Raw genomic sequence first — 72,089 nt, 5'->3', positions numbered from 1 at the left:
AGTCTGAGGACTGTCAGTAGAGCAATCAACAATCAGAAGGGCTAGTGGACAGGTGTTTTTGTGGCAGCTGTGAGTCTGCTTGTTGCTATCAAGAAAGGTTTAATTATGGTGGTGGATGGCTTAAGTGTTTTGAGGCTTTAGAGGTGTCAAAGGAGGAAACTGGAAGAAGAATTTTGGGTCTGTTGAATCAGTTTACTCTATTCTTTAATCCGGGCCTGGATTAGATAGTGCAATCAAAGAAGTGTAGGGCAGTTGATTTGTCTAGAGAGGCTCTAAGGTTTAGAACTTGAGTTTAGATGATGTAGGAGGAAGGTTGGAGGAGAGCCTAGAAGACATTTTCTTGACTGTGGAAAAGGGGAAGATTTTTGTGTCAGATTTTAGTTTGTTCAAGATTAGCTAAAGTTATTCATGTCAAATGATGATCAGAGGAGGATCGACTGTGCTGTGAGAAGTGAAGGCCAGGGTCAAAAGGAGCCCTGGGCTGACAAGGGTGGATGATTACAAAAATCAAGTGAGTTTGTTTGTGGTTGGACAAGGTGTCCAACTGGGTCTAAACGTCAGAAGGGAGTCAACTAAGGGGTGCTCACAAGTGCAGTGGAGCTCTGGAGTAAGGTCTTAAGGTTGGCTAACAGTGGAGCTCTGGAGCAAGGTTGGCTAACAGTGGAGCTCTGGAGTAAGGTCTTAAGGTTGGCTAATAGTGGAGCTCTGGAGCGAGGTCTTAAGGTTGGCTAACAGTGGAGGATATTTTGGAGGCCTGGAGGGAGGACAGGTTTCTGAGGGGGACTAGAGGTTGATTTCGAAAGCACTTTTCTTACAGTTTTATATTAACTCAGAGAGAATTTGGTTAGCTGGAGTTCAGAGAGGCTTTTAGGTGGATAGCCAGAGCTTTTGGAGGTCTATGTTGACCTAGGAGGATAGTATCAATTGCATTAAATGAGGAAGTTGGGAGGGTGTTGAAGTGTCCCATTCAATCAGCTGGAGGGCCGAGGACAGTTGCCACGTTGGTTGGAGCCCTTGGAGCTGGGATTTGGGTGTCCCCTAATTCTAATCCCATAATTTTTTCTTCTTGTGTGTCTACATAGGTGGTGTAGTAGAGGCCATCACCCAGCTACCACACAACATGTCACACATGTGTTGGGTGTAATCATTTCATGTCATAACTATTTATTAATGCGTGGGTAGACGTGTCATTCTACTTCTCGCTTTCGCTTCTTTGACTATTCTATGATCTTGTATCTACACTCTATCTATGCTTTCACACGGGCTCCATCTCTTCATCCTCAACACTTTTTTCAATCTCGTCTATGCTCTATCTATGCTTTGTGGCTTGACCTCTTCATCCTCAGCACTTACTTCGAACAAGGTAACTACAGACAAATTGCCACAATGTGAGATAAGACTTTGAATGTTTTCTGAATTTCCTTTTGTGTTATAGTTTCTCTATTAATTTTATGCATTCCGATGTATTTATGATTCATTTTATACACTTGCGATACATTTGTGATACTTTTAATAAATTTGTGATACTTTTTTTGAATATGGTCTTCACGTTTGTAGTGAGTCATTCAAGTTTGTGTATGCGTCATACTTTCTTGAGCATTAATTTATTTATTTAAGCTTTTGATTAGTCATTTTCTGGAATAAAGAGCTATGCATAAGATATCACTACAATGAGAGAAGGGGATCAAGATTGTGTCTAATGATGTCCCCATTTCGCATTGTAGTGATTTGGTGTCACTTTGTTGTTTTTGATATTTTCTAAGATAACTTGTAACATAAATGCCTGTTTTAATTTTCAGATGGCGCGTATGAAACGTAACACAAGGCGCTCATCAAATGACAATCCTAAATTAGGGAAAAGGGTTTCAAAAGCCAAGAAGGCTGGTCATGGGAAGAGTATGTCCACACTCTCGGCAATGAGGAAGCGAAGGTAAGAGCAGCATAGATCCGTCTTTTGTGAGTTGAGAAGAGTGTAGAGACACATGCAAAGGGCCATCCCGAAGCTTCCTTTCCAACACCTCATAAGATCCATTTGTGTGACAGATTTAATATCAATATGCATTAGCAGGCTTCTGCTATAAGTTGCCTGTAGGAGACTACGGAGGGCTTTCTTATTGAATTCTTTCAGGATAGTTATGTCCTTGCTACCCATGTGCACATAGTCAAAGTGATGCTAAGGGATATTAACTCCCTTTGGCTTGTTAGATTTTCTTCTTTCTGACACGAAGATGAGAGACAATCTTGAAATCCCCCTTTAAGGGGAAAAGTTAAGGTCACAGATGTCACTCATTCTCATTTCACATGGCTCAATTCACAAGCTAGTGGCAACCAAGCCAGGGACCAGGAGCTCCAAGCCAGGGATCAGAAGCTAGAAGAGAGGCAGAGGAGGGATGCTGCTATTGAAGATGCATGTCAGGTGATTCATCATAATAATGTTGAATCGCTACGTATCTTGGGCCCCTCCTTTTATGTCAGAATTCCAATAGGAAACAATCCATAATTCTTTCCTTTCAACATAGAGGAGATTCAGATTATATTGGATCTGAACAAGGAGGCCAACGATAAAGCTTTGTTGGTTGCTCTAAGGTTGGATAAATCCTTATCATCATCTTGATTCTAAAGTATTTTTCTTGCTTAAAGTTACAAATATAATATTATTTTGCCATAAGCCTGGTTTTATCAAATCTCCCAGTCATAGGTTCAAGAGAAAGTTTATATTGTAGATTCCCTCCTTTCAGCTATTCTGATTTTATAGCGGACTGATGTATGCTCGTGGTTTAGCTCCATTAATTTTGACATAGCTCAGCTCCTCCCAATGGCATATCAACAACAAGTGATATGCAATCTTAGTATAGTGATATTGATTTACTTTGTATACTTTGTCTTTTTCCCTTCCCTTACTTCTCATATTTTATGTCTTTGTATACTTTGTAGTTTACACTAGAGTTTAATCGCTTATGACATTGAATCAAAGAATTGTTACTTGGCCAATTCATCCAAAAGGCTATCATGGCACCGTTAGACATTAAGTCTACATAATCATTTTTGATATATCGGGGGGGGGGGGGGGGGGGAGAGAGAGAGAGAGAGAGAGAGAGAGAGAGAGAGAGAGAGAGAGAGAGAGAGAGAGGGAGAGAGAGAGAGAAGCTTTCAGTATTTACAACTATGAAGTTTTGTGAAAATCAATTAGAAAGTTCATAAGCAGTCTTGAGGCCATCACCCAGGACCCCGAGCTATTAGACTAGACATCATTGGTAAAATGTAAAGTCCCTAAGAAATGTGATGGTGGCCATATCCATGGGTGGAGAGTGTGCTACAATTCAATGTTGTTGCTACACTCTATTTTTGAATTGCCCTCAGGAATGGTAAGCACATACCTTTTTTTGGAAATGATATCTTAGTTTCCTGCCTTCTTCATTCATGTAGAATCTGATTTATCTTAGTTTCCTTCCTTCTTCTTCTTGGAAATAATGGTACATATCTGATTTATCGCGTGCGGGCAGAATTCATCATTATCATGATACACGGATTTGGATTTGTGCTTGTTCAGGGTCAAGATGATTGAGAACTTTATAAACAATATTCACGATCATCCTCCTCACATCCTAGTTGCATTCGTCTCACCTCACCATGTCCACATCCACGGCCACTGAATCATCAACCACCGATGGACTGACAGGGTAGTAATTGATCTTTTGGATGCTAAAGGGTATGAAGAGAAAACTATGCAAAAACTGGAGAAATGAAACAAACGGGAAACGCAACAAACCAAATTTCCCCTCCTCGACAAACGCAAGCTTCCGCTTCATTGCCTTGAGAAGAACAAGCTTTCCCTCCCCACCAAGAACAACAAGTGTCCCCTCTAACTTCCCAAGTGAGATAGCATACTCCTAATTTTTTGAACAAAGGTGTGATCCAATGTCAAAATGGAAAATATTTGATAATGTAAAAACATATTGATTTTGCTTGTATTGCTCTCAAAAATACAAAATGGATTGATGTAAACAAGGCATTGATCCTTTGTAACTGTTTGCCATCAAGAATAAAATATGCTCTTTTTTAATGTCTTCAAGATGTTTGCCATCAAGAATAAAATAGGCTCTTTTTTAATGTCTTCAAGATGTTTGTTACATATGTATCTCCATGTTGTAATGATTCTTTGACGACAGAGTCGGTAGCACCAAGAAAACTTTCCTGGTAGTGTCTTTACACGAAATTCTCCTTTCTTTTCTCCTTTTGGTAACTATTTTTAGAAATGATAGTTGTATGTAAATAATAATGATTATGGCATATTTTTAAAATCAAAACTTTTTCAAGGTTAGAGTGATTGGCATACTTACGGTCATTGCATTCGAACACATAATCATCAGGCACTTGTAGGTCCTCCTCATTTGCTAAGTTTGTTCTTATTTCACATAGGGAGACGTTTGACCTAATATTTTGTATTGTCAAGAGAACATGTTCAAACCATACCTTTAATAATATCAATGATTTTCAATGTCATCCTCCAAGTCATAATCAATCAACACAAGATTTCCATTGACATAATGCCATCTTATATAATGAAAGGTTAAAATAAAATTCTAAGAGCTAATCATAAATTTACAAACAAGACTTCCATTGGATTTTACAAGTACCCCATTTAATTATTTCACATCCCAGTTTTGATCTAAGAAATCCAAACATTTCTCTGATTTACAGATAAACATTGACAATGTTTTCGTGACTCCTCGTCTCATGAAAGAAGTTAACAAAAAATGTAATGGCACAAAGACAATGATTTTCACATGGTGATTTGCTACATTAAATGGTCTCATACATCTTTGTAGGTCTTGGTATATCTTTAATCTAAAGCACTCACTTGTTTTTGTAGAGGGTATTGGCCATTCTAGGCTTTCACATGAAGGCAGTGGTGGTAATTCTTTCAAAGATCCATAACTTATAACACTATGATGTGCCATGTAAAATTTTTCATAAAAGAAAACTCCCCTCTTTGCCAAATACCTGCTTGAGCTTTCTTTGTATAGCGGCTCGCCAATGGAAGCATAAATTGCATTGAAGATTCCCACTATACTATCTGTAGGCTACCATTCTACCACATTTGAACGATATATATATGTACAGAGATATACAAGATAAGTGTAAGTAAAAAAATGAAACACATTACATAAATATAATGTAAAACCCTTCCAAAAAAAACATTCACTTTCAGTTTGATCTATGGAGTGACATGCCATTAGGCAAACATTGCAAACGTAGTTTTGAGTACATGTAGGCATGCTGTATAAGGACTTCCTTAATGCTCCTACATGTGTTAGATAGCTTGAAATCTTTAACTCTGCCTTTGTAAGGTATCGATGAACTCATTCGTTGCATTTTTTCTCTTCCTCGTCCGTGCAACATAACCTAACTAGAGAAGGTGATAGGAATCCACCTTTGATTATCCATATCAAAGCTATTGTATACTATAATAGCTCTAAAAGAGGAGCAGCGGAGCCTAGGACTTGTGGTGGTTTCCATTGAAGCAAACACAAGTGCAAACACGCAGACAAAAGAAGAGATAGCCTTTAAAACGCAAGAAGATGGAAGAAGAGATAACCTCAAAAAAGTGTGAAACTATCATAGGGAAATCCATTCATTAAATGAGTTGGAAAATTGAAAGAATTTTTTGAGGAAAAAACTACCTTTATTAAATGACCTTACAACACTCTAGTTTTCATGTGCATTAATGAACTGTTTATATAAAGCGTGGTCTAAGTATTTTGCAAATGTAATTTGTTTTTCTCTATTAATAATATATCATATAAAGATTATACAAAAACATCAAACTATCAAAAGTTATGTTACGGAGGCTCTCTTCCTATTGGTCCACACTCTTTCTCTCTCTAGAGGAAAAAGGTCCAAAATTGACTCCAATTCTCCCCTAATTCTCATCTAGTACCTTGGACTATGGTCTCTCTTTCAAAGGAGACACTGACCTTGTTGGCTATACTCTGATGTTGATTGGGTAGGTGACCAGGATACAAGGTGGTCCACTTCTGATTATTGCTTCACTTTAGGATGATTCGGCCTCATTTCTTGGCAATCCAAGAAGCAGGATACAATCTCAATTTCTTCTACTAAGGCTGATCCACTGGGCCTATTCAGATACTTGCTCTATGAGCTATTATGGTGGTTGATGATGTAGACACATAGTAATCTTGATGTTCTTTCAAGCTCCTCTATTCACATTCTTATAGATAGCCAGAGTGCCTTGGTGTTGGCTTAAACTTCATCTTTTTATGGTAGGACCAAACACATTGAAGTCCATTTTCACTTTATTCGTGAGCTTGTCACTAACAGCATCATTTCTCTGGAGTATTGTCCCTCTTAGGAGAACCTAGCTGACCTCTTCACTAAACCTCTTCCTCGAGATTGTATTGATTAGCTCTTGATCCATATGGGAGTTGATCCACCGTGCTGGAGCTGAGAGAAAGTGTTGGACTATGTTCATCTCCAACATTTATCCCATTTATTACACCATTTATGCAACATATTTATCTAATGTATTTTACTCAGTCGTCGTGGGTATTTTTTCCACATTTTTACGAACTTTTCACCAGTCGTGGGGCTTTTTTCTATTTGTGCTATATATAAGAACATGCTTTTTGCCATTTAATTTATTCATCATTTTTCTCAAGTTTTGGATCATTGTTGGCTGCTCCAACTTTCTCCTCTGCATCCACTTGCTACCTTCAACCATTCTCTCACTTCTCCTCCTCATTTTTGAGTTATAGTGTCTTGCAAGGTCTTTTTGTTGATCAATTCAGGAAGCACCCAATTAGCATAGGTTGCCTTCTTTATTGCAAACACAATTCTCCCACCCCTCATACAAATGGGATGCTTTCATATTTTGGAATTTCTTCTCTCTTTTATTTACAAACATGTTAGCAGATACATGAATGCATTTCCTCTCGATCAATTTACTCCAGAGTCTACATGATTTATGCCACCTAAATCCCTCACTTGAACCAAACTCTTATAGTTAAAGCTTATATTCTTATTCTTCTTCTTTGTATTTTCACACTTGGTATTAAAACTATATTGAGATAAATTCTTCTTCTTCTTCTTTGTGTACTGCCAGAGTTGGTACTGAAACTACATGCGACCAGGGTAGATTCGAACCCACCACCTCCATTTTGAGAGGTAGAGGGTGTTATAGTTGGGCACCCAAGAGGTAAAAGTGGAGATTATTCTTAAAATTAAATCATATTTTCCCATTAAAATTATTTGCTACAGCTATGAAAAGGATTATACTATTACAAGTGTCGTGTGAGAAGCTATGAATAAGACTATATTATTACAAGTGTTGTGAAAAGTGCAGCTTTTTCTTAAAAGCAAGATATATTTTTCCAATTAAAATTATTTTGTATAGCTATCAAAAATATTATATTATTACGAGTGTTTTGAAATGAAAATTGTGGAGAGGGAGGGAGGTTTAGAGTGCTTTTTTTAATCATGCCCCCTCTTTAAAAAAGGAATGGTGCCCTTGAAAACAATTTGAACCTAGTACATTAATTAACACTTACGGTGCACACTCAATTTGCCAAAAATTCAAGTGTTTCTAGACTATAGCAAGTTTTTGAAATAAGAAACCACTTTTTAAATCCAACCCACTTTACCACAAAAAGCATTGCACCACCAAGGTACCTACACTGAATCTATGCTTTGTGGGAAAGGCCAATCATCAATTGTTCATCAATTGTTCATCACTTTGATACCTTCAATTAAGGAAAATTTCAAAACTCTAAAGATAGCCTTTATTTATGGATTCTCTAGGTAATCCGCTAGGTGGAGTGTGGCAATAGAACTCTACATGATAGAGCAAAAACCTAAGGAAACTGTAAGGGATTACATCTTGTGCATGAAAACCTTGATCTCATAATGTGAGAACTAGGAGAGACTAAATGATGCAAAAATGAAGCATTGTTTCCTCATGAGGTTGAAGGGAAACACTTTGCATAACCTGATCATTGTCTGAAATCTAGATTCTTTTGTTTAATGTTACAAAGAAGCAATCCATTTAGATGACAACATGATGGAGCATAATTGTGAAATAAAATATTCCTCGTCTAAAACAATGATGAGGATGACTGTGAAATAAAATATTCCTCGTTGAAAACAATGGAGGCGAGGTCTAAAGATAAATTAATCTCTAAAATGTTTATTGCAAAATTATATACTTTCTTGCTTGAAAACTTTGGGAAGAAACTCAAAAAAGGGGATAGTTACTATGAAATAGAAAAGGGAAAGAGGCATGTAGAAGACCAACTTCTAATAAAAGATTTAAAGGACACACACAATGGTGAAGCATCCAGCTCAAATCTTCCCAAAAAAACAATAAAATCCACTTGTTTAACATAAGTGTTCAAAAGAAAGTTCATTCTTGTTGCATGGGCAAGGACAATCAGAAGATGAAGCCATGTCCAACACCTCAGTGAGTGCTCCAATCTAGGCTCTAAAACCCATCCCATCACCCCAAGATTTGAATGAGATTATTGTTAAGAGCCAAAACAAGCAAGCTCAAGAAATCAATGCTTAGGAGTGTCAAATTTTTAACTGGATCACCCGTTGAACCATGCTTAGGATTGTCACGGGTCTAGCTAGATCGTGTGTTATAATTGAAGCATATAATGTCTAATCCATAAAAGAAACACAACACAAAAAGAAGAGGATAGAATCATGTGTTATAATTGAACCATATAATGTCTAATCCATAAAAGAAACACAACACAAAAAGAAGAGGATAGAATAATTTCTCTTTCAAGAGGAAGAAGTACTCAAACCAATCCTTGAGAGGAAGAATTGCTACAAGTTAGTCAATGAAGATGTGAATTTCTATGGTTCCATTACAAGATCTAGAAAGTCTATGACTAAAGGTGTTGTTACATCTCATTACAAATCCATATATTTGGAGATACACTCTTACCATGCAAAGTTGATTATGGACCTTCCATATTTTCACCCCTACAATCTAATTGTGAACACCATTTTAGATAATTTGGGAAAATCCCACAACTTTGGGACACCAATTTTGAGGTCTCCTTACCCCTTTTTCCCAGAAAATTCCATATAATTTGGGACTTTTTTTAAATTAACTTGGAAAGTTGTGTTTAGGATTTGTGACTTGGTTGGTCACTTTGTAGGCAAAGAGATAGCTTCTCATGAAATTGGTGGTGTTAAGAAACACCTTTTTTGTTGTTGTAAAGAGTCGATGTTGACTCAGGTGTTGACAAACACCTCATACAAAGATGTCCTTTGATAAAAGAGTTGATAAATCCCTAGCATCCATATATGATCCATTGTACCTACATATATGATCCCTAGCATCCATATATGATCCATTGTACCTACATATTGTTATAAAAGAAACATCCAAGAATAGCACACAACAATAATCTAATTCAATTAAGATAACAAAGGTCATATGAAGTGTACAAACAATTAGATAAAAACCTCTATGACCATGTGGTCATAGGCCTTACCATTCACCATACATGAAAGTAGAAATAAGAGCATATGGGAAACTACAAAATAAATTGGGAATTCTCCAGAATAAAGTGTGAGCCAACACATATCATAGGAGGAACACAAGTAATCTAGTTTTCAATTGCTACCAATAAGATAGCCTACGCTTTCTCCACTGCATTGGTTGGGATTTTAACTATTTCTAGAATTCTTTTGCCCCTTGGAATCCATGACCAAACCACAGCATCAACAAACTCCCATCACCTTTGGGTCTGTTGCTAAGTTTCAGCACCAATTCTTTTCCCAGCAGCAGCTGTTGTAGGGTTTTTCTTCCTATGTTTTGGTGCCCAATACTGAATGAAAATTTTCTTGTAGTTAGGGGATGAGATATCAAACTCAACATTTGACTCTGCAACTCCTAGCCGTATTGGGTACCTAGGCTCTCCTGACCTCATAAGAAAAAAGTCACCTTTTGCACATCAATGTGTGGTTTAAAAACATCCTTTGGCCTCCCACTTAGAGGACCACAATATTGGTCATTCCACTCCTCGTATCCTTAGAACTCATCTATCTCTTCTTCTATCTGTTACATACGGTGGGTTTCTGCAGTCTTTGACCAAAACCCTCTGTAATTCCCAACACACTTGTTTGGTTGGCTTCTATAGCTCATCAACTATATTCTTCCAGTATGAAATAACCGGCTGAATGTATTGTGTGTATGTTGCTTCCTTTCCCTTCTATACGACCACTTTTGCCAAAATTCTAGGTAGCCCCTGATCTCTTGAAACACTGCTAGACTGACAATCACATAGTCAGCTATAGGCACCACATCATGCAACCTGATGGTAGCATTGGTTTCCCTTCATTGTCTCTCTTCCATAACTCAATTCCTCCTTCTTTTGGCATCTTATTAAGTGATTTTGGGTGGACGTTGTACTGCATTACCAGAATTTCCTCTTGCATAAAAAAACAAAATTGTAAGGGTTTTGAATGTCCCACTAGATTATCTTGCCCATCGCATATATACCCACCATCAACAAAGGATTTGAAGTCTAGAACTTGTGTTGGCAAAAATGGTGCCGGTGATCCATTAAATGTGGAAAAGTGAATGTCATACTAGTTTGCAACTTCTCTAAAAGCCTACTAAACAATGCATCTATGTCCTCCTGTGTATGACCCACCATCAAGAAACCCAACTGCACTGTTTTGAAAACCCCTCTAACAACTAGCAAGGACAAGTAAGCAAAAAATAACGATTCTTATTTTCTATTGCACAGTTATCCAATTGTAGCAAAAGATTCTTTGGCAATGTGCAAAATGTAGGTTTGGGTTGGGCATTTGAAATAGGCTCACTAGATGTTGATTGTTAGAGTTGAGAACCTTTAGTAACCTCTTAATTAAATTCTAAGGGCTGAACACTTGAAGTTACCTCATTACCTCCTTCAATAGTTAATAGTTACCTTTTAGTTGTAGAAACAACCAAGTCACTCATGCCTCTCATTTTGCAATGGTGGTCTAGAGCCTTTCTTGAGTTCAATGCTTTGAATAATGTGATGTTGCTACTTGGCATACCATCATTGCATAGATCTCCCAAGTCGTGTGCCTCATTCCTTTCCAAATTTTGTAAGCACAATACAAGTGAACCAATTGTGGCATTGGGGTCTGAGGGCCACAAATCGTTCAAGGAGGAATGTCCATACATCCCATGACCATGTCCATGAGTTATCATACCACTCAATGATACTTGTAGACTGATATGCACTATTATACTCTTTTGATTTCACATGTGATCTAGATATTGTTGTCTTCTTTTGGTCCATTTTATCATGAATAATGCACAAATATTTAGCGCGTTGCATCTGTGAGAACTTATACCATGTGTAGTAGACATTTCTACTACAACTTTGTTGCATGTGTATTCTTCGATCTTCCTTTAGCTACTCGATCATGTACTTGTCCTTTGCTGATTCCAATTGAGCCTTAATTCTACTGCAAACACTGCACTTGGAGAACTCGCTTGTTTTTTACAAAGTCACATGTTTAAACTATGTATTCCAAATCCTGTTAAAGGTAGTGCTAGACATTGGCTTGTAATTCAACCTCTCAAGTGTTTTGTTGACATCGTGTAAAATGTCAACCTGCTTGTATGTGTTTGGTATCACAAGCAAAGTCTCCCTAGTGCCATCTTCCATTGTTCTACTCTTATGTGGCATTCTCTCTGAGTTAGTCTCTACAAAACTCTCTGAGTTAGTCTCTACTCTTATGTGGCATTCTCTATGAGTTAGTCTCTACAAAACTCTGTATGATTGCCCTTCCCATTTCTGTATGCTCTCACCCTTTTCATATAACATCCATATTGCCATGCACTGTGCGGCAAACACCATTCTCAAACTTTTTACAGTAGCGATAGAACGATGTTTTTGAAATGCCATGCATTTCATACCAGGCTCTGCAACAACACACCTCACCATTTAAAGAAAACACATAGTCCTTTGCGGATGTTGGGTTTTAGCACCAAGCAACAAGGAGTGTGTCATACACATAGTCTGTTCTCTTTTGCAAGCTTTGACCCCAAAACTCCTTGTGCAGAGCTTGAATATTGTCACCATTTTCATGTTGACAACAACTATTTCCACAACAATCTATGGATGAAACCAATTGCATTGATTCCAACAACATTTGTTTGCTTTTCTTTGATGACACTATTGATGTCTTTAGCTTTCTCTTTAGAAAGCAATACTTTCATTTCCGTGAGAGTGGCTCTACCAAGATAACATGTTCAATGTGCAAGTTATATGTTTCATTCATTTTATACAAGTCCTCATATTGTAACAAAGCGTGTCCATCCATTGTTCCTGATTCTTTTAATAGGCCAATTGATAAGACCGATGCTGCAAATATCATCCATGGCTATACTAACCTCACCCTCAAATGTTTTCTCAATACCAATACCTATGTTATCGTCACCCAACACATCAAAATTTATTGAATCATAGGGATACACATACATGATGACTCCCTCTCCAATCTTTTTGGTTTTGCCCTCATCTCATAACTCAACTTTCTTGTCCTTCCAAGCTTCTCGATAGCTCAACCCATTAAACTGTAGAGAATACATTAAATTATACCAAAAAGTGGGCCAAAAGGGTGCGAAAAAGGCCTATGCGGGAGGCCCGCACAGGGCATTTTCGCACCCCCTTTTGCCCCTTTGGATTTCAATATTTTTTGCAATGTTTGGGTTTTTTAAAGAAATTATTCCCCATGACACATGATGTTTGAAGTTTTTCTGCGAGACCTATCCAATTGATGGGCCAAAAGGGTGCGAAAAAGGCCTGCGGAGGCCCACTCAAGGCATTTTCGCACCCCTCTAGCCCCTAAGGATTTTGATGTTTTTTTTGCAATGTTTGAGTTTTTTTAAAAGAAATGTCACATAAGCCACATGATGTTTAAAGTTTTACCAGGAAGACTTGTCCAATTGATGGGCCAGAAGGGTGCAAAAAAAGGCCTGCGGAATGCCCACGCACAGGGCATTTTTGCACCCCTCTGGTCCCTTGGGATTTCGATGTTTTATGCAGGAATTAAATAACTCAAAATATCATGATAATTCTATTCATATTCCCAAAATCTTAGGTTTAAATGCATGTCCCTTCATTGAGAATGGTTTTAAAATTACTTATACTATAAGGGTTCATTCTCTCTCTAGAATTTGCTAGGGTTCACTGGTGTTTAGCCCTTAATTTTTTACAAAAATTATCAAATTTAATCTAAGTTCAACGATTTGTCTTTAATAATATCCCCCTTCCTTTAGCTTTGAATATTCTCGAAAGCTTTAGGCCTTTAAGAGGGATTTTATCTCTATAATTATAGCATCCCTCTTAACGTCCTATGTGCATAAGGTGCACATGCACACCTTAACTAAATCGACCCAACTTTAAAGAATATTATTGATTTTTTAGAATTTTTGGAGTAAATTTATTAGCATAATCTTAATTCTACAAATTTTTGGAGTAAATTTATTAGCATAATCTTAATTTTACAAAAAACAAGTGGGCTAGAAGGGTGTGAAAAGGACTTGCGCATGGGAGGCTTGTACAGGGAATTTTCGCACTTCTCTAACCCCTTTATATTTTAACCCAAGACACACTATTAATTTTTAGAAATATTTAAACCTAAAACACAAAATGTAAATTTTTATAATATGACTAATTTTATTGATTCACCCAAAAATTTGAGTTAAACTAAAGTTAGAAAATTAACCCAATTAAATCAATTTGTAGGTTGTTTTGAGTAAACAAATATCAAATAAATGAAAAAATAAGTGGGCCAGAAGAGTGCAAAAAGGCCTGTGCAGAAGGCCCACCCAACTACAGGGCATTTTCACACCCCTCTGGCCCCTTTGGATTTTGATGTTTTGTGCAATTCGAAGGCATGGGGAAGAGAACATAAAAAGATGAACTCAAAAACAAATTCCACATGAGACGATTCATAGAGATTGCAATACAATTGGACAACAATTCGTAGAGATTACAATACAATTGGACAACGATTCATAGAGATTGCAACATAACATTACGAAGGAGATCGTTTACATAAAAGTTTACATATGAGATGGTGGGATTCAGGATACAAGGGCTCTCTGATGCTTTTTAGCTATGGGTAGATCCCCTGTTAAGACAACTTCTACTATGTCCTTGGGTGAGTGTTGGCCTACGGATTGTGAAATTCCTATTTGATCCAACACTTTGCCTCTATAGTTTGTACCAAAAGTAGTCATTACAAGAGACTTCTTAACTAATATGACATAGCTAACTGACTAGCCTAAAGTGGCCACGCATAGCTGCTTTGATAACACTCTCAATGCAAAAAGTGGAAAAGTGGCAGATGGGGTGAAGTCCTTATGGATTATGACAAAATAATCCATAGGGAGATTGGGAATGTAATGGTTTAGGGTTGGGTATATGTGAGTCAATCCCCCACCTCGCGTGGCCTAGGTGTTGACCTCCACCATAACTTCCTGCTTTTCATCTTCGTCTTCTTTGGCTTTGCGTTCCAAATTAATCTTGGACCTTGTCTCATCTGAATTTGCCCTCTTTGGACTTCCGCCACCCGTCCACAAGTTGACCTCCACCACAACTTCCTGCTTTTCATCTTCGTCTTCTTCGGCTTTGAATTCCAAATCAATCTTGGACCTCGTCTCATTTAAATCTGCCCTCTTCGGACTTCTGCCACCCATCTCCCAGTACAGCACATCCACAAGTTGGAGATTTTTCTGTGCAGTCTGAAACTCCTCCTCAGTTATATGTGAGCTTGTTTCGTGCTCTTTGCTTCCTCTAGTGCAATCGCCACTGTGTCCTCCATGGAATTTGTCAATGGTGGCAGGAGGATATCCTTAAGGTATCATGTACCCGAATCATCTATAGGGAATTTGCATTTCACTTTGAGCATGCTAAGGCAGTCATCCATGCAAATCCCACAAGATTTTTTGATGTCGTGCAAAAATCGAGCCCCAACCACCACTAGACATAAACTTTCAATTTCTATTTCTGGAATGCGGGCAGAGTAATCTTCAATTTCCCTACTGCTAGCATTGGCCTTGAAGCATTGAGGGTTAGCACACCCTCCAAGAAGTCTTTTTGGACAAGCACTAATTCACTGGGGCTGGCCGTGGCTACCCTATCTTGCTCACTCTTCTCTATGACAAACCCCCCATGGGGGGAGCTCAACCTCTCCTTCCTCGGTTCCTTTAAAAATGTGGAAGACAAAAGATGCCAACCATGAGAGGAAGCGCTGGGGTCAATATCCCCTTTGTTGAGCTTTGCAGACTTGTTTGTTTTCAATCTCTATGAAGTGATCTGAGAGTGTCGCCATACGTTCAAATATTTTAAGCCATTTTTTGAACGGTTTTTCATTGTGGGCTATGTGCTCGAGTAGTTTACATGGCACCCACAAGCCATTATCATCCCATAATGCTAGTGAGGTGACGGCCTGGGTCTCCATGTAGGTGAGCGTGTCAGCAAATAGATATGAGTGTAGTCAGATGGTGGAGGTCCAGTCAACCATGTGAGTGAACATAGCGTGCAGGTGTGTGGCCTGAGGGGAAGTCAGTCTCATGTAGGAAGTCTATAAATTGCTCTAGGGGCATCATGATGTGAGGAGGGCTGTTTTTAGTGATTTGGTGCTCTGGAGAGTGCAAAGAAAAAAATGACACATAAAAGGGGCCTTGGGTATTTATAGAAGGTTTGTGTCCTATCACACTGGACAAAAAAAAAACCTAAAAGGGTCCTTGGGTATCTATAGAAGTTTTGTATGAAAATAAACCAATAACGGAGTGAGATTACAAACCAACTCCAAAATGGAGTGAGATTACAAAAACATATGCCCAAATAGGAGTGAGATTACAAAATAGACACTTCCATCTTAGGTCCCTTGAGCCAAAGTGATGTCATCTTGCCCCCAATCTGAGGACACCTTGGTGCTTTCTTCTAGCCACCTTCCAACCTATCCCGACACACCTCCTTGTAAGTGACCTACGATAGTTATGAGCAAATACACTTGTTTAAAGAGCAAATAATCCTTACCTTCCTTCCTTGCAATTTGAAGCAAGCATTGTTGATTCCCTTGTATCCCAAGATGTGTAGGTGATCACAAACATTCGACAGGGTCCAATGCTTGCTTGCTTGGACAACCTCTACCCCCACATTTGGTAAGCATATCGATAGAGATATGGGCTCTGCAACCTCCTCTTAAGATTGTAAGGGAATCCATGCTCCCTTCTTCCTCATCCACCGCTCATAACAAAATCAAATGCACAAAGTGGCACGTGCTTGATCAAAAAGAGACACTGGACTGTACTACATTGCACTTGAAATTCTCCCCTTTGTGCTCCCCCTCCACAAGTTCCCACCCTTGGCCAAGTAAATTGACCATCTCTTCAACACCCAAAACTTTGCACATATACATGGGTGGGTGTTTGTGTGCACTCAAAGGCCTAAAACATGTGGGCAAACACATGCATAGGGCATGCACAGTAAGACCCACTGAACTTGAGGCCTTAGTGTACTTCAAAGAGGCTTGTATATTACTAGAAATCTTTGCTTTAAGAGCAATCGTAGTCCAAACATCAAGCATTGGCCATTCAATGCTATAGAGAGGAGGGGAGGGGATTTCTTCAAGCTTACCAAACCCGTTGGCCTGTGTGGGCACTACATAGTTATGTGTGTAGAAGAAAATGCTTAATGCTAAAAGATATGTCAACATCATATCCACCAACTGTGTGGAATCTTCCCAAGGCGGAGAGTGTTTTATGGATGCGTAGACATTGACCTCATTATTAAATCCTTTTCCGTTACAACCCAAAGAATATAATTTTTAAGGATGCCCCTATGGCCCCCCGGTCATAGGCCTAAGTGGTGACTAACTAGTCAAATGTCTAGACTTTATGATAACATGCATGGATATGGATTTACTAGTGATAAATCCTCTTATGCAAATGCTTATGCACTCTCACTTAGAGGCCTTCAAGCATGATAAAAGTTATCTTACATGTATGGATATCTCTATAAGAACTCTATACAACTTTGATCATGTGGCTTCTTGTGCATTATATATAGAGGTAGTTTTTTTGCTAATTACACTTATATTGTTTATTTTAGACTTAGACAATAAAAGAAGTACATTAGACTGTTACGTTGCACAATATGTGAGAAAGGATGATCCCCTAGGAACACCCATTTCCCAATTCCAATTGATGAGATGTTTGAGATCAATAGCGTAGCATTTATGGTCCATCTCTCAATAATACAAGGAACACCCATATTCCCAATTCCAATTGATGAGATGTTTGAGATCAATAGCGTAGCATTTATGGTCCATCTCTCAATAATACAAGGAGTAGGTCTTGGGCTATTTGTGCACACACGTCTTGTGAGTGGTGCAGCTATTCTCCACTATGGAGAATAGTTGCACCACTATATTTGTGCACACACGTCTTGTGAGTGGTGCAACTATTCTCCACTATGGAGGATATAAATATCCTTTCAATATTTGGAAGGAATTGTGTAATCTTTATCCATGGGCTTCAAAGTACTCATTCTTAAAGGGCCCAAACTTGGATTGTGAGGAAGATCTCTTATATATTATTGGTGATGTACAAGATGGAAATGTGGCGGGTATGCCATCATGATGGATAGCTTGACCCTAGGCCTTCTGTGGATGATCTAAACAACCTATCATCTATGCCCACCTTGTAAAATAGAGGTCTAACCCTCATTTTGTTAAAACATAACATGTGGCAGTGCTTGTATGTTAGTGGAAAAGACCCTATTGCCTCTCAGTCACATAGGTCTCTTATAGAAAGACTTCCTTGCAAGACACTCCCCTCTTAATAATTTCCCTCTTACTAGGGAGATTTGAGCGACAAGAGACCTTATGGCCTTTCGGTCATAGGCCCTTCCTATGTTGAAATATATCATGTGGCCTCTTGGACATAGGCTAGGGTCTTATTCCAAAGAGAGTACTCTTATCCGATATGAACTAATCTTTTAAGAATTGAGAAGATCTTTGTTGAAAGAGACCTTATGCCCCCCAATCATAGGCCTTTGGTGAATGGCTTTCGTAACAAGTCTACACCCCTCTTGTAAAAGGAAGGTCTTCGCCTTAAGCTAGAGAGAGTGTGTTGAAAGAGACCCTATGGCCCCCTCGGTCATATGCCTCTTGTGAAAAAACTTGTCATCTACAACTTAATGCAAAAGAGAGGTCTTATCCTTATGTTATTGAAAAACACCCTATGGCCTTTCATTTGATAATGGAAGAAATCGGTATTAAAGGAGACCTTATGACCCCCCGGTCATAGGTCTCTTGTAAAAGGCTTTGCTATCAAGTTGATACTCCTTTTGCAAAAGAGATGTCTTTCCCTCATTCTATGCTAGATAAATACTTGTTAAAGAATCCTTATAAACACCTAGTGATAGGCCTCTTATTAAATGACTTAGCTAAAGGATGCCTTGTTGACTTTATAGCTTTAAATAATTTTATGTGGGGACCCCTATGGCCCCTCCATTAGAAATCAATGACATAGAGTTGCATAGAAATGAAAGTCAGCTGATGGAGAGGATAGGGATGTCATGATCAATATGCCAATGGAAACAGAAGATGATGTAGTGTTTAGAATGTGTGGAGAGACAGAAGAGAAACAAGTGATGAAAATACCCTCAAATGATTTGTTGGCAAGTGTAGTGCATGTTGAACCGAACACATGTTCTACTAATAGGCCAATGCTAACAATTATATTTAACTTGTGTGGATTACTTATGAGGTGTTGTTGGCAAAAGTCCAAAAAACTATAGAGCTTGAAGTGCAGTTATGAGTATCTTGTTCTACGATCATGATGTTTGGAATTCTTAAAGACATTATTGGATAGCTTCAATGTAGGAATATGGTCAGCTCTGCAAATGATAATTTTGTGGTAGATATCATAAAGGTTTTAGAAAAAGAGGTAGGTGGGAATCTTTCATTCTTTATGGTTTGGGGACAAGGTCAATGCCAAACATGTGCGACAACAAAAATATGTCGTCCAGATAATCTAGGTGCGGAAGCATTTTTTAAACCATTAGCTTATGCATCACAGATCTTTGGTTGTGATGCAAGAAGAACACTACTTGTTGATGATGCACCATTAAAGGGATGTGTTAACCCTACATGTAGTTCTATCTTTCCTCCTTCATTTAATGTGGATGAGGAAGACAATGTTATCATGGGAGAGCTACTACTATACTTGGTTACGCTTCATCATGTTTCTGACGTTTGTACAATGATAAGATCTTCTCCTTATGGACAAACACCACTAGTCAAAGGTCATGAACTATACATTCACGTTTAGCAGATTGTGGAAGAGTGGGAGGAGGAAAAAAACGTTGGCCAGATAAACAATAAAACATCGAAACATGTGCAAGATCTTAGTGGAGCAAAGGGTGCTACTTCTAGAAGTACAAGTGGCTACTCTACTTGAAGTCAAGGCCACAAGGAAACGATAGTATCAGACCATGAGAAAGTGAGAATGTTAAGGAGTGCTCCGTCTATATAACAACCATGAAGGGAGTATAAGCCATAATGCTTGCACAAAAATTGGGACTCAAAGGCTCATTGATCAAGCCTCATGAAGCCAAGAGCTATCTAAAAACAACTTCAGAGGCAATACAATCTCAACTAGAAACTCACTCCAAAGAGGATGCATGGATATATTACTATATTTCAAGATCCATAAACAACTCTAAAATCCTATGTATAAGGCGATTAAGTCTTTACCCATCAACTCCATCATTTTCTCATGATTTAACTATTTTCAATTGCTTTTTCTCTATCAACTCGGTGGCTCCAATCGTCTTATGTAATAATTTGATATGATTGAATGGCTTATATTATGTGATATATATCTTAAATCCTTAATTCCAAAATTGTGGCAATCAATAATATTAATATAAATTGGTTTGTATGATAAGAATAATTATTTGATTGGTTTGTATTGATATTTTGATGGGAAAGCTTGATTAGTGTCTCAGTTTGCTAATACAAAGGATGAGATCCCTATGGCTAGGTAGACATATGCCTCCTTGGCCTCATGCCACAATGACAACTAAAGGACACTTGCATGAGTAGACCTATGGACACCCGGTCATAAGGCCTAAGGAAATGGTTAATTATTTTACACATGGTTTAATTTGTTTTGTAGGATAGACAAAATTCTTTCATTGGTTTGTGGGATTGAATGAAATACTTACTTGGACAATAAAGTTGCGCCATGGTGATGTAATATGTGTAATATTTTTTATGATAAATTGAGACCGCTAAATTGAAGTACCTTGGCTCAAGTGGACACAAGTATCATATATCAAATTATTAGACTTTTCCTAAGTGATGTTCATGTTGTTAAGATTCATTTTCTCTGAGAAATTTTGAAGATAAATAATTGAAGCAGGTAAGATGGTCACAACAATTTTACATTAAATTAATAATGATTATAACATGATGTCGAGTGTAATGAAAAGTGTTGGACATATATTTGTGATTTGTGGATATTTGTTGTTGTTGGTGATTTAAAGTGGTTATCACTGAAGCTTCAAAATGGTGTTTCTAAACACCAAAATCTCTTTGAGATACACATAATCTTTGATAACTTGAAGACACATACATGAAGCACTTGAGGCCACAAGAGTTATACACCAAATAAATATGTTGTTGTGTATAATGAAAAGTGTTGCATATATATTTCTAATTAATGAAAATTTATTGTTGTTAGTGTTTTAAAGTGGTTGTCACCACTGAAGCTTCAAAACGGTCAAAGGTTTTCTTTTCTAATGTACAAGTTTAGAGTGTAGATATATTTTTTTGTTCTAATATTTAAGATGAAATTGAGGTGATTTTTTTCAAAAGTGTTGCACTCTATATGTTTGGTTAAATGATCTTTTATGTAATTGTATAGTTTCATTTTCTCCCTTAAACGTTTATGTGATTGTATAGTTTCATGTTCTGCTTACCCTTAACTCCCACATCTCTAGAGTTTCATACTGATCCTATATTTTTTAACATGCCTATGAATAAGATTGATGAAATATGGGGTAGAAACTTTTCTACCCATATTTACCCTACCTATGGCTAGGCCAATGCTATAAAAGAAACCTAATATTTTCCTTGAGATTTTGAAGTTAGCCTTCATCAGAGGTGGAATTGGATTCTCTCAAATCTATAACAAGACAGGATGGAAAGGCATATAGCTAGGCATGGCTGGTAGAATCTTTACTCTAAAGTTATTTCTCATCCTAGCTACTATCTACTTCCTCTCTTGTTGGAGACCATCCAACAAAGAATTGAAAAGCTTAGGTGCAATGTGCAAAAAATAATGGCAAAGTGACCCTCCCTAGCTAAGGAATGAGGTAGTTCACTTATTGATTTTGCACTCCAACTTTTGCTTCATGCAGTCCCACCGTCGATTAAGAGTGATAGCCACTCTTAGCATATCCCATCATTGTTGGTTAAGAGTGATAATCACTCTTCACCTAATCTCACCGTCTCGATTAAGAGTGATAATCACTCTTCACCTAATCTCACCGTCTCGGTTAAGAGTGGTAGTCACTTCCATTGGAATATGCTAAGAACTCTGAGAATGGTTTACCCTTATAAGGTCTTGAAAGTAAGTTATTCACTTAATTCCAAGATCTCTTTGTGGATTGGCTAAATTTCTAGTTTCTCATTCTTGACCAATGATCCCAATGCTTCACAAAAATCTATGATTGATTGTTGCTAAGTCTCTTGAAATTTGTTTTCATCTCCTCAACGAGGTAGGGTTATGTTATCTCTGCAAACTATTCCAATCATTGGTTTCTTGGTAATTTACATAATTTTGGAGCCCACATTGTTAGATTTCATTGTATTGAATCGAGAAATAGCTTTGCAATAATGGTTAGGTGTGGAAACCTCTTCAAAATCGTAAGCATTGGCTCCATTGGGTGTGGATTAGAGTGGGACAATTAAATTTGGTTCATGTATTTCATATTTTTTTATGTATTGTCGGAATTAGTAGCTTAGAAGTATTTCTTGAATGGATACTTGCAAGAAGAAGTATACATGGTACAACCAGAGGGTTTTGTGGATAGCTCAAAGAAGACGCATGTATACAAAGTTTAGGAAATCACTCTATGGCTTAACCAAGCTCCAAGAGCTTGGTTTGAGTGATTGGTTATGTATTTGTAGCAAATAGGATTTCATATCAGCCATGATGATCACTCTTTGTTTGCAAGAGATGTGAATGGGAGTCTTATACTCATAGTAATCTATGTGGATGATCTCATAGCGATCAAGAACAATGTAAGAGATGTGAATGGGAGTCCTACGCTCATAGTAATCTATGTGGATGATCTCATAGTGATCAAGAACAATGTAGAGAAAGTGAAGAGGTAGTTTCATGTAGAGTTTGAGATGAAGGATTTGGGTGAGTTAAAATTCCTTCGTGGAATAGAGATTGAGAAAACAGAAGATGGTATGTGTTTAAGTCATAAGTAATATGTATTGTATTTACTCGAAGAATTGCAATATTATAAGCCAATAACCATGCCCATGGATGTTAATCAAAGGCTAAGAGCAGAGTCTGGAGATTTGTTTGACCTTTATCACATGCTAGTGGGCAAGCTTATTTATCTAACTATCACCAAACCTGATATTACATATAGTGTTGGAGTAGTTAGTCAATTTATGTAGGAACCCTAAAAACCTCATTATGATGCAGTGAAGAGAATCATAAGGTATGTGAAGACCACAGTGAATCATGGTTTATTTTATAAAAGAAACAAGCAATTAACACTACATGTATATAGTTACTTGGTTTAAGTAGGAGATCCCAATACAAGGAGAAGTGTGACATGCATATATTGTTCACTTGGAAACAAATTTGTTTCTTAGCTTTCTAAGAAGCCTAGGAGTGGCTTCAAAGTAGTATGGAAGCAAAGTAAAAAGCATTAGCTCAAGCTTCATGCGAGGTTTCATGGATGTTATATTTACTTCCCAATTTGGGTTTTAAAGTGGAGAAGCCAATATATGTGTTTTGTGATAATTTTAGCTCGATTCATTTTCATGCAAGAACTAAACATGTGGAAGTGCAGTATCATTGTGTATGGCAGAAAGTATTAGCAAAGGAGATTGATGTTCTATACATCAATACAAATGATCAAATTATAGACATTACGATGAAGGCACCAAGTAGAGTCAAACATGAGAAGTTTTGTTGGGAGCTTGGATTGATAGACATGAATTATGTTCTGAGAGGGAGTGTTGATGATGTAGAACCAAATTCATGAGTGTCCGGCCAGTTTTTGAAAGTTGTTAATGACTAGCCTGAGATTTTACATATAGTAATAGAGAAGATAAATAATTAAATTTGAGTCAAAAAGGTTGTGGAAACCTTTGAGTCTAGAGAGTAAAATAAGGAGATTTTGGATGGTTCAAATGATATGCATAGTGGGCAACCAAAAGATAGAGTAAAGAGAAAGCAAACTAGAAAAAGTTTGAAAAAAAAAAGCCAAAAGTTGTAGAGAAACAAGGATGGGAAATATGGGAAATATTTAGCCATAGCAGAGTCGCTTGTAAAGAAATAGAGAGTGTTTAAGTTGCAAATTCGTTGTAATATGTGTTCCCAATCATTAGCAAAGTGATTAGGAGTGATTTTAAAGAATTTTTTGTGTGAATTTTCTCTCTCTATTGCACACGTTTTCTCTCTTTTGCTAAAAACATTGTGGAATGATTCAAGGATGGGTTGAGTTGGTGGAGAAGGTCAAGGCTAGGGGGCTCATGGATGCCATTAATGAGGGGGTTGAGTTGGTGGAGAAGGTAAAGGCTGGAGGGTTGAGTGGTAGAAGAGAAAGAGGCTCCCATGGAAGACATAACGGATTACTTGGACGAGAGGGTTATGTGTGGGAATTTAAGTTGGTTTGATGGAAGTGGTGGAAGAGGAAGAGGCTCCCATGGAAGATATTACGGATTGCTTGACGGGAGGGTTATGTGTGGGAATTTAAGTTGGTTCGATGGAAGTGGTGGAAGAGGAAGAGGCTCCCATGGAAGTGGTGGAAGAGGAAGAGGCTCCCATGGAAGTGGTGGAAGAGGAAGAGGCTCCCATGGAAGATATTACGGATTGCTTGACGGGAGGGTTATGGTTGGGAATTCAAGTCGGTTTGGTTAGAGAGGTGGTTAAGGTTGGTTTTGGGGGATTTATTGTGGCACACCCAATTTCTTCGACCCAATTTCTTCGCCAAACAAATGGCTAGGTAAGCTTTTGCACCTGAAGATTCATGCATACCCGGGGTTCCTTGTAGGAACTCATCGAGGTCATCCTCTTTGTCTAGGCATGGAAAAAGGTGAAGGCCTCATGTGCCTTGTCCACGTAGATGTCTTGCAGTGGGTAAGCCACATGGATGGTCTGAACTTGTTGAGGTTGTCCTCTTCATCTTCAGCCCTGGGTTCCTTGTAATAACTCATTGAGGTCGTCCTCCTCATCTTCAAGCATGGAAAAAGGTGAAGCCCTCATGTGCCTTGGCCATGGATATGTCATGTAGTGGGTAAGCCACATGGATGGTCTGAATGGTGGCTTTGCCGATGAGATGAGGGGGGTTTTGTTAAGATAAGAGTAGACTATATGATAGAGTAAGGGGACGCCCAACAGGTTATACTACTGATGATTGGGAAAACTACAAAGCTAGCAGAAGGTAGACTTCATTGCTCAATGACAAGGGTTTTCATGGTTATCATGGTCGAGTGAAGTGAGTCTACATGAATGGGGTTGTTGAGGCCGGGTGGTGCCATAAGGTCAAGGAAATGGTCTTCCTCAGTAAAGAGTGTGGAATTGACAAATAGATGACACCACATAGTGAGATTAAACAGATGCAGATGGGACTCCATATAGTATAGCAATGTGGCATCCCTGAAGGAGATGGCTTGATTGATGAAGAAGAATGGGGTGGCAAGGGTGGGTTGCCACATGGTGTTGATGCAGGCTAAAATGGTGTGGAAGGTGGGGTTAGAGATAGGGTTCGATAAAAAGATGTTGAACTGAAGGAAGTATAGTGCTAAGGTGCAGGTGATGAGGGTAAGGGTATCCATGAGAGACCAACGCATGGTGGGTAATGTGTCAAGGTTGGTAGTCCATGAGAGAAGCATGTCTAGCTTCAGTTGGTCGCGCCCTACTAATGGGGTATTATCTGAGGCAAGGGTGTAATGTATCATTCAAGGGGTAAGACCAACTCATGGTGGGTAATTTATCAAGGTTGGTAGCCCATGAGAGAAGAATGCCTAGCTTCTGTTGATCACGCCCTCCTACTAATGGGGTATCATCCGAGGCAAGTGTTTGCATGTGATGAATTTTGGCATGTGCCTTGACAATTGCGGGTTCTTGATGGAGGAGGAGCTCTTTGTAGGTTGCTTCCCTAGCAACTGCCTTGCTCATACTTTGAGCACAAAGATTTTGTTGTCTAAGGCTTAGCAACGGTCACTCCGTACTTGTATTGTTTTGGTAGAAATTACACACTAAACCATATCTATCTATGGGAATATATCTGAGGGTGTGTGTCTTGTAAAATTGGCTAGGGTTGGCTCTATGGTTACATTGGCTAACCATTGCTAACCTAATAAGTTGACGATATTGTCTGCCAACTCATCCATGCTCTTGTCCTTGACTAGGACTCTCGATGGTGGTTGTTATGTTCCCTTACTCATAGGGAATCTGGATGATACGTCCCCTATCTCTTGGTTTGGGTGAGAAACTTCCATATTGTAGAGATGGTCATGAAGCCTCTTACTCTTGAGACCGATCATGATCAATGAGTGATAAGTCATCTAGCCTTTCTCTCACGGTAGCACTCATCAAAGATGTAGTATGTCTAGACTTGTAGAGATGGTCATGAAGCCTCTTGCTCTTGAGACCGATCAATGAGCAATAAGACATTCAGCCTTTCCCTAGGACTGCATCTCATATGGAGGTACTTGGCTAGCATAATATAGTCTCTCTCATGGTATCTACTTCCTCTTTCTTGAGGTTATAAATTTAAGCTATGGGGCTCCATTTAGCTCTGCCACTAGGTGAAAATCTCACAATGAAAGTGTGTCTTAAGACCTTGTAATTGGCCTTTTTAAGTGGGTTAGTGCCCTAAACCACTAGCCTGCTTTGCCTTCAAGAAGGCAAAGTCAAAATAAATAGATCTTGGTGGGATCATGAATCCTTCCCATGGCTTCGCAAACTTTGTTAAAACTCCTTGAGGTACTGAATGGGATCTCCATCAAATTCGGTCATCATCCTTGAGATGTGGATTAACTTGGTTTTGCCCAAATCCATGCATGTAAAAGTGTTACATTCATATGCTATATTCATAAGGAAAATTCATATTGTAACACCCCTTCCCATTTCAAACACCATCTTCTACATATTTATGTGGGTGGAATGTAAGGGTATGGTTGCGCAAAACCCTCTATCTCTTTGGGTTGAGAGTTTCATGCCCCATGGGGTTGGGTTATGCAATTTCCAATGGAGATGGTCCTATGCCTGCCTCTAAGCTTTGAGGCTGCAGGCTTGCGGTTGAGGACACATGTGATTGCCCTTATAGAATACCTAGGTTGGAAGTAGTCCCTATCATTTGTCCACCTTTCTCCACACTCCTTGTTCCTCCCCACACCTCCTTGCTCAAACCCTGTCTCACTACTAGTCCTTTAACTTCTGCCACACTCCCTATTCCCCACACTTCCTTATCCAAACCCTGTCTCACTGGTCCTTTAACTTCTCCCACATTCCTTGTTCCTCATCAAGTAGAGATGTCCAAATCGAGAGGAACTATTGACACTTGGTTCTCTGGTGATGAGACGAAGCTTCCAAGATGGGTTTCTTAGGAGGTGGTACTTTTGCTTGCACTGTATGTGCTTGTTGTGGGCTAGTTTGGGGATTGGTGGGTGTCGCCCACCTCTGATACTATTATAAAAGAGACATGTATCAATTGTCTCTAGGAAAATGATGGGGCTATTGAGGGAATTCCTCCCAACTCATGATTGATTCCAGCTGGAGAAAACCATGGTCCTAGTCTTGCTCCCACTCTCTCATTCGAGCTTTGCCCAAGCATGGGCTCGTTCAATACCCTTTTCATAAAATTTATGACGCTATTCACTCAGTTATTTGGGGCTTAGAGGATCGTGGTGCCTCTCCCGTTTACTACCAAGGGTTATGTGGTTCCTCCATCCACATACACATTTATTTGGCTTCTTCCCAAAGCCTCTTGCTTGAGGTATATTCAAATAAGACTTGCCTTATTAACAAAAAAGCACTCTATTGAGGTTGTTTGATGAGACCAAAGGTTGGGTGGGTTTGAGAAAGTATGACAAATTCAAATGAGTCTTACCTTCTTAACAAAAAATCACTCTATTGAGGTTGTTTGATGAGACTGAAGGTTGGGTGGGTTTGAGAAAGTATGGTTTGATGCACTATAGTCTACTAGATTATTGTTTCCAAAAATTAGCCCAATTCGCCAAACGTTTCTATCACATGAATTGGTCTTCAATAGCATTCTTAGTGTTGGTGGTGGTGGCTAGGTAGACAAGCAAGTTTGATAATGACATTATTTAGAAATAAAGCGTTAAGGAGATGCTAGAAATTGGCCACTCAAGTATGGTTGTTCATGCATGTTTGATGGTGGCCTTATGTGAATTTGGAGCAGCTTGGCTCACACAAAGTTGTGGGCTAAGTCACAGCTAGCTGTGGCTCACATCACACACTGGTATAGTTCACGTCTCCTCATGCTCACATCACACACTGGTGCAGGTCACATCTCCTCATGCCATGCAAATATACTTACTAGACTTATGGCTCACGTTGTACTTCAGATCATTGATGATGGCTCCTCATGTCACTTCGAAATATGACTTGTTAGGCTTACATTCACGTAGAAATAAGAGTTACTAGACTTACAATGCTCATGTTTCACGATGGCAAGTGGCTCATGTGTTTTTTGTATGAAATGGACCCTTGTGTTTTCATATAAATCGAAGCTTGGTGAGCCATGTGGCAAGTCGGGCTACGTGCCTATGATAGGGTTGGTGATGCATAATTGACCTTAATGAACCAATAATTGAAAAGGTTAATATTTTTTCTTAGAATTTGATGCCAGTATATATTTTATGATAGGAAATGACCTTACAAGTCTCCAAGGTAGTTTTTACCAGCTAGCAAAATATTAGGCTCAAAAAGATCTGGTGAGGTAGGCTCACATCACATCTAGTTAGACTCATGTTACATCCTTGTAGGCTCATGTCATGTCTATGCTTGTTTTTCATGAGACTATTAGATCACGTCCCCAACCAAGAGGTGTTTGGGTCAAGTTTTTCTTGGTCTTTTATGATTTTTTGAACTTATATTGGGTGTTTTAAGGTTCATAATCCTAAGTATGAGTGATTATGCAAGTGATTGATTATTTTTATACTTGTTTTTGTTAATATTAGATGCTCTAATGCTACCAAATCCCCAACCATACATGAATAAAATCAAAGCAAATAACATCCATGCCCTAATCCAAGATCTTATTTTTGAATTGTTCAACACTCCACTAGACTAAGCCACCTATTTGCTCTATGCAATCAAACCTAAGGCTCTTAGGATTAATCTAATGCAATCAAACCTAAGGCTCTTAGGATTAATCTAATGCAAAACACCAATGAAATTAGGGCTTTCCCATCCAATCTTGCAAATAGAATGTCAACCTAATACAAAGCAAGACTCAATCATAAAAATGAAAAGACTCCAAAATCAGGGTGCTACCCCCCTATTCGTACTTGGTCATATTATGTAAACCCAACAGCCACAAATAGATGGAATTCAGAGCTAAGCCCTAGGCTTTGCCTTGTCAGCAGCACCAAATATGTTCATAGTAAGATCTTACCTAAGTCTATGTCAAAGCAAGTTTTGTTTAATACTTTGCTGTAGAGCCACAAAAGCAACTTCCCGTGTATGCTAGCCTGTCTTTGGCATCCTCTCCTAAAAGTTCCAGGTTATGGAAGTGAAGGAAAACCTCTATTTGCCCTGATGGATGCTAGAAGAGGATAGCCTTGCGGTGGTTCTCTCTTACAAGAGAAGGAGGGTAGAAGAGAAACTTAAGCAAGCCACTATCAAGCTAGGTAAAGATTCATCAACCAAGCAAGCAAGAGAGTAGAGAAGAGGGGGAACTCACTTGAATTCTAATGCAAGGGAATGAGTGTCCATGAGTATACAAATGGCTAGCTTTCACACTAGGTCGTCAGACAAAACTTTAAAAAAATTCCATAACCACTAGGTCTAGCCTTAAGCAAGTATGTACATGGAGTTTGTAACTTCCTTATTTGTCGTTAAGGATGCTTTATAAAATCTAGCACCTCTTACAAAAAATAAGCTTCCGTTACACGCGGGTAAGATGGAGAAGTGTCGAATAACGGGTGAAACCATGTTAAGCGACGAAGTGGTTAATAACAAGTGTCATAATAATCTGAGTACCGAACATGCCATAATAATCTGATTACTAAACACGCCAAAATACAAAAGACATATGCTTTTCTTAAGAGGTAACATTTTGGCTAGGTACCAAGAGGGCCAATCAAATCACGATGGTAATGGAAGGTGCACCTAAATAAATCACACAATGAGGATACAATTGATGGAGTAGTTATCTCATCCAAATATGTTGTGGGAGCATTTGCTACCCTTTTAAAAACATGGGCATCTTACCTATGTGGAGGATTAATATTATAGACATGGAAGAACCCTTTCTAATGTTTCAGACAACAACGGTACTCAATAATATAGACATGGATCCCCACAACCCCTTATACAAAGAAAAGGGTCATAGTAGGTAATGTTAGTTATGGGTTAGATTAGCAAGAGGAGTTGCTTTGTAGATGAACCTATAGGTAAACTTCCACCTAGACCATTATCCTTCATGACCGATTGAAATTATATATATTAAAAACTATTACTAATCCTTGTCCACTAATTGCCATAGTAGGAAATAGATTTACTCGATTAATAAAGCAAGTGCATGGTCCACTTGATTTTGATGTGTTGAGGTGTTTGTTGAGGATGCCTAGTATGTTTTGGGACTTTTATCCTCGATAAGTTGAAGAAAAAAAGGGGAGAGAGAGAGAGAGAGAGAGAGAGAGAGAGAGAGAGAGAGAGAGAGAGAGAGAGAGAGAGAGAGAGAGATTGTTGGTGATCCCCATGTTGACATGGGAAGGTAATGCTTGTAAAGCTTGCCTTAGGCATGCTTTTGATGTAAGAATTTTATTTAGCAATACAAAATTTTTATTTCAAAAAAACTTTAAACCCTTGGATTAAAAACAAATAGTGTCTTGTCGGCGCTTTATTCAAAGTGTCATGTTAAATGCATGATATTAAAATTTTAAAATACCCTTATTGTGTCTTTTCAAAGAAATTTCTTTTGTCTTTTAAAAAATTAACAACCAAGCATGGTACTACCTAATATGGCCAAAGAATGTAAGAAGAGGAAACACAAGATCAACTATCTAGATCAATATGTGTAGACCATGGAGCTTTGAACAAAAAAAAAGCACAAAAGAAAACCACTCTATCTTTCTTAATGTAGGACCAACAAAATAAAGGCGATGAATATGTTTATCGGCTTGACTTACTCTAGGATTTAATTAATTTGCAGAGAATATCCATCCATTTTTTTTGTGCATTACCCTTTTGTAAGTTTTTCTACCTTCATGCTATTCAAATGCCTTCTAAAGCTTCTAAAATTATAAACTCAAGATTTTCTCTTGTTTATATGTTGCACTACACTTCGTATGACTGCATCATGCAAACTCTCTCTCTCTCTCTAGCACAGTAGAGAGGATGGGCATTATTTCTCTGTCTTTGACCATTTGTCTCTCTCTCTCTTAGGTTGGAATTTGAGTAGCCTCTTTCTCATAGAGACAATGGATTGCAAGCGACAGAAAATGCATGACATGAAGCTTAGCTGCAAGCATCAGCCGCCGCCGATGTTAAGCTATAGAGTAGAAAATTGGGGTCATGATGAGGAGAAAAGGATTGAGGAGGGCCTTGGTTTGGGCATTGTGTAGAGGAAGAGGGGAGGATAGGTTTGGGGCACACTAAGAAGGGGGAGTTGGATCCTCCAAGACCAACTAGCTTCTCGCTTTGAGCCAAGGCAAAGGAAGAGAGGTGCGACAAAGGGGGGGGGGGAGAGGGGCGAGGATGACGTTTGGGGTACATGGGGGCAAGGGTGATGAGGAGGCCGCGACGGCTACTCGAGACTGGCAATGGTCAAGGAGAACCATATTATTAAAAATATATATTTTTAGCTCTAAGGTGCCTTAGTGCATGATTAAAAAAATATATTTTTAGCTCTAAGGTGCCTTAGTGCTTTTTTTTTTGGGATCAATAATAATTATATATATTACCTCATAAACTGTCCAAAAATAAAACCAACTTGAGAACAACCAAGCAACCTACAAACTACTGAACTTTACAAATCATTTTTATCCTCATTTAGGATTCTACACAGAAAATCCCATCTCTCCTCCTCCATCAAAAAACACGATTGCTCCCAGGAGATCTGGTAGCCCAACAGGATGCAGACCTCCATCATCGCTTCAGTAGTGCAACCACGATGGGACCGTTTTTCCATCATTCCCCCTCTGTTGGACCAAATCTTAACAGTAGGTCTAGTTCCCACATGATTTTCTACAAATACAACAAAAGTGTGATCAACTTGCTTTGTTTTTCGATACCACCTTTGAGTTTTTGGTCCAAATTTAGGTGGCCTCCTCTTCCCATCCCAACACCTCACCTTCATCATAGAATTCAACATTAGGACTTACTCCTAGTATGTTTGTTTGAAGCTCCACCAAAGAAATATTATGTGTGCATCCATTTTTTTCTATCGTTTTAATTGCAAGCATGCCTCATGGTAAAGTTATCATCTCGGGGGGTACGTTTACATACACATGGCGTGGAGCAATGCACGATTCACCAGCCCAGCCCGCTTTCGAACAGTACTACACTAGCGAAGCTAACGCCATAGCTTCTCTGACATCGCCATAACCTCAAGTTGGACTGAGGTTCCCCACAGTGCCTCAGTGTTTCGTCTGTTCTGTTTCTCGATCGGCACCTGTTTTAAGTGCAGATTTGCGGCTTTCCTCCTCTGTTTCACGGCCCCGGAAGCTTCACAGACCAGGTGTTCCTCACAGGTTTGTCATTTTTTGGAACTCTTCCTGTTTAGGATTTCCATCTGAAACAGAGTTTCCAAGCTTTTTTCCTGGTGGATGTCGTTGCAGTTAGGGTTTTCCAAGCTGGACACTGCAGCAGTTAGGCTTTTCTCAGCCGTTAGTCAGTTTATTCAAGCATTTCCAGAGTGTCGAGTTAGGGTTTTCTGAAGTGGATGCACCAGCACTACAAGCCTTATTTAGGTGTGAATTTGGGGTTTCAAAGCTTCACGTACGTGTCAATTAGGGCTTTCCAAGGCAGACTTATTACCAATAAGGGTTATGAAAAGTTGGATGCTTCAGTACCTAGGATTTATTGAAGGTGGGTGAACTTGGGTTTTTGAAGGTGGATGCTCTAGCAGATGGCATGGTTGCACGGAGCCTTCCCTTATCTCTTAGTCGTCAGGAGGGTGGTCACCCTCTGTCCTCTGATAAACCCATCCTAGCAAGCCTCTCTTCCTTGAAAGCAACCAATGCTCACTATATCCCAGATGCAGCATATATCATTGCTCCAGTTAAAATTGATATAAATGCGGAAGGAGGGGGGCATGGCAACAAGCATCCTGAAGAAGACATTAAGGGCTTCATCAAAGCCGAGCATCGCATTAGCATTGTTGAGGAACCAAAAACAGAAATGGAGGGATTTATCATGGGGGAGCATGACATTGGCATGATTCAGGAGCCCATAGCAGAAATCGATGGTTTTGTTAAGGGTGTGCATGACAATAGCTTGGTTCAGCAGCCACCAATGTCAAGGGACCAGGTTGCCAATGTCAACACAAATGTAGGCACCGCACCAAGGAAAAGGAGAGTTCAATGGAACGACAGCTACGGAAAGGAGCTTGTTCATGTGCTCGAGTTTGAAGCGAGGTATTTTACTTGCTCATAAGATTCTCCACACTGAAAATGTTTTGTTTAGTTTGCTTACATTCCAGTGGTCCACATTAGGATGGCATTTGTTTGTTTGCTTGCAGCGATTACTGTTTGCATTTCTAACTGATATGGCTGAGGCAGATGTGACTTTACTAGTTTAGGTTTCATAAGCGTCCGCCTTTGAAGTGAATTCCCTCTTGTAATTTTGGTAGGGAAACCAGATGTCTTGTCTTGTGGGACTTCTTGGGCACAGCCTTGTATGAGCAGATGCTCGCTGAGCTTATCAAGCTAGTGCTGCCAATCTGTTAGCAGAGAGCAGAATAGACTTTGGAATTGCAAACTGCTATTGAAACTATCGACACCATGCATGACTAAGTGAAGCAAGCATGTGACTGTGCCAAAAAGGTGCCATGGTATGGACCAGGAGGGAAGCCACTATAGTTGTGGCTGAGGCATGACTAGAGGTCAAGAATACTATGTGGCAGAGATACATTATGTGGAGGAAAATTTGGCTTCCAAATATGAAGGACCTCCCCATGTCAAATGTGACAGTGCAAGAAACAGTCACACCCATTGGCTGCATTTTGGTCAGATATATGGCTGCGTTTTTGGGGATCCTGCTATTCTGCACCTCTTCAGAACCCCTGCATCTCTCCCATCGACGCCCTCTAATGCCCTCCTTTGCTCCAGCTCATTGTGAGCCGACCTGCAGAACCTTTTCCCACCTGCTTCTGGCCATTGTACGCTCTGCATATACTTTCATCAAGCATCTATCTTATGGACAAGTTCCCAGGAGCTGGGTTTCCGACATGGCAGACCAAGGTACACTTACTCTTGATGTGGGAAGGACTATAAGAGATTGTCACTAGTCGAGCATTCTCTACGCTTCCAGATCTATGGACGGGCTTCATATTGTGGACATGACACGTCGTGGCAAGGGACTTACGTCTATGCCAAGGGTCATGTGGATTGGCACTTCATGGTAGAGGATTGATGTCTAAGTAGGTTGGATATGAGAGGCTGGGGATTTTGGTCCGTGCCCATATCTAGATTACGGCATTTTGGTTGGCTTGGGAATGTAATGTCTATGCCCGGAATGACCGCGTGCTATAAGCGAAATGAAAGGGAGATTGACCAATGCATTCTTGTGTATGTCATACTTGCATGCCCGGAACTATTTTCGCTTTAGTGCTTGCAAGTCATGTGTGTTTAGTTTACGGACCGGGGACGCCCTCTCATGAACCGTGCACGTGAATCTGTATTCTGACCTTGCTTCTGGGGTGTAGACAAGAAGTAGGTGTGACCTGTTGCTTTGCAGATCCACACTTCATTAAAGTACGGCCGGACAACTTATAAGTGAGTTTGGGCATCCACACTTCGTTAAAGACTAGGCAGACAGGTTATAAGTGAGTTTGGGCACTTATTGGATGGTGCCCGGCCAAACTCTCATAAATCAGGCACTCTTTAAAGTAAAAGAGTGTTGACAACTTATTGGGCACCCTCTCCACTTATGAGAGGTGTCAAAGTCATGCAGCAGTAGCACGCACACCACTCAAGGGCACTGAGCAACATCGGTGGCTGGGCTCTCATCTCCCAGTTGTTGCTCCTCCCCAAAAACCCGATCGGAGGAGATATATATGACAAGGTGCCACCACACCCTATATATGGCTCTTCGACTTCCCATGCTCTTGCATATGGGATAATCCACCACTTCAAGTCATGCGACAACTGGAGAGTAGCTGCGAAAATTGCCACCTTCAACACCCTCCTTCAATTCGAGCACCTCGATCAAACAGAGGTTAGGACCACCTAGGACCACACTGCCGAGCTTTGATACCATGTCAAAAGTCATGCAACAGTAGCACGCACACCACCCAAGGGCACTGAGCAACATCAGTGCTTGGGCCTCCATCTCCCTGTCGTCGCTCCCCCCAAAAAGCCAACCGGAGAAGATATCTATGACAAGGTACCACCACACCCTATATATGGCTCTGACTTCCCATGCTCTTGCATATGGGATAATCCACCACTTTCCGATGGGGGAGTTTGCCCGTTCCGGCCTCAATGATGTGTTGAGAGAGAGGCGAGCTTATCTTCAGTGTGGTTTTCTCATTCATTTGCAAGTGTATTCAATCTAGGATGGGTATTCCTGGGTGCCTGCGTCGTTACACATGAAGCTTGTGTCTTGAGAAATCCTTGATAATGTAACTTTCGGAGGGCCTAGGGGTCTCGCAAAACACTTGACCATTAATGCAATCAAACACTTAAATGGGCCACAACCTTAAACATATGCCACTTAATCCACAAAACTATAAAAGAGATGTGTGCACAATTGACACCACATAGAGGCCGGTATGGGCCTCCCCCCCCCCCCCCTCCCTTTGAGTATTTTATCACCCAAGGAGAAAATACCATGCACAAGCTTTGGGGGCCTCACTCTTCCCACGAGAGCTGTCGGATTATCCATATACAAATGCCACAACACAACTCAACACGAGGCAACCATAAAATTCAGCCGATACACAGGCTGTAGAAATATCGTGCCAACAATATAATCCATATACCTCCGTGTGGGTACTGATTCTTTCCCAAAAAAACCACGGGTCTTTATGCAATTCTCCATTCAACCAATTCAACAAGTACAGTGGTTGGAACAACATGTAGAATGGCTGGTACAGTAGGTACAAGGGCCTTGCCTTCAGTATTTCTTCATGATGGACGCCTCCAAAACAGTCCCCAACAACTGGTATACTTCATGGAAAGTCTTCAAGAGAGAGAGAAAGATAGTAGCCATCATAAGGGGAGCTTGTAACGGTTGTAGAGGCTAGTGTGCAGCAAGAGAGCCTCCTCCAAATGAGGAGAGAGGGCTTCAATTTGTAGGTTTGGGCCTCCCACGAGCTAAAATGGCAAGAGAAGGCTATAATGACAAGTGGAGAGCCACACAATAGCTGAAGTGACAAGTGTGAGGCCACTTGTCTTACTTTGATCCACTTTCTAACAAGTGTCAGGCCACTTGTCTCACTTTGGTCCACTTTCTTGCCACATGTCTCAATCTAAGAGATGGGTTCTTTCATAAACTTTATCTCTAAAAATATCCCAACTGGTAGCCCATTTGTCATAGATACTTTGGCAACTCTTGGTATTTGCTCGATTCGAGAGGTAATGACACGAATAGAATTTCCATCGGAGTCGAGCCAAAAATAGCAACTCTCCTAAATTTTAGGAGTGTGATCCTTTGTATTCGAGGATAATCCCCCATTCCCAAAGCTTGTAGTTTCCAAATATTTAGACGTCCTAGAGTTCACCAGATCCCTTTCATATTGGGAAATGTCTAGGCTGGTGATAGATAATACAATCATATTACAAGGGGTTGTTCCTTTCCAGCCCTATTCATAGCAGCCAAGTACGGGATGGGACGTATAATACGGCAAAGTATAATACGTGTATAATACGTCGTTTTTATCAAGCCATAATAAAAAACGTGTACATACATACATACATACATACATACATACATACATACATACATACATAGTGACAGGGGGACGGCGGGACGGCCACGTGGGACGTGGGAACGCCGTCCCGATTAATTGCAGGCGCGGGACGGAGGCGGGACGGCGCAGGGGACGGGACGGAGGGGACGTGGCAAGGGGACGGCCGTCCCCGTTGGAGGGGACGGCGGGACGTTGTCAGCCGGGGACGGGGACGCCTGCAACGGCGCAACGGCTACAGAAAAGTAGCCGTTTTTTTTCGGGCAACGGCTACTAGCCGTTGGCGGCTGGCCGTTTGAGGCTGGCCGTTTGAGAGAGAGAGAGAGAGAGAGAGAGAGAGAGAGAGAGAGAGAGAGCTGCCATATGCTATATAATGGGCTTATGCTACTCCTCTTCTACTCATTGCTCAAGCCTTCCATGAATGATGATGTACCTCTAGGCTCTCCACCATCTCCCTCTCCTACTCAAGCTTTCCTCTCCACTATCTCCCTCTCCTACTCCACCACCTTCCTCTCCACCCTCTCCTACTCCACCACCTTCCTCTCCACCCTCTCCTACTAGACTACTTCAATGATTCAATCTTCCCTCTACCTCTTCTCCTACTCTACCCTCTAAGCTCTCTCCACCCTCTTCTACTAGACTACTTCAATCTTCCCTCTACCTCTTCTCCTACTCTACCCTCTAAGCTCTCTCCACCCTCTTCTACTAGACTACTACTAAGTTACTAACTATTCATGGCATCCTCTTCTCGTGCGGGCGGTAGGAGTAGAACGGATGGGTGGTCATGGTGGGATGAGGTCAACTTCGAGCCTCCTACTCATGCGGGGGGTGCACGTCCATGGACATGCAAGCTTTGCCCATATAAGCGTGTGGGTGGGGCCAATAGGGTGAGGGCCCATTTGTTGCATGAGCCCGGTCATGAGGTGAAATTTTGTGAGCGGGTCACACCGGAGATAAGAAAGGAGCTTCTTGCAAAGCTTGCCGCCCATCAAGCTTTGAATGCAAGCCAAAGGGTGCGTGGAGTGGATCCCAACACTTATGTCACTCCAACCCAAACATCAGGTTCTACATCGGGTGGTGGTGCATCTTCATCTACCCCTCTACCACGTCCTCCTCGTGGCACTACTCGTGGCTTCACACAAGCCGCCTTCTCAATGCCGCAACCTAGTCCACCCTCTCTCTCTCGTCGGCAAAGTACTCTTGAGGGGAGTTGGGATCCCAAAAAGAAGGAGGAGGTTGATGCCGCGGTGGCCCGCTTCTTTTTTCATGACCACATTGCTTTTCGTGTGGCACGGTACGTATTTCACTCACATGATTTCATCATCATGTCTCACGAGTCTTGATTCACGGATCACCATTTTGCCATTCTAATTACTTGCCCTCTTTTTTTTTGAAATGATAAATAGGTCCGACTACTTCAAAACGATGGTGAAGAAGATTGGCGAGTACGGTCCTCACTACACACCTCCATCCTCCGAAACCTTGCGGACCACTATGCTTGACAAGGAGAAACGCCTTGTTGAGCAAGCGGCGGCAAACACAAAGAGACAATGGGCTCGCAATGGAGTCTCTTTGATTGCAGACGGATGGAGTGACACACGGAAAAGGTCTATCCAATGTCCATGGCCTTGTGGCATACTCACGGGGGGAGATGTACTTTGTCTCCTCACATGATGCTTCAGGGACGGGAAAGAGTGCGGATGTACTTGCTGCTGAGTGGAGTAGTGCTGTCGAGATTATCGGCCCCGAATGTGTGATCGGTTTCGTCACGGATGGTGAGGCGACAAATAGGGCAGCGGGAGCTATTCTTGAGAGTATGTATCCTCAAATCACCGTCTCTTTTTGCATGGCACATTGTCTCAATAATCTTTTGAAAGATATTGGGAAATTGTCATGGATTGAATCGGTGATTGATGATGCATGTGCAATTGTGACCTTCATCAACAATCACACATACCTTCGATCCGAGTTTGGGAAGAGGTCCACAAAGGTCCTTCTCAAGTACTCGGACACTCGCTTTGCATACAACTTTCTTATGTTGCATCGCTTGAAGGATTGTCAGGGTGCCGTGCGGCAACTATTCATCAGTGATGAGTTTTGCTCCTCATCTTTTGCACGTACACAGGTAGGGATTTCATGCAAGAAAAAGGTCGACGATGCTGATTTTTGGGAGGACCTCAAGCGCACTGACGCCATGGTGCATCCCATTGTCCACTTGCTCAGGATTGTTGATGCTATGCAGCCATGCATCGGCAAAGTATATGAAGCCATGGACCAGATGATAGAGAGTCTTGAGAAGCTTGAGCCAGACGTAGATAGATATGAGGAGATCCACTCGCTTTGTGTGGCGAGATGGAGCTCATATTCCTCTCCTTTACATGCAGCTGCTTTTATGGTGGACCCAGAATTTCAGGGAAAAGGGCAGGAGGGTGATAAAGAGGTGAGCAACGGTTGGAGACTCATCTTGGATCGCCTCACGCCGGATGCAGAAATCAGGCGCAAAATTAGAGACCAGCTCTCTAATTACAGGGCATTTCAAGGCTCATATGGATGTGCAGATGCGCAGCAGGACAGATTCAAGGTTGGTGCAGCATTATGGTGGGAGGACTTCGGATCAGATGGACCAGAGCTACAACAGTTGGCGATCCGGATCTTGAGCCAGTCCGTTAGCTCTTCTTGCCTAGAGCAATTATGGTCCTCCTACAGCCACATTTCATCAAAGAAAAGAAATCGGCTTGGGGTGGAAAGAGCTAATGATCTTGTCTTCATTAGCGCAAACTTGCGCATGCTTGGCAAGAGTGCAAGATGCAATGCCGATACTTTTACACAGTGGGAGATGGAACAGGAGGAGGCAGCTACAACTATTGCACAGGAGGGTGGGACAGATGGTTCTCATCATGAGCCTTCATCGGATGACACAAACCCCATCCACACTTCACGCACTCATGATCATGAGGCTAGCACCTCTCTTATTGGGAGCGCAGAGTATGAGAGCGAGTGACTTATATTTTGTATCGCCTAGGCCCGCGAGTGACTTATATTTTGTATCGCCTAGGCCCCAACATCTTTTGAGTATATCTATTTAATGTTATCAACTTTAAAGTCTTTCTTTTCCGACTTTGCAAGTCTTGACTCTTGACTCTTGCACCTCGTAGCGTAATTTAATTTTAAATGTAATGTGTATCATGATTCATAACTTTTGGAGTTAGAAAGCTTGTTGTTATTGATTGATTAATCTTGATTCTTTACTCCTCTAAAATTAACAATTTTGAGTGCCGTCCCCACCCCCCGTCCCCGTTCCCTACCTTTAGCCGTCCCCGTCCCCCGTCCCCGTCCCCGTCCCCTGGTAACTATGACATACATACATACATATATATATATATATATATATATATATATATATATATATATATATAATGTATGTACATATATACATACATACATACATACACACACACACATACATACATACATACACACACACATACATACATACATATATACATACATATATATACATATATATGTGCGCGCGCGTGTGTATACATACATATAGGTACACACACACACATGTATATATACACGTGCATATACAAATATATGTACATATAGACATAGGTTGTTAACATGCATACATACATGAAAAACATCAAAAAAGGTATATATATATATATATATATATATATACACGTGTATATACTCATATATGTACATATACATATAGGTGTTAACATGCATACATACATGAAAAGCATTAAAAAAGGTTTTTATTAATGTATGTATTAGAAAAAAAAACATTCAGCAAGTTTTTTTATTAATGATAAAAAACTCGCGTACGTTTTTTATTTTAAAAAAACGTTTTTTACGTTTTTTTTGAAAAAAAATTAAAAAAAAAATCACGTTTTTTATCAATTGGACGTTTTTTATAAAAAACGTCCCGTCGCGTCCAATATATAAAAAACGCGTTTTATAGCTGCTATGGCCCTATTACAGTGTCATTTAAATTTCAGCATTGCTATCTCATTTGGTTTTGTGCCATCACATCTTGTTTAATAGTAATAATAGTTTAAGCGTGTGTCAAGATTGAGCTCAACCCTTTTTGGGGCAATTACATTGGTACTAGAGCCTAGGATCTTCCTCCTTTCTGAGTGGAAGATTATTCTATCTTGCATACACTAAATGTTAGTGCTTTTAAACATTATGGCAAGCCATTATGCCATATAGGACTGTCCATCTTCTTTTGAGTTTGTTACATCTCTCACTCTCTCTACACACCATGGATCTGTTTGAGCCTCCATAGCTACTGGCTCTGCTAACCTAGTTTTGTGCAAGTAAGGTTACGGGCATTTGTCTGAAGTTTCAACTACAAAGGCCTTACTAGGAGCCAGAAAGTATCAACATGGGAATAGTGGAAAATCGCATGGGTTCTTTTTGGATGATTTGCCTCTCCTCCATGGTTTGCAATATTGTTAATTTTCTGCTTTATAATTTTATGAGGGACTGATGTCCAGTTATTCCTCTCTTGGAGCTTTTTGTTGTCATTTAAGGCTTAGTTTGCTGGTCAAGATTAGGTAAAGGCAAAATTTTGTACTTCATATGGATGTTGTTTTGGGCTCTTGAAAATGGAGTGTTGACTTTATAAATCATCACTAACCAAATAAGATCCTCCTATCTTGGTGTTTACGAACAGTGACACAGGTGATTCTGAAGAAGACGATGATGATGCTGATTCGCATGCTTGCACATGCACTATCCAGTAGTATCTATGCCAAGGATTCGATTTCAGATTATACAGTTTATTTTCATATTATTGCAGAGTAGTCCACGGGTATTTGATTACAGAGGAAAGCTACAGAGCAGGTCTGCCTTTTCTCCTTGTCAAGGAAGGCATCTCCTTGTCATGTAAGGACAGTCATTACAATAGGAAAGCTACAGAGGAGTTCTTCCTTTTTGCCTGTCAGGTAAGACATCAACCATTTTGTTTGCCTAGCACTCATGAAATGGAAATGCCTAAACTGGGAGGCAACACACTGTAACTAATAGTTAAACTACATATTAAATACAAAGGCAGGTTTTATTCTCTAGGTTTTTGTCCTAGAAGTGTGTGTACATTGACTTGTTGTCGTCAATTAAAATAATAATAATATGTATTTCTTTTGATTGAGCGTACTCAGAAATATAATTGGCACTCAGCAGAATGAATTGCATAGATGTTTTGAATGACTGTTGTTTGAAGTTTGTCAATAGAGGACCCATGGAGGAATGGGCGAGTAATTTTTCCCTTTAACACTCTCCGCCCGTCCCCATGGCCAGGGAACAAGAGGCCACCCTGCACAAGAGGTTGGTCACATGCAGAGTGAGTTTTCGAAAACTACAGGCTTTGTGATCGATACACCTGCTCTTTCTTCTAGAATATGCATACCCTTTTTTTTTATAGGCAGTACGTTGATAGACGTATTCTTCCTCTTTTAGCCGATGGACACTTTCTTCACTCTTTCTTCTTCTTCTTCTTCTTCTTCTTCTTTCTTTTTTTTTTCTTCTTCTTCTTCTTCTTCTTTATTTATTTATTTATTTTTGGTTGGGACAAATGTACCCTTCTTTTGATAGGTTCTTGGATTTAGTATGGCATATGGTACCCTTCCTTTCTTTTATGGCATATAGTACCCTTCCTTTCTTTTGGGATACACTTACTCTTGGTACTCTTTTAGCTAATGCAATCTTTCTTCCTTAGATCATTATGCATACTCTTCATTCTCTTCTCTTTTGGAATAGACATATCCTTCCTTTGAATAGTATTCTTTCTTTTGGGATAGGCATACCCTTATTTGATAAGTCCACATACTCATTTATGGAACATTTTTACCGTCATATTTGATAAGTTGGTGCGTATACCCTTGTTTCTAAGGCGCTACATACCCTTCCTTTTACTCAATAGACATGTGCACTTTCATTAGAATGGCCCGTACATATGTACACATTCTCTGGATCAAGACATAATATTCTTTCTTTGGAGTAGAAAAGGTTAACACAGAGTGGCTAGTTGCTTTGCTTAAGGTCATTGCTTGATGACTGCAAGAATAAATCTAGCTAAGCTTTGGAAAAAAAATCCTTCTCTTCAACTCCAAAAACAATGTGATCAGGTTAGCAAGATACTTTTTCAACAAGCTTACATGGAGTCACAAAATTTGATATGGACATTGTGTGAGAAACACAACCATAATTGTCCAAGCACTGTACTTTTTATACATTGGAGAGAAATTCAGCTAGCTTGATGATGCAGTACGTAGCAACTATATTAATGGTGTCTAGTTTTGATGGTTTTTTATTTTTTAATAACTAATAATTATAATGAAATAGGGTTTGTTTACCTAATAAATTCAATTGTGATCGTGTCACTCTTGAGCTTTCGTAGATGATACTATAAGAATTATACTTGACAAAATGTCATGCGATATTCATGCTCACTTAGCTCGTACTCATTACTCGGAGGTGGGCTTGGACCTGCCAATGTGTAGGGATGTGCACCGATCCTTCCCTGGGAGGTGGTGTCTTCGATGGGGTCAAAATGAAGCTGTCACCTATTGTTATGGGTTACCGCACCTCCTAAGAAGGAACTCCACACAAACACCAATGGAAGAAGCAATAGACACAACAATCGTTGGGTACTTACCAATGCTTCAAGCTCGTGTCCCTTGAGGCTCCCCAAGCTCACTTTGAAAGCTCCACTCCTCCGAACACCACCTTCACGTTGTCACGGCGAAGTCGCTCACACCACGCATGCAAGGCAACCAACCTATCACTCACTCATATGCATGCTTGCATGAAAGAGACACATGTACTAAAGAACTCTCTCTCTCTCTCTCTCTCTCTCTCTCTCTCTCTCTCTCTCTCGACAAAGTACAAGAGCTCTCATAGCACAAAGGGGGATTGTGTCTTTCCATTATGAGAAATTACCTTATATATAACTAGCCTTTATTCACACTTGGACACCCAAAACTTACTAAGGCCTTGGATGGCCAGTATCTCGTAATGCACAACTTTTATAGTGCCTTTGCATAACACTTATTAATGTTCTCAAATGGAGGAGCATATTTGTTAATCCAAAATAGGATTAACATCTCTCCTTCCCTGATGTAGGTTTTGTCCCTAGAACTTATTACCGAGGTCTAAAGACCTGGTTGCTGAACTCATGCATATAGAAGTTACGGCATGACTGAAGCTTTTTTTAGGGTTCTTCTAAAAGCCGCGTGTGACGTCCAGAGCCCAATGTCGACCATATCTTCAAATGTAATATGCATGTAGCTTGGAAGACATCTTAGGCGATGATAGTATAACATCATGCCTCTGTCAGTAGGACCTTTGTTCATGTCAAAGCAGAGCTGTTCAGTTGCAAATCCATCATATCTTTCTTTAGGTTGATCTATCAAGACCATTATCAGCTTCAGAAATCTGATTCTTGCCATGATATCTAGATCTAGAATACGGTTTCAAACTCGTATCCAGGTGAGCATTTGCTGCCTTTGACTTGCAATATCTGGAAATGATGATGGTGCAAAGTGTGGAAAATTATAGCAGACATGAGAATCGCGACGTTTGGCATTATGGAATTGTAATGGTGTCAGCCTCCTCTTGATAAACATGTATAGTGGATCAACCCTTTGGGTTGGCGGGGTGGGTTGGCCGGAGCACTGGTATTGCTGACTATATTCAAGAATTGTCAAATACTCCTTACGCCACTTTGGTTGTATATCGAAATCCTCAATGCGGGGTTGGTATCATTTGTGATGATGGCCATGTAATCCCCCCTTGTATGAACGAGATTTACTTTGCACCACCTGCGGAAACAGTAACTAATCATGAATGTAACAATTCTGATCTCGAGTAGGTCCGCTAAGTGGGGGTTTGCCAGCTTTGTATGCTTTGCGACATTTGCCCATAAGGTACATTCTCCTGTAATTGGTAAGAGCTCCTCCAAATCTGGCATTGGTGCACGGAGAGGATAGGGCACATAAGGTTGTCGTGTTGATGTCACTGCGTAATAGACGTCTAGCAAGATCCTTCGGTTTGGTTCAAACGGTGTGATTTGCATCAACACCTTGAACATGGGTTGCCTGCCCCGATAAACCCTTCATATTTTGCACATGACAAGGACGCAAGGATATTGTTGTCAGTGAAAGGTTGAATGTCATCTTATGGATGAATAGGACGTACCTCATGAAACGGCCGTGGTGGAGACGGATTTATTGGCGGCATCTCCTCGGGGGCAAGAGTGTTAGTGGGAAAATAGAGAGGGATACAATTTATGCGAGAGAATATACAGTCTGCCTCAATCTTGTTAGTAGAAGTCACACTCGAAAAGGGGGTGGAATGGAAGAGAACACCGGATATGTAGTTGGAATGGATGAGCTTTGTGTTTCTTCCTGATCCTCACCTGAACTTGGGGGTGGGTAGGTGGGTGGGTGGGCTTGTTAATTTTCATGAACTCTTGGAGGTCAATGAGATCTTCTAATAATGTTAGGATATTCGGTATGTGTTTTATGAAAGTTATAAATTACATTAGTCATCATAGCCTCCAAATGTTTATGGATATTGCAGTAAAGTTTAATAATACCAAACGGATGATAAAGAGAAGACTCTAAAATATTTAGATGTTGGTGCGTATTATAAACTTCTAACCATCCGTGGCTGATGATCCACTGATAGTTGCATGCAACCACTTTGTGGTTGGCCGGTGTGGGTATATCATCTAGCATAAACAGGTCGAGTTTGTCGACACTTATTCAAGATGTCAGAATTTTGTAGTACCCGACACCAACTACGAAGGTTAAGCACGATGGGATGCAAGGGATAGAAAAAGATATCAATTGGTTCTGTTAGTACTAAATCCCTCCAAAAGATTCCCATAATAATAGTGGGATCGGCATCTCTTTCTGTATTTTGGTGAATTAGTGTTAAGTCTCCTAAACCGAGGTCTTATGTTAAGTTAATCTCATATTGAAGAAGAGAGAGGATTACTGAGGATAAAAACAAGGTTAGTGTTTGAGGAGGGGCTCGAGGAGTTACTGGCAACGAACTTATCTCCAAGGCTCGTACGATGAGTAGTCGCAATTCATCGATTGGCTCCGTTCTCTTTGTCCTTTCCAAAATGGCCAGTTGGCGCTCCAATTCTTGAATCCTTGAGTCTTTAGTTGACAAAAGATTAGAGATGGCAGCTTCACGTACCATTCGTGCAACGTCTAGCTCTTCATATCTTCTGGTTGCTGCTGCTTGTGCCCTTCTTGCAGATACTTCTAGTGTATTAACTTCTTCAATCTTCTTGAGCTGCTCCTCTGCTAATATCTGGCTGCTTCTTATCTGTTGATTGACATGGTCAAGCACTTTCTGGTGGTTGGCAAGCATCTGTTCCATTTCCAAAGATTTTACAGTGATCACCTCATTTAAAGATTTAATCTTTTCTGCATGGGCTTTGTTTAATTGTTCCCTTTCCATTTGAAGGTTAAGCACTTTCTATTCAGCTGCAGCGACGGCTTCAGTTAGGGTAGAGATTTGCTTTGTTAATCCTTCTTCTTTGTCGTGGAACGTTTCATGAGCCTCTTTAAGCTATTGTGTATGTTGCCCTTCTTTTTCTCAAGCATTTGCCACCTCTTTTTGAAGCTTCTCCTTGGCTTGCTCGACTTGTGCCTTCAACTCTATGCTCTCTTTGATCCTTTGAACTATGGTTTTGCTCAGCATTTGGTTGTTCCCTTCTAACACTTGGTATCTTGCCTCTTGTTCTTCCGCAGCCTTAAAGCTTTTGAGGATGACCTCTCTGTGTGTAGCATCGGCTGCCACCATTTGCTCCTTAAGTTGCTGCACTTGGTCTGTGGCTTTTTGTACTTGCTTCCATAAGGTGACATTCCTATCCTAGAGCATGTGACTAGTAAGTAAGTGACAACACCATACCCTTTGCTCTTGTTCCCAGATAGAAGCGCTTGTGGAGACCGCACCTTCTATTTCACTGAATGGTAATTGTAACAAGCTGTCGAGGCCCTCCATTGTCACCTTTAAGAAGCGATCAGCTTGTAAGTTATGCAAGAAAGAATCTTCAGTTACTGGGCCTTCATCTTCCAGTCGTTGTCACTTGTTTGGGCTTGTAGGTTCTTCTGCTCTCTTTCTTTTCTCAGCTTTGTGGTCTTCCTCTGTGGCCTCTAGATATGCGGATGTAGACTCTTCATTCCTTGTGCTAACATCTTTTTGCGGCACTACTTCGTTTGTGGCTTTCTCTACACCAATCTCCTTGGAAGTTGGTTGATATGAGAGAACACAGTCGTGGAGTGGTGAGAGGTTCTTGAATGCCATTTGTGTTGGGTTGGGAGGGGGTGTGAAGAGGTAACTCCGAAGTTGTGCTCACGGGTACATCAGAAAGGTTTATTCCCCTTTCCTCTTGCTGCTGCAGCACCTACTGATATGATGTAATATCCTGGGCTATTTCAGATTCCAAGCGTTGGGATTCCTTAGCAACTTCTGGGTGAATGCCATTTGTGTTGGGTTGGGAGGGGGTGTGAAGAGGTAACTCCGAAGTTGTGCTCACGGGTACATCAGAAAGGTTTATTCCCCTTGCCTCTTGCTGCTGCAGCACCTACTGATATGATGTAATATCCTGGGCTATTTCAGATTCCAAGCGTTGGGATTCCTTAGCAACTTCTGGGATCATGCCCCTCATTTTTTTGTCTTTAGTTTTTTGCTTCCCCTTCTTCAGCTCCTGCATTCTCTCTTTTGTCTCCTTTAATAGGGCTTGTCCTTCCTGCAGCTCTTCAGGAGTGATGGTTGGTGACTCTAGAGGCAATGCAGCTTGTTGTACCTGTGCTTCCGACATGCTTTCGGGAATTGGAAGATAAGTTGCATGACTGAGAACTTTGGTAAGTAGATAGGGATTGCACACCTTTGATTGGTGTGACTTTAGGTAGTTCTCCATGTCTCTATGGATGTACCAAGCCCAATCTTCTTCTTTTTCATCATGTACCTTGGCTATACGGTTGAGTGGGACCCTATTATACATGTCAACCGGCTTCACTTGCATCATCATAGACATCGCTCTACATGCTTTCTCATTGACTTCATCACGTATATTGTCATAGTTTGCCCCATTGGAGTTGTAGGAAATCCTTTTGAGCATATCTTCCATGGGTAGCTTCTCAATATTGTGGATATGTGTCTGTATTGGCGGGGGCAGCAGAGCATCGTGTATTAGTTCCTCTAAGAGGAGGACTTGTTCTGGGGTGCCATCTGCCTTTGTTACTATTCCCCTCTTGGTGGCTTTGTCATATGATTTGAGGTACTCCACACATAAATCTATGTTGATGGTGCGGGGGAGGCTTTCGGCTATTCTGCCAAGACCCACTTTCTCCAGCTTACCTTTAACCTGTGTATCCTCCAATATTTGTAAACATTCGGGGTTGTGGTAGTGGAGCGTGATTTTCCCGTGTAGTGTCTGAATGTCTTTGATGATCACAGATCCTTGGAAACTCTGTGCATATGGCCCCAAATTACTGAGCTTGGTGCCACAACGTGCTCTCTTCCTTCATTCCGCAGGTGACACTGTGGTACTTGTTTGGGTCATGGCCGATTCTAGTGTAACGCAATAGGCCATCTGTAACATTGGAAAGAGCGTCGATCATAATGATCGGTAGGAGCTCATGGTCTCCCCCTTCTCTTTTTTTTTTGGTGATGTGTGTTTATGTGTGTTCGCTTGTGTGCTTGATGAGAAGTATGTTAGTGGGGTGAGCAATAATAGATGTATGAGTGTTGGTAGGGAAACAATGTTAAGACATGAAGTTGCAAATGTGAGAGTTTAAGTCGTGAAGAGTTAGCTTAGGCCGTTGAAGAGTTAGCGCGTGAAAGGCTTAGCTCGTGAAAGGCTTAGCTTGTGAAAGGCTTACGTGAAAGGCTTAGCCCATGAAAGTTGCAAATGTGAGAGTTTAAGTCGTGAGAGTTAGCTTAGGCCGTTGAAGAGTTAGCGCATGAAAGGCTTAGCTCGTGAAAGGCTTAGCTTGTGAAAGGCTTACGTGAAAGGCTTGAAAGTGCAGGTTGTAAATCCGTGAAATAACAGAGTTTTGTATGTAATGTTTTGAGTGAAAATAAGTGTGAGTTTTGTATGTAATGTTTTGAGTGAAAATAAGTGTGAGTGTTTGTCTATAGCATGTCCTAAACATTGGAATGCGATTAAATGCAGTGTTTAGTCCTATCGAAGTGTTGGTATGAACTCCAAGAAATAGCATACTGCTATTTCACGGGTTTAGAAAATCCTTACCCTTGTGAGGCGATTAAGGGTGAGAATACACCTTTGCATGCAAATTGAATATTTACAAGTCATGGCAACTCAAAAACAGAATGAAGAACATATGCAGACGAATGGAATAAGAATGCATTCGATTATTTTCATATTCTATAATCTTTTATTCAAAAGAAAAGAAACAATCGAAGTTGGAGGACACCCTCCTACCTGTGATTGAAGGTCGTAAGCAATGATAAATGAAAGAACCCTTGAATGCAATGCCGCAGGTGATGGCAGCTGATGAACCTGAATGCAAAGAAGAATCAAAGGCAGGCGAGCACGACGAAGAGAAATGCATGAAAAAAAGAAAAAAAGAAATGGATACCTCTTGTAATTCTTCTCTGTTTATTGCCACAAAAACCAATGTGGTACTTTGGAACTTGTGGGAATTTTTTGTTTCAACTGCTTTAATTCAACGTGAGAGCTTTTGATTTTTCCCTCTATCCAACTGAAGAGTGCATCCATCGAACCTTGCGGAACCTGTTTTGTTTCTTGTGCATGTGAGTGCATGTCTTCCTTCCCCTTCTCCACAACTTTGTTCAGTTTTTTATCCTTGGTGGATGACATTGGCAATGTCGCACCTTTCTGTTCCACTAGATAAACGTGCTTCTTTCTCCAAACCAATTTTTGTGCCTTCTCATCACTTGATTTAACTGGGAATTGGTCCTGTTTGTGGTTATGGTCCTTTCCGGTTCTCCTAAAGCCGCATGCTGTATTGGGTCTTGGGTTGAACTTGGATACCCATACTTCTGTATTGCCTTGATAATAGCCTTGTGCAGCTAATAAATCCTTGTGAACCCATTGCTTTTGAATACTTCCAGTATTGCGGGTCTTCTTGGAATAGTGTTTTTTGTCGTTGGTTAGCTTTCTTGATTCCATTCTTGTAGCCTAACTTTTTTTCTTTAATCCCCATGAGACCTTGTTTGTATCATAGTATCGTTGTGCTTGAAGTTGGGCTTTGGAAACCCACTATTGATGTACTGGACACTTTTGCTGCAGTTTTTGCGATTTTCTTATATGGAGATGAGGTTGTGACATGGACGCTTTCTCTGGTATGATCGCTGCTTTCTGTGGCATCGGTGGTTCCATGTCACTCGCCATTGCCTGTTTTCCTTTGTTTAAGGGGCTCCATAATGTCACAGTGATGGTATCCTTGCCATCATTGAGTTGTGATGTTCTCTTTTCCTATTGGATATGACAATTACTGGCACAGATCCAGGATCGTCCAAGAATCATCTCTTCTTCCATGGATCTTGCAGGCACGACAAACACCTCTCCCACTAAGGGATTATTTCTGATAGAAATATTAACGTTTAAAAACCCCATAGCTTTTGTTGTTGATAAATGCACACTTCGGACTTGTGCATTTGTAGCTTCGAGGTGAGGTTTGTCTAGAGCTACCCATGTTTCATAAGAGATTAAGTTATGTCTTGATCCCGTATCAATTAATGCAATGCTCTTGACGACGTGACTCTCTTTCGTAGAGAATTTTACGCTGAGACATATCGGCTCAATGTCCAAGTCATCCTCATCAAGAAGGGTGAGTGAAGCCATGTTTACATGCAACATTTTTCCCTATAGTCTCTATTTGGCCTTGGCTTCCCTTGCCTTGGCTTCTTCTTGAGCTTATTTGATTTTTTCTTTAGCTAGCTCTTTCTTTTGTTTCAGTAGATGCTCATGTGTGAGCATCTCCTGGGTCAGTGGTCTGTAATGCTTCTTGAGTTTATTCCCATTGATGTATCCTTCCATCTGTACTCCCTCGATGGTTTCAATTCGGGCTGACCCTTGAGGGGTGATTTTCGACACTCTAAAATGTCCTAACCGTCTGTATTTCAGTTTCTTTTTCTTGGTGCTTCCGATACCACACATGAGGACGGCCTCCCGTTTCCAGTTCCTTTTGTTTCAAGTTATGGTCAAACCAACGCTTTCTGCATAATTTCTCGACCATAAGCCCATGTGATGTAATTAGCCGGGTTTCATCAAGTTTTTTTAAATCAATCAATCTCTCGGCCAATGCATTTTCAGTAAGCCTCTCCTGTACTGCAATTCGTAGGCTTGGAACTAAGTTCTCCTAGACATTACCACATCAATGTCGTAAGCTAGATGGAAGGGAGTATATCCTGTCACCACCTTATATGATGTACAATGCGTCCATAGAGCTGTAGTCAGCTTATGTTCCCAATCCGTGCGACTGACTCCTAATGTTTTAGTTAAGACGGCACATAAAGTCTTGTTTGTGCTCTCTGTTTGACCATTTTCTTATGGATAATAATGTGATGACATTCGATGGACTACAAAGAATCCGGCTAGTAAGTGTTTAATCACCTCATTAATGAAATGCGAACCCCGGTCACTGACTAATTCAAGTGAGCATCCAAATCTAGAAATGATATGTTCATATAAGAACTTGGCCGTGGTTCGTACATCAGCTTGCTTAGAGGCTCTTGCCTCTGCCCACTTTGTGAAATAATATGTGGCCATGATTACATATCGAGCTTGTGAACGGATGCGCTGTTGGACTAATGGGTCCAACAAATTCAATTCCCCACTTCTCAAAGGGTTGTCTTACAATCACAGGGGTGCGTGGAATCCTGTCTCTTTGTTGTGGAATAGAAAATCTTTGACACTCCTAGCATCTTTTCACAAACTCTATGGCGTCCACAGTCTCGCTGAAAGCACTTTGCGAGCTAAAACTTCTACAGCGAAGTGTCCTCCGTCTATTCCTGAGTGTGCTTCTTCTAGTATTGTGAAAAATTTATCTTCTCGCACACACCTTCTTAGGATATCATCCTTGCCTAGCTTATATAATTCTCCAACAATTAATTGATAAGGTGTGGCCAGCTTAATAAGCCGACACATTTTATCCTTGTTCAAGGATCGTTCTTGCAGAAAACCATGAGCTAGATAGTTAGATATCTCCTCACTCCACGCAGGCACCATGTTCAATTTGAACAGACAAGGGGAATTAAAGAAAAAGGAGTTTTGTGGAACCAATCTCAAACTGGGAATTTTACTTGCATAGAACCTCTGTTTTCATTTAAAGGATTGTATTATGCCAAAATGCTAGAGGAAGCATTTGGCATGTGTTTTACTAAGAGGAGGTTTGTTGTGCAACAGCTGGCAGGGAGTCGTCGAGGGACGTCGCTTGCGGCAAAGCCTGCCGAGGTCTTGACCGACCTCGGTACGGTTAAAAGCGTGCGCTTCCGGTACGATGGGCAAGGACCGACATGCTCCCACATTCTTGTAGGGCATGGAGCTCTTAATCCAACAAAGGCCGGGCTAAGGCCTCTAATAATGAGCCAGTCCATGAGGAGTTGGTTGGACCTAGCCATAGACCCGAATTACATAGAATAACCAATGCAAGAAGAGGAAGAGGTTTAGGTAGGGGGGAGTGGCTCCTCAAATACCAATTGTGGATCCAAATGCAGTCACAAGGGTGGATCTGCTAAATATAGCCGTGAAAATGGGCTGAGAAATGGTTAGGGAGCTAGACACCGCTCTAGAATCCAGAACATCCTAAATGAAGCCACATATCATTTCCAAGCTTGTACAAAAGTTCTTGGGGAATGGAGACCCAATCCAACATATTGAGATCTTTGAGTCAACCTGTGAAACCTCTGGGTCACTGAGTGATGTGACCATGATCCACGCTTTCTCGCTGACCCTAGAAGGAAAGGCTCATCAATGGTATCGAACCCTAAAGCTAGAGAATAAAGTCAACTTCACTAGGCTTAAGAATGTGTTCGTACCAAGCTTTGCTTGAAGTGGCGACAGATGGAGTCTTGTGGCTCAGCTCAAGCAAAAAGAAAATGAGTCCATGCGAGATTATGTATCTCGACTCAAGCACTTGAATTCAAGATGCAAGCTACGGGAGAGACTAACCAATGATCAGGTATTTCCTTGCTTTCGGAGAGGAGTCCGAGATCATAAAAATGCATGATTATCTAGTATTAGCCCGATTGGCTACCTTAGATGCATGCTGTAAGCTGGCAATAGAATATGAAGACAATATGCTTGAATTTCCACAACCTGAAGATGCCAAGGCAATTTCAATAACATCAACATCACGAGTCTCAAGTCACCAGGACACAGGAACCTGGAGCAAGCAAGTAGGAAATATGACTATGGAGACGAGCTCAGTAATGCCATACTAGATAAATTAAAAAAAGGATGGGAAAGAAGCACCAGGGCATGTTCATCTCTACCCCCGTAGAGATCTAGTTTGGTGCTCCCTTTGCAGAATGAATCACAACTACCAAATGCCCTCAATTAAGAGTAAGGTAGTTACTCTATTGTGCTCATTGTGTGAGACTAGGGAACCATGACACTTCCATGTGCAGATATTCGAGGCTCCAACTTGTAGCACAACTACCAGCACCCAGAGTGCCGCTAGCCTTACTAGCACCACCAGTTCAAATCACTGCGGCTGCAGGGCAGTCAAACTCATCCTACTCACCAAGAGTGATGTTCCGGATACATGATACGTAGTCTTTGCCACCACCTATTCTACCACCATAACCTCCACACACTAAAATCAACCAGGTATTGATTAAGGAACCCTTGGACGAGGGAGAAGTCATGCATGAGGTAGAAATCAATAATGATTACTATGAGGAGGCCACAAAGATTTTGCCAGAGTTTTGTCTTACAGAATAGCATGCCAGTGCTAGTGTTCCAAACCATGGTACAATGGAAAGGTAAAGACATAAACTCAACTATAAGAAGGGGGCCACTACAGTGTTTTGGTTGTGGTGGACCTCATTGAATAGCATACTGTCTTAATAAGAATGTGGTTCATGCAAGCCAAGCTTAGCCAATGGCAGCACAGCCTAACGACATGCCAACACTTGTGTTAAGTGTGGGGTTGATCATTTGATCAAAGACTGCCCATATCGCGCCAGTGGTTCTGCTTCCACTTCTAACCATGCCACTATCAGGACCTTAAGTGTGCAACCTAAGAATATCACGCCACTAAATGTCCTGACATGAGCACAAGCAAAACAAGTGGACAAAGGGAAAAACCCTACCGGTGATACAACCTCTAAAACTAGGAGAAGGAGAAGAGTGAAAAAAGTGGGCAAGGGTGACACCATGCTCACGATCCGAAGAAGATACCATTGACATCGGATCCACCGAGTAAAAGGAAGGGAGTGACCAAGCACCGAAACCAGATGAGCATACCCAAGAAACGCAAAGAGAGAGACCAACAACCCCTAAGGGGATTGTTGAATATCCAAATGTTGAAGAAGAGATAAGGAAGCTTGAAAAAGCTAAGGCCCTGGTTGAGGAGTGCCAATGAATTCATGAAACCAAATTGAGGGCTAATAGGGATAGGGACCAAGAAATGAGCTGATAAAGGAAAGGAAATTGGATGTGCCTACTCCAATTCCAGAAGAGTCTGAGGGAGGGACTCAGTGTGAATTCATGGCAAGAATGTTTGAGGAAGTAGAGCAAGACTTGTCCTTTCATTCATTCCCTAGGGGTGGGTACACAAAAAAATACATTGAAGGAGCCCTCACTTGCCAGGGAACCAAGGGACATAGGCAGTCTCGCAACCATACTGTCCACCACGGTTAAAATGCCACTAGGACCATTATTACACAATACTCTGGCTTTGTGGGCAGACATAAAGGATTGGGTAGAGGAAAGATTAAACCCAATGTCCATTTCAGAGGAGACCCAGTCACCTCTAGTAGAGAAAAACCTAGAGCATGCTAAGGTAAGAACTCCCAAATTCATCAAAATACATGTCAATCAACTGGACCGGTATTATGAGAGTGATGACACAAATGCTACAATTCCAATCCATCATAACGGGTACCAAGCACTAGCTATATCCTGGATGGAGGAGTTGGGGTGAGCATCATTTTTACAAAACATTGTTGGGAGAACTGGGGTAAACCTGATTTGGAAAGAGCAAATCTAATTGTTAAAATGGCAGATGGAACCATAGTGACAGGGGGACGGCGGGACGCCCACGTGGGACGTGGGAACGTCATCCCGACTAACGGCAGTTGCGTAACGGCGGCGGGACGGCCTGGGGGACGGAACGGACGGGACGTGACCACGGGACAGGCGTCTCCGCCCGGGGGGACGGGGGGACGTTGTCAGCCGGGGACAGGGGACGTATGCAACGGCTACAAATTCTGCAACGGCTACAAATTCCAATCGTTTTTTTTCAGGTAACGGCTACTAGCCGTTGGCGGCTGGCCGTTTGAGAGTTTGAGAGAGAGAGAGAGAGAGAGAGAGAGAGAGAGAGAGAGAGAGCTGCCATATGCTATATAATGGGCTGCAAGCTACTCCTCTTCTACTCAAGCCTTCCAACTTCCAAGACTTGAGTTCCTCTCCACCATCTCCCTCTCCTACTCAAGCTTTCCTCTCCACTATCTCCCTCTCCTACTCCACCACCTTCCTCTCCACCCTCTCCTACTAGACTACTTCAATCTTCCCTCTACTTCTTCTCCTACTCTACCCTCTAAGCTCTCTCCACCCTCTTCTACTAGACTACTACTAAGTTACTAACTATTCATGGCATCCTCTTCTCGTGCGGGCGGTAGGAGTAGAACAGATGGGTGGTCATGGTGGGATGAGGTCAACTTCGAGCCTCCTACTCATGCGGGGGGTGCACGTCCCATGGACATGCAAGCTTTGCCCATATAAGCGTGTGGGTGGGGCCAATAGGGTGAGGGCCCATTTGTTGCATGAGCCCGGTCATGAGGTGAAATTTTGTGAGCGGGTCACACCGGAGATAAGAAAGGAGCTTCTTGCAAAGCTTGCCGCCCATCAAGCTTTGAGTGCAAGCCAAAGGGTGCGTGGAGTGGATCCCAACACTTATGTCACTCCAACCCAAACATCAGGTTCTACATCGGGTGGTGGTGCATCTTCATCTACCCCTCTATCACTACTCGAGGCTTCACACAAGCCGCCTTCTCAATGCCGCAACCTAGTCCACCCTCTCTCTCGTCGGCAAAGTACTCTTGAGGGGAGTTGGGATCCCAAAAAGGAGGAGGAGGTTGATGCCGCGGTGGCCCGCTTCTTTTTTCATGACCACATTTCTTTTCATGTGGCACGGTACGTATTTCACTCACATGATTTCATCATCATGTCTCACGAGTCACGATTCACAGGTCACCATTTTGCCATTCTAATTACTTACCCTCTTTTTTTTTGAAATGATAAATAGGTCCGACTACTTCAAAACGATGGTGAAGAAGATTGGCGAGTACGGTCCTCACTACACACCTCCATCCTCCGAAACCTTGCGGACCACTATGCTTGACAAGGAGAAACGCCTTGTTGAGCAAGCGGCGGCAAACACAAAGAGACAATGGGCTCGCAATGGAGTCTCTTTGATTGCAGACGGATGGAGTGACACGCGGGAAAGGTCTATCCATGGCCTTGTGGCATACTCACGGGGAGAGATGTACTTTGTCTCCTCACATGATGCTTCAGGGACGGGAAAGAGTGCGGATGTACTTGCTGCTGAGTGGAGTAGTGCTGTCGAGATTATCGGCCCCGAATGTGTGATCGGTTTCGTCACGGATGGTGAGGCGACAAATAGGGCAGCGGGAGCTATTCTTGAGAGTATGTATCCTCAAATCACCGTCTCTTTTTGCATGGCACATTGTCTCAATAATCTTTTGAAAGATATTGGGAAATTGTCATGGATTGAATCGGTGATTGATGATGCATGTGCAATTGTGACCTTCATCAACAATCACACATACCTTCGATCCGAGTTTGGGAAGAGGTCCATAAAGGTCCTTCTCAAGTACTCGGACACTCGCTTTGCATACAACTTTCTTATGTTGCATCGCTTGAAGGATTGTCAGGGTGCCGTGCGGCAACTATTCATCAGTGATGAGTTTTGCTCCTCATCTTTTGCACGTACACAGGTAGGGATTTCATGCAAGAAAAAGGTCGACGATGCTGATTTTTGGGAGGACCTCAAGCGCACTGACGCCATGGTGCATCCCATTGTCCACTTGCTCAGGATTGTTGATGCTATGCAGCCATGCATCGGCAAAGTATATGAAGCCATGGACCAGATGATAGAGAGTCTTGAGAAGCTTGAGCCAGACGTAGATAGATATGAGGAGATCCACTCGCTTTGTGTGGCGAGATGGAGCTCATATTCCTCTCCTTTACATGCAGCTGCTTTTATGGTGGACCCAGAATTTCAAGGAAAAGGGCAGGAGGGTGATAAAGAGGTGAGCAACGGTTGGAGACTCATCTTGGATCGCGTCACGCCGGATGCAGAAATCAGGCGCAAAATTAGAGACCAGCTCTCTAATTACAAGGCATTTCAAGGCTCATATGGATGTGCAGATGCGTAGCAGGACAGATTCAAGGTTGGTGCAGCATTATGGTGGGAGGACTTTGGATCAGATGGACCAGAGCTACAACAGTTGGCGATCCGGATCTTGAGCCAGTCCGTTAGCTCTTCTTGCCTAGAGCAATTATGGTCCTCCTACAGTCACATTTCATCAAAGAAAAGAAATCGGCTTGGGGTGGAAAGAGCTAATGATCTTGTCTTCATTAGCGCAAACTTGCGCATGCTTGGCAAGAGTGCAAGATGCAATGCCGATACTTTTACACAGTGGGAGATGGAACAAGAGGAGGCAGCTACAACTATTGCACAGGAGGGTGGGACAGATGGTTCTCATCATGAGCCTTCATCGGATGACACAATCCCCATCCACACTTCACGCACTCATGATCATGAGGCTAGCACCTCTCTTATTGGGAGCGCAGAGTATGAGAGCGAGTGACTTATATTTTGTATCGCCTAGGCCCCACCATCTTTTGAGTATATCTATTTAATGTTATCAACTTTAAAGTCTTTCTTTTCCGACTTTGCAAGTCTTGACTCTTGACTCTTGCACCTCGTAGCGTAATTTAATTTTAAATGTAATGTGTATCATGATTCATAACTTTTGGAGTTAGAAAGCTTGTTGTTATTGATTGATTAATCTTGATTCTTTACTCCTCTAAAATTAACAATTTTGAGTGCCATCCCCACCCCCCGTCCCCGTTCCCTACCTTTCCCCGTCCCCGTCCCCGTCCCCTGGTAACTATGGATGGAACATCTTCAAGACCTATGGGGCTGTTGAAAAATGTAAGACTTAAGCTCTTTTCATTCCGCTACCATCATATTTGTTGTAATGGACTTTCTGTGCGAACTGGATCCATATGACATCATCTTGGGCAGACCTTTCATGAGGGAGACCAAATTGGTGCATGATTGGGTGTTAGATCACGTGTATGTTTGAAAGGATTTGCAGATTCTAAAGATTGATCTACAAACGTGGAAGACACACCCAATGGAAGGAAAATTGTTTGGAAACAATTTGGTCACCACTTATAGAAATGCGTCCCTACAATTCTGCCAACCAATGGTAGAGAATTCAAGGGAAGAGGAAGATACTGCAATGTATGCATCGCTTCCACCTCTAGATTTCAGTGAAAACTGGATGCATGTGCTTGCCACTATAGATGTGTTGCAACAACCCAATATGTTGATTCAGGGAACGTTCCTCCCACTTCAGTGTGCATGGTAAATGTGCAACCAAGAGAAGAGGATATGGAGGATGAAGCTTCCAAAAGAGAAGGGTCTGGATCTCAAGGCCGCACCAGTACCCAATGCCTCAGAAAATGGCTAAAACAGAAGAGGTATATCGCTCGACGAAATGTCGTGTTATGAAGTAAACCCATGGACGCCTAGTGGCTGAGATATCTCGAAGCCACTAAGGTGCACGAGGAGTTTTCTAAGAATTGGGGTGAAGAGTTGAGTAAGATATCCCTGCTAGAAGGAAAGCGAGAGGAGGAAGTTATACCTCAAGAGTAAAAAACGCCTAAACTCACAAAACAGGGCATCGAAAATGAAACAAGGCTCTGGCTGAAGCTGAACGCGAGGCTACGAAGGTGATGGCTCAGACAAAAAAAGAAGATGAAGATAAACCATACCTACTCTTAGTGTCGGACCATTTCGAAACATACACAATTGACGAACAAAAAGTGGTCCACGGCTAAAAGAGTAAAGGAATATGGTCTATCCACGTCATACGATGGTCCACATGAATCCAAAATATGCAACGATTGTAAAGGAGGAGATTGAAAAACTCATCGCCATGGATTTCATCTATGAGATTGAGCACATAGATTGGCACAACCTTCAAGGACTATTTGCGAAAGTGGCTGGAGGTATTCATTGATGATCTGTGTGCACACTCATGCTAGACTAAACATTTGGCTTGCTTGCGAAAGATGTTTGAGCGATGTCGATTTTATCATGTATCTTTAAACCCTTTGAAATGTCAATTCTGGGTCAAACATGGTGTAATCTTAAGGCACATTGTGTCTAAAAACGGTATTCCATGGATAAGAGCAAGGTAAACAATCTTGGTATTATCGCCACCCACCAACTACAAAGGTTTATAGATGTTTATGGGCCACATTGGGTATTATCATTGTTGATCATATTCCATGCTGAAATCGCCAAACCATTGTACATACTACTTATTGTCTTTGAATGAACTAAGGAATGCCAGAAAGCATACAATAAGTTGAAGAAATCACTGGCCAGTGCACCTATCCTGAGACCACCTAACTGGGATCTTATATTCCATGTGCACATCGATGCATCAAACTTTGCAATAGGTTGTGTATTAGAACAGCCTAGGGAATTCAAATCGGATTCCCAGTTTGCTTTGCCAATCGTCAACTAAACGATGCAGAGATAAATTACACCATCAGTTTATGCTATAAAGAAATATCGACATTACTTACTAGCCAACAAATTTGTATTCTTTGTGGACCATCAGGCCCTATTATATTTGGTGAATAAGACTTGCACCATAGGGAGAATCACACGCTGGTTACTTTTACTCTTGGAATTCAACTTTACGGGTATAGTAAGAGAATGGACACAACTCGTGTTGATCGACTACATGTCTAGAATTCCAAATGGAGAACCTGCAAGTAGTATTGATGATGACCTCCTAAATTTCGTAATGAGAATCCTTGATCTCTCATCATCAGGGTAATCTACCCATCATTTGATTGATTGTCCAACTAGATTCTAGGTGATTTCGGTCAAAGGAAAACTAGTTTAATTCAACGGTAGTCTATTCTTTGCATTTAGGAACTGGAATTGGTCACGAAGTTTTTGCTTGATTCAGATCGAGAGATGGACAAGTAGGTTTATTGTCCGTCCCCCTCTCGTAGTCTAACCAAAATCATTCGGTTTAGTCTTAACAAGGATTTACTTCAGATAAACATCTATTTTTGGTTAAATACTAATTTAGTGATTTAACCAATTAAAATATCTAAAGATATTCTTTCTACTACTTAATTTCTCAATCTTAATTCCCTAGGTAGAATTATGGTGAAATTTCATCTTTTGACACCAAAAATTAATTTCAATTCTTTCTTTACTTAAATATCATAAAAATTTTCTTTTAACTAAATACCAATATCTATTTTTTTGAATAAGCTTGAAATCCCTCATTTTCTCATTTAATAAGTGCAATCCAAATGTCATGGGAATTTCTCTTTTATCATAAATTAAATCTATCTAAAATTTCTCTTTAAATTAAATAAGAATATTCAATATTCTAAATATACCAAGAATTTCTCTTTTTTCATTTAAATGATTGAATTCCAGATATGATGGAAATTCCTCTTTCATCATTTAAATTTATTCATGCTTAAAATAATTTTAACTAAAATTTCTCTTAAAAATTAAATAAAAATATCCATTAATCCTCATATGACAAGAATTCCACTTTTTTCATTTAAATGATTGAATTCCAATTATGATGGGAATTCCTTTTTTATCATTTAAATTTTTCTTATACATGAAAATAAATTTAACTAAAATTTATCATAAAATTGAATACATAAAATTGAATCAAAATGTCCATTAATCCAAATATGACAAGAAATCCACTTTTTTCATTTAAATGATTGAATTCCTAATATGATGGGAATTCCTCTTTTATCATTTAAATTTATTCATGCATAAAATAATTTATCTAAAATTCTTCTTTAATTTTAAATAAAATATCAATTATTTTAATATTACAAATTCTCTCTTTCTCCATTGGAATACATGGATCTCCATTACCATGGGAATTCCTCTTTTATCATATAAATGAAATTACTAAAAATTTTACTTTTTCTCTAATTAACTATTTATACATAAACATTAAAAATTAAATTTTCATGGATATGACAAGAATTATTCATCTAACATAGGATGACTAATCCTAGAATATGGTAGATAGTCCTCTTTTCACATTATGCATAAAAATAATTTATGTGTTAATTTCTAAAAATTTTACCATAGCTCCGCTCTGTTATTAGTGATAATTTTTAATCATTTTAAAAAGCATAAGACTTAGTAATACACTTATGATAGATTAACTATCAATAGATATAAATCTAATTTATGGATCTAAATTATAATTTTATCATAATTTATGTAACATAAAAGCATTAAAAAGTCATTTCTTTGGCCTCTAGCTTGACTAGCATAGAGTTTGATTTTAGAATTGAGAATTGCTCCATGAGAAGCATCATTTGAATAGAGAATTGGTCATAGGAATGACCATTCTTTGAGCGAGAGAGATATATACTTAAAAAACATCCTAATTAAGCCATTCATTTGCATACTTCTCAAGCTTGAGAGGGGTTAAGAAGTGAAAAACATTTAGAATAGTAGAGAAAAAATCATAAAGTCACATCTCCTCTTGTTTTGCTTGCTTCTCTATTCTTAGGAGAGGCCCCCAAGCAATCAATTGGTTAGTATGTTGAGAAGAAAGCTCCAAGAAATGTTGAAGAGAGAGAGAAACTCCAATCTCTCCAAAATGTAGAGGATTTTTAGGGGATAATAGAAAATATGCTTATTCTAATGTAATATTGGCATGGTCTAGTTTCACAGATGAGAATAAAAAAGAATGAGGGTCTATTTATATGTGAGGGAGGCCACTAAGTGAGTCCAACTAAGTTCTAGAAATTTTCAGCTTCAGTTTGGTTGAATTTGGACAAGATTTGGACCAGTTTAGCTCTCTTTTTGATTTGGTTTGATCCAGGAGAGAGGAGAGATAAAAATATATGACTATTTTTAAATTTAAAACCCATTCACATGTCTGAAATAAGAGCCTCCTTGAAGTCTCCCCCTTTCCTTACCAAGGTGGCAAAATTGTATGATTACTCCAAAAGATCTCATTTTTTTAGTAATATGTCATAGTTTTTAAATAATAAATCTTGTACTCAGTCAACTCTTCATCTTATGTGGACATTTACTCATTTTTTGGTATTTTCTTTTATTGATTCGATTTATCTCATCTCAACACTTGGATTAATCTTATTGGTCCATAGGAACCTTAATTGGACCATAATCCACAAATTTCAAAAAATCTTGACCCTTAGGCTTTTAAATCATTTTTAATTGATTCCTAATGCACCTTGGAAAATTTATTTTGATTTTTTGTTTCAAGAAAACATATTTTTTATATTAGGAGAATTTGTTTATCCAAAAATATCTCAATATTGAATTACCACTCTCTGGAATTTTTTTTATCTCTCTACGCAAAAACTAGAAAAAATAATATTTTCTTGTATTCAGAAACACGAAATGATTACAGGGGATTGAAGTAGAGCCTGTTCATTAATCAGGCTCAGGAGTTATGAGATAACAATTCATTCAGAACATATCATTCATATCCTTAACACAATAATGGTCCATCATACCGAAAATTTCATATGAACATTCTTTCATGAGAATTTCAGTTATGCAGATTTTCAATTTGTCATCCCTTAATTAGATCCACTGGGTCAAGGGTTAACAACAGCAATTTATTAGCACAATCCACTAATCTCATAGTGATTTGCTGAAGTCATTATTGCCATTCCAGTTATTAACATCATTATTGGGATTCGTCCCATTCATCCTCATTGTGGTTTTGTTCAACTTATCACCTTTCAACCAAAATTCAAGAATCATCATTTTTTAATCAAAATCCAAATCTACTCATCAATTCTCAACCAGAATTCTAAAATCATATCAACCAGCATTCGAATTCATCAGTTGGATAGCATTTTTGCTTATAATTTCAAGGTCTTAGATTTACTCGTATTATATACTGCCAGTAAAGAGTTGCAGTTATACCTCAGTATATACGGGTAGTCACGGTCCTTGGAACTATAAGGTTGTCTAGGCCTCAAGCAAGTCAAGGATTCCATACAATTGCGGTACTTCCATATGAAGACCCAATTACCTATTTATGAATCTTCATTCTGAATATCAATTTGTATGAATTTCATCACACAATTACAACCTTTTACTGCTACTTCATAAATTTTTGACATTTCTTGCTTCTCGGTTGATCCATTTTAGCCAATTTGCTCTGATACCAGTTGTATAAGGTCTATCTCAAGGTGTGTGAAAAGAATCTTTCCACTGGCCAATTCCACTTGCATAGGTTTCCCGGATTTTTGATTTCGGACTAATTTACGTAGACATCTTGGGGAAATAAAAGAATGAGTACTTTCTGAATCAATCAAAAGCTTGAATTGCGTACCCTGGTACTGTGCTGGAGTCTGGAGAACTAAAAATTGACGGTTATTCCCTTGATGCTCTATTGCTGCATAGATCTGTCCTTTTTCTTCCTCCACTTCATCGGCTATAGTGACAGCTCTAGTTGCTTCAATCTGAGGTGGAACTCTCTCTCTCTTTGGTTGTTCTAATTTTGGGAGGGAGTTCGGAGACTCCTTTGCATGGAGGCTGTAGGTTGAGCTGGCACTCTTCTAGGGTTACCCTGATTTTGGCACGGGGGGGACCCTGATTGGACTGATACGAAGGAGTCTGTCTTTGAATTCTGGGACCCTGGCGTCCTTGGCCCACAGAAGAAGATGGGAAATCCTTAGCTGGTGCCCAAACCCCTAACATCCAAATTATCCGTTCTCGCTTCGAAGCTCTTTACTCTGCATTCTTGAGAGAGCCAAAGTTTCTGAGAAAGAACTTTGAGGGAAAGGTCTTCCTTCATTCCTGAAACTTCCGATCTCTAGATTCTGGTTGGGACCTTGATGTCTCTTTGGAGGCGGAAGGTTAAAAGAACTTCCCGGTGTCTGAAATCTTTTGAAGGATGAGGGATTTCATGATGAAGGCTTTGGCGAAGTCCTTTGCCATTCTGACAGCTTCCGCCATGGACACTGGCTTGGCATTCTTAACCAGTGTGTCTAAGGGTTCGTTCATTCCCTGAATGAACCTAGCCAAAAGTTTCTCTTCATAGAGGTGGTGAATATTTGAGTAGAAGAGCAAATGCCTGGTGATATTCTTCGATGATTTTTCTCCCCTGGTTTAGCTCTAAAAATTCATTCATTTTGGTTTAGCTCTAAAAATCCATTCATTTTGGTTTCTAAAAACCTGGGGGACAAAACCTCTTTCTTAAATATGCTTTAAGATCGTTCTAGGAATAAGCTTTAAGATCATTCCAGGACTGGGTATTCTTGACCAGATGGTTGGTGTCACAATGGTTCCTCCATGCCACCCTGGGTGTTTCCACATTTTCAGCCTGGCAAGAGCCATTTTGCTCCGCTCATTGTAGCCTGTGACATCAAAATACTCTTAGATCGTTCTAGGAATAAGCTTTAAGATCATTCCAGGACTGGGTGTTCTTGACCAAATGGTTGGTGTCACAATGGTTCCTCCATGCCACCCTGGGTGTTTCCACATTTTCAGCCTGGCAAGAGCCATTTTGCTCCGCTCATTGTAGCCTGTGACATCAAAATACTCTTCCATAGCTTCCACCCATTTCTCCACAGCCTCGCCTAAGTTCTCCCCTTCTCCTTTGAAGGGTCCTGGGCTGAGTTCTGTGAAGAGACTTGCGAACGTCGGGGTCAAGCTCTTCTTCTTCGAAGAGAGGGTCTGGCTGACGGCCATGGTTTCCTCACCTAATGATTCTGCCAAAAATGATATATTATTAAATTTTTATTTTGATATCATCCACAAGATCCTAAGACTTAAGAGGTTCGAAAAATAATTTCTTAAACAAGATAAATGATCTTATTGGAGATCTATGACATGTGTCCGGTAACAGATTTTACTTCATCAATTCATCAATCAATAATCACTTATACAACAGGGAATTTTTTCACAAAACATTTCTTTATTTATATAAAAGTTACAATATGTACATAGAGCAGCTCAGCTCCAGAAGACAAAATCTCCTCGGGAGATGCATAAGACGATGGTACTGGGCTATAGACATGCCCTGATACAAATGTTCCCTTACTGCCAATCAAGGGAGCTACTATCTTCTCCTTAGGAATAAAGCGCCTAAGGAGTTTCTATAGATTTGGCAGGAAAGTCTGAAATTTCGAGGCCTTGAGTGATATAAAATAACACCATGTATCACTTTGAGCTTCATCAGAATCATGGTCAATGAGAGATTCTACCTCAGCATCGCACGCTGGTCGCAAGAGGCGTGGACATACTGCCTTGTAAACCACTTGTGCTGCCATCACTCCGCTGGGTCAGGAAAATATAGATCCTCAAAATGGCATGCGGCTCGGCTTGTTCGAGTGGAAAAGATGAGATGCTCGAAGGCAAACACAGTCATGTCTTCTGAGTGAGGTCGAAAACACAAGATAAGTGTGGAACTTCCATCTATAAAATCAAATTCTTTGATTAAAAATCTTCATTAATGAGGCTTACAAAATGAAAATACAATATGTAAATGCTATTTCTGAACTTTTATTACAAGTTTTTGATAAGAATTCATTTGTCCTTATTAGCTTTCAACAAAGCTTTGATACCAGCTATGAGATCCCCCTCCGAGGGCACTGGCGCGGCGGAAGCACCATCGTCAGCCTCTCACACGGGGCGGGGATCCACACTTGAGTCCTTGCTCGTGGATGTCCAGATGAGGGACTAGCCCGGCAGTTCCTCCAAAACCGAGCCCGGAAAAACCTCCCTCGCCCGGAAGGCACGAGCAATTCCACCATGGGAAAATCTTCTAACGGGGGAATTAATCTAACGAGTCAAAGTCTTAACTAGTTAAATTGATCCGATCGAACCTGAAATCACATAGTCAGATCAAAGAAGAGACTTGCACTTGGTCCATAGAATCAATGCTTCTTTCCTTCTTTAACAAGGCACAGCCTGCTGATTCCCTCCCACAGAAAAAGGGTCTTCTCAGGACTTAATCTAACTAACGTAACTAATCCTATCTTAATTGTTTCGCAAGAATCCCCCGATCTAGCCTAACCCCAATGGGCCCATGGGTTAGCCAACCACTCGAGCCAACCACCCGACCACTGTATTGGTGGGATTCCTTTATAAATATTTGGTTGTGTTTTGCTCGGGTACGGAGGAAAAGAGTTCCCAGGCCCCCTAGCTGGCATTTCATGCAAAACTTAAGGTAGGCATTCCACATACACACCCAATATGAAATTGCCATTTATAACAGATTCGGTTGTCTTTAAAACAATCCTTCAATAGAAATCATAATATTACTGATTATCATCCTCCAAAATTCTGAGTCCATTGTGTTACAAAATATGTCATCTGGACTCTCCGTTGAAGACCAGCTCACCAACCACAACGAGATCTAATATCAAAATTTCATTCACAAAAATCTTTCTTTTTAGCCCATCAGAATATTTCTCGACGCACGCATGGATGTCCTTGGTCAGAACCCTCTAGGATCCTCCTTAAGTATCCTAGCACTTCACTTAGGGACCGCTTCATCGGTCCTTGCCCATCGTACCAGAAGCGCACCATTCTAACCGTACCGAGGCTGGTCAAGACCTCGGTAGGCTTTGTCGCCACGCGAGCGACGTCCCTCAACGACTCCCCGCCAGCTGTTGCACAACGAACCTCCTCTTAGTAAAACACATGCCAAATGCTTCCTCCAGCATTCTGGCATAATATAGTCCTTTAAATGAAAACAGAGGTTCTATGCAAGTAAAATTCCCAGTTTGAGATTGGTTCCAAAAAACCCCTTTTTCTTTAATTCCCAATTTCATAATCAGAATCCTTGATCTCTCATCAGGGTAATCTACCCACCATTTGATTGATTGTCCAGCTAGATTCTGGGTGATTTTGGTCAAAGGAAAACTAGTTTAATTCAACGGTAGTCTATTCTTTGTATTTAGGAACTGGAATCGGTCATGAAGTTTTTGCTTGATTTAGATCGAGAGATGGACAAGTAGGTTTACTGTCCGTCCCTCTCGTAGTCTAACCAAAATCATTTGGTTTAGTCCTAACAATGGTTTACTTCAGATAAACATCTATTTTTGGTTAAATACTACTTTAGTGATTTAACAAATTAAAATATCCAAAGATATTCTTTCTCTCACTTAATTTCTCAACCTTAATTTCCTAGGTAGAAATTATGGTGAAATTTCATCTTTTGACACCAAAAATTAATTTCAATTCTTTCTTTACTTTATTATCATAAAAATTTTCTTTTAACTAAATACCAATATCTATTTTTTTTGAATAAGCTTGAAATCCCTCTTTTTCTCATTTAATGAGTGCAATCCAAATGTCATGAGAATTCCTCCGCTCATTGTAGCCTGTGACATCAAAATACTCTTCCATAGCTTCCACCCATTTCTCCATAGCCTCGCAGCCTCGCCCAGGTTCTCCCCTTCTCCTTTGAAGAGTCTTGGCTGAGTTCTGTAGAGAGCTTTGCGAACGTTGGGGTCAAGCTCTTCTTCTTCAGAGAGAGGGTATGGCTGATGGCCACAGTTTCATGATTCTGCCAAAAATGATATATTATTAAATTTTTATTTTGATATCATCCACGAGATCCTAAGACTTAAGAGGTTCGAGAAATAATTTCTTAAACAAGATAAATGATCTTATTGGAGATCTATGTCATATGTCCGGTAACAGATTTTACTTCATCAATTCATCAATCAATAATCACTTATACAACAGGGAATTTTTCCACAAAACATTTCTTTATTTATATAAAAATTGCAATATGTACATAGAGGAGCTCGGCTCCAGAAGTCAAAATCTCCTTGGGAGACGCATAAGACGACGGTACTGGGCTATAGACATGCCTTGATACAAATGCTCCCTTACTGCCAAGGGAGCTACTATCTTCTCCTTTTAGGAATAAAGCGACTAAGGAGTCTATAGATTTGGCAAGAAAGTCTAAAATTTCGAGGCCTTGAGTGATATAAAATAACACCATGTATCACTTTCAGCTTCATCAGAAGCATGGTCAATGAGAGATTCTACCTGAGCATTGCATGCTGGTCGCAAGAGGCATGGACATACAGCCCTGCAAACCACTTGTGCTGCTGTCTCTCCGCTGGGTCAGGAAAATATAGATCCTCCAAATGGCCTGCGAGTCTGGCTCAGCTCGTTCGAGTTGTAGCCAGAAGAGATGAGATGCTCGAAGGTGAATGTAGTCATGTCTTGTGACTGGGTGAACGTGAAGTCACATAGTCAGATCATAGAAGAGACTTGCACTTGGTCCATAGAATCACCGCTTTTTTCCTCTTTTAACAAGGCACAGGATTCCCTCCCACTGAACAAGGGTCTTCTCAGGACTTAATCTAACTAACGTAACTAATCGTATCTTAATTGTTTCGCAGGAATCCCCCAATCCAGCCAACCAGCCCATGGGTTAGCCAACCACCCGACCATTGTATTGGTAGGATTCCTTTATAAATATTTGGTTGTGTTTTGCTCGGGTACCGAGGAAAAGAGTTCCTAGGCCCCCTAGCGGACGTTTCATGCAAAAATTAAGGTAGGTATTCCACATACACACCCAATATGAAATTGCCATTTATAACAGATTCGGTTGTCTTTAAAACAATCCTTCAATAGAAATCATAATATTACTGATCATCATCCTCCAAAATTCTGAGTCCGTGTTACAAAATATGTCATCTAGACTCTCCGTTAAAGACCAGCTGGCCAACCAAACGAGATCCAATATCAAAATTTGATTCACAAAAATCTTTCTTTTTAGTCAATCCAAATGTTCCTCGATGCACGCATGGGTGTCCTAGCAACTGCGAGCCCGTGCATATCACCTGGTCAGAACCCTCTAGGATCCTCCTTAGGTGTCCTAGCACTTTACTCAGGGACCGCTTCGTCGGTCCTCGCCCATCGTACCGAAAGCACACCATTTTAACCGTAATGAGTCTCGTCAAGACCTCGGTAGCCTTTGCCGCGAGCGATGTCCCTCGACGACTCCCCGCCAGCTGTTGCAACAACGAACCTCCTCTTAGTAAAACACATGCCAAATGCTTCCTCTAGCATTCTGGCGTAATACAGTGCTTTAAATGAAAACAGAGGTTCTATGCAAGTAAAATTCCCAGTTTGAGATTGGTTCCACAAAACCCCTTTTTCTTTAATTCCCAATTTCGTAATGTGAATCCTTGATCTCTCATCAGGGTAATCTACCCATCATTTGATTGATTGTTCAACTAGATTCTGGGTGATTTCGATCAAAGAAAAACTAGTTTAATTCAACAGTAGTCTATTCTTTGTATTTAGGAACTGGAATCAGCATGAAGTTTTTGCTTGATACAGATCGAGAGATGGACAAGTAGGTTTACTGTCCGTCCCTCTCGTAGTCTAACCAAAATCATTCGGTTTAGTCCTAACAAGAAGGATTTACTTCAGACAAACATCTATTTTTGGTTAAATACCAATTTAGTGATTTAAACAATTAAAATATCTAAAGATATTCTTTCTACTACTTAATTTCTCAATCTTAATTCCCTAGGTAGAATTATGGTGAAATTTCATCTTTTGACACCAAAAATTAATTTCAATTCTTTCTTTACTTAAATATCATAAAAATTTTCTTTTAACTAAATACCAACATCTATTTTTTTAAAATAAGCTTGAAATCCCTCTTTTTCTCATTTAATGAGTGCAATCCAAATGTCATGGAAATTCCTCTTTTATCATAAATTAAATCTATCTAGAATTCCTCTTTAAGTTAAATAAGAATATTAAATATTCCAAATATACCAAGAATTTCTCTTTTTTCATTTAAATGATTAAATTCCAAATATTATGGAAATTCTTCTTTCATCATTTGAATTTATTCATTCTTAAAATAATTTTAACTAAATTTTCTCTTAAAAATTAAATAAAAATATCCATTAATCCTAATATGAAAAGAATTCAACTTTTTCCATTTAAATGATTGAATTCTAATTATGATGGGAATTCCTTCTTTTATCATTTAAATTTTTCTTATGCATAAATTTTTTTAACTATAATTTCTCATAAAATGGAATAAAAATGTCCATTAATCCGAATATGACAAGAATTTCACTTTTTCCATTTAAATTTAGTCATGCATAAAATAATTTATCTAAAATTCTTATTTAATTTTAAATGAAATATCCATTATTTTAATATGATAAATTTTCTCTTTCTCCATTTAAATACATGGATCTCCATTATCATGGGAATTCCTCTTTTATCATAAAAATGAAATTACTGAAAATTCATCTTTTTCTCTAATTAACTATTTATACATAAACATTAAAACTATTTATACGTAAATTTTCATGGATATGACAAGATTTATTCATTTAACATAGGATGACTAATCCTAGAATATGGTAGGAAATCCTCTTTTCACATTATGCATAAAAATGATTTATGTGTTAATTTCTAAAATTTTTGCCATAGCTCCGCTTTGCTATTACTGATAATTTTTAATAATTTTGAAAAGCATAAGACTTAGTAATACACTTATGATAGATTAACTATCAATAGATCTAAATCCAAGTTATGGATCTAAATCATAATTTTATCATAATTTATGTAACATAAAAGCTTTAAAAAGCCATTTCTTTGGCCTCTAGCTTGACTAGCAGAGTTTGATTTTAGAATTGAGAATTGCTCCATGAGAAGCATCATTTGAATAGAGAATTGGTCATAGGAATGACCATTCTTTGGTGGAGAGAGAGATATACTTAAAAAGCATCCTAATATTGGCATGGTCTAGTTCACAGATGAGAATACAAAAGAATGAGGGTCATTCATCTGAACATTCTTCCATGAGAATTTCAGTTATGCAAGTTTTCAATTTGTCATCCCTTAATTGGATCCATTGAGTCAAGGGTTAACAGTAGCAATCTGTCAATAATCCACTAATCTCATAGTGATTTGCTGAAGTCATTATTGCCATTCCAGTTATTAACATCATTATTGGGATTCGTCCCATTCATCCTCCTATTGTGGGGTTTTGTTCAACTTATCACCTTTCAACCAAAATTTAGGAATCATCATTTTTCAATCAGAATCCAAATCTACTCATTAAATTTCAACCAAAATTCTAAAATCATATCAACCAGCATTCGAATTCATCATCTGGATAGAATTTTTGCTTATAATTTCAAGATCTTAGATTTACTCGTATATATTGGTAAAGAGCTGTAGTTATACCCTCGGTATATACGGGTAGTCATGATCCTTGGAATTATAAGGTAAATATCATCATGTCTAGGCCTCAAGAAAGTTAGGGATTCCATACGATTGTGGTACTTCCATCAATTACCTATTTATGAATCTTCATTTTGAATATCAATTTGTATGAATTTCATCACACAATTACAACCTTTTACTGCTACTTCATAAATTTTTGACATTTCTTGCTTCACAGTTGATCCATTTTAGCCAATTTGCTCTGATACCAGTTGAATAAGGTCTGATACCAGTTGAATAAGGTCTGTCTCACGTGTGTGAAAAGAATCTTTCCACTGGCCAATTCCACTTGCATAGGTTTCCCTGATTTTTGATTTAGGACTAATTTACGTAGACATCCTGGGGAAATAAAAGAATGAGTATTGTTTGAATCAATTAAAAGCTTGAATCGCTTACCCTGGTGCTCTGTTGGAGTCTGGAGGATTGAAAATTGACGGTTATTCCCTTGATGCTCTATTGCTACATAGATCTGTCCTTTTTCTTCCTCCACTTCATCGGCTATAGTGACAGCTTTAGTTGCTGCAATCTGAGGTGGAACTCTCTCTCTCTTTGGTTATTCCAATTCTGGAGGGGAGTTTGGAGACTACTTTGCATGGAGGCTACAGGTTGTGCTGGCACTCTTCTAGGGTTGCCCTGATTTTGGCACGGGGGACCC

The 72,089-nt window shown here is 40.2% G+C and overlaps 2 protein-coding genes and 1 pseudogene across 2 annotated transcripts; all 3 read left to right on the top strand.

Annotated features, from left to right (window-relative positions):
- The first annotated feature begins 32,064 nt into the window (after positions 1-32,064).
- On the top strand, positions 32,065-41,722 carry LOC147633375 (uncharacterized). The gene is made up of 3 exons (XM_086806436.1): positions 32,065-32,259; positions 32,347-33,144; positions 41,329-41,722. The coding sequence occupies exons 2-3, from the start codon at positions 32,642-32,644 to the stop codon at positions 41,396-41,398; spliced, it is 573 nt and encodes a 190-aa protein (XP_086662562.1). The 5' UTR covers positions 32,065-32,259; positions 32,347-32,641; the 3' UTR covers positions 41,399-41,722.
- LOC147633376 (uncharacterized) lies at positions 37,220-39,964 on the top strand. The gene has a single exon (XM_086806435.1). It carries the CDS (start codon positions 38,290-38,292, stop codon positions 39,637-39,639), a length of 1,350 nt encoding a protein of 449 aa, XP_086662561.1. The 5' UTR covers positions 37,220-38,289; the 3' UTR covers positions 39,640-39,964.
- A 14,309-nt stretch (positions 41,723-56,031) lies between the features above and the next one.
- LOC147633374 (uncharacterized) lies at positions 56,032-57,955 on the top strand (annotated as a pseudogene).
- The last annotated feature ends 14,134 nt before the right edge of the window (positions 57,956-72,089 follow it).

This window comes from Cibotium barometz, chromosome 12 (assembly GCF_041138505.1).
Source record: "Cibotium barometz isolate CiBa-2024 chromosome 12, ASM4113850v1, whole genome shotgun sequence".
Classification (NCBI taxonomy): Eukaryota; Viridiplantae; Streptophyta; class Polypodiopsida; order Cyatheales; family Cibotiaceae; genus Cibotium; species Cibotium barometz.
This window is presented reverse-complemented; position numbering and strand designations above follow the sequence as displayed.

Excerpts from the sequence above, each read along its gene's own strand:
- LOC147633375 (XM_086806436.1), top strand. The coding sequence starts at position 32,642 with ATGGTTGCACGGAGCCTTCCCTTATCTCTTAGTCGTCAGGAGGGTGGT. Across the intron at positions 33,145-41,328 it reads GTGCTCGAGTTTGAAGCGAG|TGACACAGGTGATTCTGAAG; the intron begins GTATTTTACTTG and ends GTTTACGAACAG.
- LOC147633376 (XM_086806435.1), top strand. The coding sequence starts at position 38,290 with ATGTACTTTGTCTCCTCACATGATGCTTCAGGGACGGGAAAGAGTGCG.